The sequence below is a fragment of the Mobula birostris genome, chromosome 8, assembly GCF_030028105.1.
Source record: "Mobula birostris isolate sMobBir1 chromosome 8, sMobBir1.hap1, whole genome shotgun sequence".
NCBI lineage: Eukaryota > Metazoa > Chordata > Chondrichthyes > Myliobatiformes > Myliobatidae > Mobula > Mobula birostris.
This window is the reverse complement of record NC_092377.1, coordinates 13066164-13138252: the sequence shown is the minus strand read 5'-3', so window position 1 is coordinate 13138252 and position 72089 is coordinate 13066164. Positions and strand designations below refer to the sequence as shown.

The window sequence follows — 72089 nt, the reverse complement described above, 5'->3', positions numbered from 1 at the left end:
GCTAAAGAGATTAGCTTTATTCATCACATGTACATTAAAACATCGAAACATGCAAATATATCACTGACATCAACAACCACACAGTCCAAGGATGTGCTGGGCAGCCAATTAGTTTCATCAACACAGCACATCCACAACTTACTAACCCTAAACTGTACTTCTTTAGAATTTGGGAGGAAACCAGAGCACTCAGATGAAACCCACAGCTTTCCTTCCTACAAGAAAGATGTAAATAAGTTTGAAAGAGTACCGAAAAAACTTACAAGGATGATTCTGGGACTGGAGAACCTGAGTCATAAGGAAAGATCGAATAGGTTAGGACTGTATTTTTGAGAATGGAGAAGATTGAGAGGAGATTTGATAGAGGTATACAAAATTATGAGGGGTATATCTAGGGTAAATACAAGTAGGGTTTTCTACAGAGGTTGGGTTTGACCACAATTAAAGGTCATGGGTTAAGGGCGAAAGCTGAAAAGTTTAAGGGAAACATGAGGGGAAACTTCTTCACTCAGAGAGTGGTGAGAGTGTAGAATGAGCTGCCAGCACAGGTGGTGCATGTGAGCTCGATTTCAACATTTAAGCGAAGTTTGGATAGGTATGTGGATGGCAGGGGTATGGAGGGCTATGGTCCGGGTGCAGGTCAATGGGACTAAGCAGTTTAAGTAGTTCAGCATGGACTAGATGGGCAGAAAGGCCTGTATCTGTGTTGTACTTTTTTATGACTCTGTGATTCCAGGACACATGGTCACAAGGACAGTGTTGGGAATTGAACCCTGATTGTTAGCACTGTGAAGTTTTATGCTAACCACTACGCTACCGTGTTATGGGTCAAATGCGGCAAAATTCCATTCTGTCAGCAAGGCAGCACGGTCCGCATGGACGTGATGGGTGGAAGGTCCTGTTTTGGTGCTGTATAACTCTATGACAGTAGATTTAGAATGAGAGTGGGCACAAAGTTGCAGTGGGCTGATGTTGATACATATTTGGAATCCTCTTCCCTACAGTGTTGCTGAAGGTGAGATCACCAGAGGCTATTAATGAAGAATTGGTTACATTTTTAGAAGATCAGGGAAGACTGAGCTCTGTGGAATGGGCACAGAAGAGGAGTTGAGGCCTGCGAAAGGTCAACGATGGTGGGACAGGTTTGTTGGGGCTGAACGGCCTACTCCTGATCCTATTTCCTTGTGTATTTCCATTCACATTTGTGAGCCAAGGACCTTGCCTTGTGTTCCTTGTTGTCTACCAGGGCCTCTAGAGTCAACTCACTTCTTCAACTCCGCAGCACCATCATTAGAGGCTCTGACATTTGACCTGCTAAGTTGGTCTGACCTTCTGCAGCTCTCCTGACACCTTGACCAAAGAAATGTCAGAGACCTGGCTCTCTGCCCCTTTGTCAAGGATGCATCACCGAGGCTTTTCAAATTTCAAAGTAAAGTTTCAAAGTAAATTTCACATTTCAAAGTTCAAAGTAAAGTTATTAAAGAACATATATGTTATCATACATTTCCTTGAGATTTTATTTTCTTCAGGCACTTACAGAAAAAAGTATAATAGAATTCACAATAAAGATCTATATATAAACAAAGACTGACAAACAACTAATGTGCAAAAAGATGACAAACTATGTGAGCAGCACAAAATGCTGAGAACATGAATTATAAAGAGTCCTTGAAAGTGAATCAATAGACAATAGGTGCAGGAGTAGGCCATTCAGCCCTTCGAGCCAGCACCGCCATTCACTGTGATCATGGCTGATTATCCACAGTCAGTGTCCAGTTCCTGCCCTATCCCCATAACCTTTGATTCTGCTATCTTTAAGAGCTCAAGAGTCTGCACAAAGTAGAATCAGTTCAGAGTAATGGTGTTTGAAATGATGTACATTTAGAATATTGTGAGAAAGTTGGGGCTCTGTCTCTAAGAAAAAATGTGCTGACAGTGGAGAGGGTCCAGAGGAGGTTCACGAGACTGATCCCAGGAATGAAAAGGTTAATGTATGAGGAACCTTTTTTATTGTCTCAGGACCTGAACCAGATGCAGTTCAGAAAGATGAGGAGGATCCCACTGAAACCTATTGGAGACCAAAAGCCCTCTGCAGAGTGGATGTGGAGAGGATGTTTCCATTGGTAAGAGAGTCTAGGACCAGAGGACACAGCCTCAGAACAAAAGGACATCCCTTTACAACAGAGACAAGGAGACATTTCTTCAGCCAGAGAGTGATAAATCTTTGGAATTCATTGTCACGGAATGTCAGGGAGGTCATGTCATTGGGTGTACTTAAAATAGACAATAGACAATAGGTGCAGGATTAGGCCATTCAGCCCTTCGAGTCAGCACCGCCATTCACTGTGATCATGGCTGATCATCCACAATCAGTATCCCGTTCCTGCTTTCTCCCCATATCTCTGGACTCCGCTATGTTTCAGAGCTCTAGCTAACTCTTTCTTGAAAGAATCCGGAGAATTGGCCTCCACTGCCTTCTGAGCAGAACATTCCACAGAACCACAACCCTCTGTGTGAAAAAGTTTTTCCTCAACTCCGTTATAAATGGTCTACCCCTTATTCTTAAACTGTTGCCTCTGGTTCTTGAGTCCCCCAACATCAGGAACATGTTTCCTGCCTCTAGCGTGTCCAATCCCTTAATAATCTCATATGTTTCAATAGAGATGAATAGGTTCTTGATTGATAAGGATGTAAAGGATTATGGAGAGAAGATGGGAAAATAGAGTTAAAAAAATCTGCCATAATTAAATGGGTAACAGACTTGATGAACTGAATGACTTGACTCTGATCTCTCCCTCGGAGAGGCACCCATTTCCAGGCGAGGGAGACCAGTTTACATCACATCTTCTGTGAGCTCACATCACCTGGAGCTTCTTCTCAGGCATTGACACGTAATTATAATGGAAAGCCAGGCTGCGACAATGAGGTAATCTGCCTTTGGGGATGAATTGCAGCCAAATCACAGGGGAGATCCAATTTTTTTTCATTTTCCAATTATGCAGTGGGATCTTCTAAATACGTCAGAACGGGCAGAAGGGGCCTCGACTTAATGAGGCATTCTAAAGGTAGCACCCAACACCATTGCATTCCCCCACCTCACTTGAGGAGCAGGCCTTGAACTCTGAACCCTCTGAGGTCAGAAGATGACAGTAGCTGAGGCAGAACCTGCTGACGGGGGCATGTTACAGGAAGGATACCATCAAGCTGCCATTGACCTGTCCCTCAAAGTCAAATTATTATCAAAGTGTATATCTGTCACCATATACAACCTTGATACTCATTTTATTGCAGGCATTTACAGAAAAATAAAGACATACTATAGAATTTATAGAAAAATATGCATAATAAGACTGACAAAGAACTAATATGCAAAAGACAAGATGTGCAAATACTCTATAGAAAACTTAAACACATTGAGAACATGAACTGCAGAGTTCTTGAAAGTGAATCTATAGGTTGTGAAATCAGTTCAGTGTTGAGGTGAGTAATGTTGTTTCAGTAACACTGGTTTAAGGAGCCTGATGGTTGTGGGATAACAACTGTTCCTGTGCTTGGTGGTGTGGGATTTAAGGCTCCTGTACTTTCTACGGAATGGTAGTAGTGAGAACAGAGCACGGCCTTGAAGGTGGGGGTCTTTGACGTTGTTTTCTTGTCGCAGTGCACCTTGCGAATGTGCTCATTGATAGTAAGGGCTTTGCCTGTGATGGACTAGGCTGCATCCACCATTTTCTGTAGCCTTTTCCATTCCTGTTGCCACAACAAGCTCTAATTTAACAAAACCAAAGAGCTGAATATAAACGATATGAGGAAGAAGTCAGAGGTCCATAAGCCAGTCCTTATGAGGTGGAGAGGGTCAGTAGCTCTAAATACCTTGGCAGTATGCTGGAGGTAATCTAGAAATGCACTATAAATCATTGGAGACCGACTTGAACTCATGATCTTTCCATTGATTCTCTGACATTCTCTACTCTAATCCTAAAGCCTTATGGCCCTTCCTGGCAGAGTCTGTCATTCCGTTTGGATCTTGGTGAATCTTTATCCAGGGTCCTGATTTGTCAACATCTGAGAGTCCTGAGGACGATACCAAATATTGAAACCTGAAGGTCAACTAGAGGTCCAGATCAAAGCCTGAAGGTCAATCAGAGATCCAAATATTGAGGCTCGAAGGTTGGAGTTGCAAGTCAGTGAATTGCTGCAAATCAATTTCATAGGCCCAGTGTCTACAAGTCCACAAGTCCGCTGGAAGCTGGATGCCGTAGATGGCCTGTCCTAGAGTTAGAGAACTGCGAATGTACATTAGAGAGGGAGGAACGGGACTTGTTTCGCTGTTACTTTGTTGCTTGGAGTGTTCTGCCGAGCATGGTGGGCACAGTATATTGGCGGCAGAACGTGTGCCGTTGAACTCAATTGTATGGCCAATGTGAATGCAGTGTTCTGCTGCTGCTGGTTTCTCAGGGTAACCCAAACAGGTACACCTCCTGTGGCCTGGGTGCATGTAGATGGGACTAGGCAACAGAACAGCTCAGCGCTGACTAGATGAGCTGAAAGGCCTGTTTCTGTGCAGTGGACTGCAAATGTTGGACTCCAGTGCAATAAACAAAGTGCTGGTGGAAGACTGCATTGGCAGAAGAGTCTCTAGTTCCACCTCACTGAGCCTGCTGCTGATGCCTGACTGCAATGCTAGATCCACTTCAAACAGACCCACCAAGTTCACTGAGCAACGTTTGGTTTCATCAGCAACGACGACAGAGGGGAAGTAGAGCAGCTGGTAGAATGGTGTCAGCACAACATCTTGAGTCTCAGTGTGGACAAGACGAAAGAGATGATTGTGGACCAGGAAGGTGCAGGATAACCAGTCCCCACTGCACGTACATGACTCCCCTGTGGTGACAGTTAGGAGCACTGTGTTTCTGGGATGCACATAATGGATGATTTCACCTGGTCCCTCAACACCACCTCTTTAGTCAAGAAAGCACAGGAGCGTCTCTATTTCCTGAGGAGATTGAGGCGAGGGAGGCTTCCTCTCCTCACACCCCCCTCACCATTCTAAACAATTTTTACAGGAGCATCACTGAGAGTGTTCTGACCAGCCGCATCGCCGTCTGGTACGGAAATTGCAAGGCGCCTGCCCACAAGTCCTCATGAAGGACTGTGAGGACTGCTGAGAAGATCATTGGGGTCTATCTTCCGCCCATTAGAGAAATATATCAGGCTCGCTACATACGCAGCATTGTCAGTGATCCCTCCCATCTGTATAACAATCTCTTTGACCACCACCCCCCCCCACCATCAGTCATGAGGTACCACAGCATTAGGGCAAGAACTGTTAGGATGGGGAAGAGTCCCTCAGTGACGCTCTGTGTTGCTTGTGTGATGTTGGTACACAGAGCACCGACACTAACCCCCACCTCTTCCTACTGCAGAGTCTGAGTGTAGAAGGCAGCCTCCCTCCCTCTGCCAGACTGGCTGAGAAGATGCTGCGGGGACTACGAAAATGAGGGAAATGGAAAGATAAGGACATCATGTAAGGTAGAAGGGATTAGTTTAGTTGGCCTTTTGATTACTAATTTGATTGGTTTAGCACAACATTGTGGGCCAAAGGGCCTGTTCCTGCATTGTACTGTTCTGTATTTTGTTTATTTATTTATTTAGAGCTACAGGGTGCAACGGGCCCTTTCAGCTGCTCTAGCCGTGCTGCCCAGCAGCACACTTTCTTAATCCTAGCCTAATTACAGGACAATTTACCGAGACCAATTAACACACCAACCAATACATCCTTGGACTGTGAGAGGAAAGCGGAGCACACAGAAGAAACCCACACAGTCACGGGGAGGACATACACACTCCTTACAGAGGTCGCTGGAATTGAACTCTGAACGCTGGAACACCTTGGGCTGTAAGGGTGTCACGCCAACCACTATGTTACCTCGTTCGAGGTCATGCTGCTTCTAGGGAGGGAAGTGGAGAGTCGATGTTTCAAGCCAAGACCCTCGTAAATTTATTTCACTGTCTTCGCCACATGAAGGCTGGGGAAGGAAGAACGATGTGGGGTTAATCATTTTATTTAGCCAAAGGGCTGGAATGGATACACTGGACTGAATGGCCTTCAGCACAGTTAATTATTTTCTCTTTCCTGGTGCTCAGGACTCAGTAACATCGCAAGGGTTAACGATCCTGTGGTTTTGATGAAGTGCGTGGTTTAGTACATGCTGGGGATGGGTGTGGGGTGATTGGAATGTTTTGCACTCACAGGGTGACAGGAACTTCCTAATTATTCAAGGAGTAATGGCCACATTCCACAGGGCAGGGGAGGGGCGGCATTTCGGTGTGTGTGTGTGTAAAAATATGTGTGTTTGTGCGTGTGTGAAACTGTGTGCATGTCTGTGAGAGTGTGAGTGTGTGTGTGTGTGTGTGTGTGTGTGTGTGTGTGAGCCATTGTGAGTGTGTACATGCAAAAATATGTGTATTTGTGTTGTTTGTGTGATTTTGTATGTTTGTGTGTGCCTTGACTCACATATTTTTCTCTCACACACACACACACACAGACGCGCGTGCACACACACACACACACACACACACACACACACACAGACGCGCGTGCACACACACACACACACACATACACACACACACACAGACGCGCGTGCACACACACACACACACACAGACACACACACACACACACACACAGACACACACAGACACACACACACACACACACACACACACACACACAGGAGTGGATGGGAGGAGGACACTGCAGTACAGAGGAGCCATCATGCAACTACCTCAAAAAGGGGGACTACAAACACAAAATAATCTGCAGATGCTGGGGTCTAAGCAACACTCACAACACGCTGGAGGAACTCAACAGGTCGGGCAGCATCCGTGGAAAAGATCCGTCGACGTTTCGGGCCGGAACCCTTCGTCAGGACTGTAGAGGGAAGGGGCAGAGGCCCTGTAAAGAAGGTGGGGGGAGGGTGGGAAGGAGAAGGCTGGTAGGTTCCAGGTGAAAAAACCCTAACCCTAACTCTTTATCTTTCCCCTTACTGGTTTTTCACCTGGAACCTACCAGCCTTCTCCTTCCCATCCTCCCCCACCTTCTTTATAGGGCCTCTGCCCCTTCCCTCTTCAGTCCTGACGAAGGGTTCCGGTCCGAAACGTCGACCGATCTTTTCCACGGACGCTGCCCGACCTGCTGAGTTCCTCCACCGTGTTGTGAGGGGGACTACAAAGATGCCCTCTTGCTGTCCGCCACAGGGTGGGTCAGACCACCATTGCCTTCTCCCGGTAACTATGATGTTACTCCCCAATTACAATCTGATTCATTTATGCACTCAGGTACAGATTCAATTATTTATTACATGTACTTTGAAACATACGGTGAAATAAGCCATTTGCGTTAACAAACAAGACAACATAAGGGTGTGCTGGGCAGCTCACAAATGTCATACATTCCAGTGCCAACATAGCATGCCCATAACGACCAGCACAAGCAGCAACAGAAACAGCAACAAAACGAACAAAAGCAGGAAAACAAACCCCTTTCCTCCCTCCCACCCATCCATCCATCCATCCACACACACTCAAAGACAGGACTCTAAACTCAGGGCAGGCCGCCTCAGGGTCTCCAGTCTCCAGTGGTCTCACAGACTCAAATACCCAGGGCTTCAGCCACCCAGCCTCGACTGGCTCCTGGAGGCATGGTTGTCATGAAATACAGACAGTAGAACCAAGTAGTGTACATGGCCCTCTTCTAATTCACATAAGCTTTTGACTCTGTGATTTGGATATGGAGTATCCTCCTCAAGTACGGCTGCCCTCGGAAGTTCAACTCCTTCGTACGACAGTGAAACGGGAGGAAGCATACCATGATCTTCAACTCAAGAAACAAGCTCAGTCCAGCCTGCTGGCAAGCGAGGCTGCATCATAGTCCCAACCACCTTTCTCAACCTCCAACCTTGCTCCTACTCCATCCCTTCCTTCTACCACTTTATACCAGCTCTCTCCCCCTTTCTTTCCATCTAAATGAAGGGTCTAGATTGGAAACATTGATTGCCTATTCCTGTCCAAAGATGAGGAGTCATCAGCAGACTGAGTTCAAGAGGTATGAGGTAATGTTGCAGCTCTATAAAGCTCTGGTTAGACCACACTTAGAGTCTTGTGTTAATTTCTGGTCACCTCATTATAAGAATGATGTGGAAACTTTAGAGATGTTGCAGAGATTTACCTGGATGCTGCCTGGATCAGAGAGGATGTCTTATGAGAAAAGTTGAGTGAGTTAGGGAGTGAAGGAGCGTGACAGAAGACTTGATAGAAGTGTGCAGGTTGATGAGGTATAGATAGAATTGAAAGCCAGCACATTTTATCCCAGGCTGTAAATGATTAATAGAAAGAACATAGTTTTAAAGTGATGGGAAGAAAATATAGGGGGATATCAGGGGTAGTGGGTGGTGGGATGGAGATATGTCTTTACCAAAGGAGGTGTCAAGCAGGTCACCCTAGGGCAAGGTGTAGTGCCTGCTTAGCCTCTCCCCCCCCTCCCCCCCCCCCCAATCAGGGTCACATGAACCCATGGGAGCAGGTGGCAGATGGTTGTATGAGCAGCTGGTGCATATCACAAGTCCTGGCAATCTCTGAAGAGTATTGATAATGGCTGGGGTCACCCGTCTTGTAAAGACACTGCCAGAAGAATGCAATTGCCGGCTGCTTCTGCAGAAAAATTTGCCAAGAGCTATCATGGTCAAGACCATGATTACCCACATCATGCAACACGGCTCATTAAGAATGAATGAAGTCAAGCAACACACATAAAAGTTGCTGGTGAACGCAGCAGGCCAGGCAGCATCTCTAGGAAGAGGTGCAGTCGACGTTTCAGGCCGAGACCCTTCGTCACGAATGAAGTCAGGGGTAGTTTTTTTTTACGCAGAGAGTGGTGGGTGAGTGGAACATGCTGCCGGGGTAGTGGTAGGGGCAGATACTTTAAGGGCATTTAAGAGACTGTTATGGATGAAAGGAAAATGGAAGATTATGTGGGAGAAAAAGGTTGGATTGATGTTGGAGTAGATTAAGAGGCCAGCACAACATGATGGGCCAAGTGTCTATACAGTGTTACATAGAAACATAGAAACATAGAAAATAAGTGCAGGAGTAGGCCATTCGGCCCTTCGAGCCTGCTTGGCCATTCAGTATGATCATGGCTGATCATCCAACTCAGAACCCTGCACCAGCCTTCCCTCCATACCCCCTGATCCCTTTAGCCACAAGGGTCATATCTAACTCCCTCTTAAATATAGCCAATGAACTGGCCTCAACTGTTTCCTGTGGCAGAGAATTCCACAGATTCACCACTCTCTGTGTGAAGAAGTTTTTCCTAATCTCGGTCCTAAAAGGCTTCCTCTTTGTCCTCAAACTGTGACCCTTCGTTCTGGACTTCCCCAACATCGGGAACAATCTTCCTGCATCTAGCCTGTCCAATCCCTTTAGGATTTTATACGTTTCAATAAGATCCCCCCTCAATCTTCTAAATTCCAACGAGTATAAGCCTAGTTGATCCAGTCTTTCATCATATGAAAGTCCTGCCATCCCAGGAATCAATCTGGTGAACCTTCTTTGTACTCCCTCTATGGCAAGGATGTCTTTCCTCAGATTAGGGGACCAAAACTGCACACAATACTCCAGGTGTGGTCTCACCAAGGCCTTGTACAACTGCAGTAGTACCTCCCTGCTCCTATACTAGAATCCTCTTGCTATGAATGCCAGCATACCATTCGCCTTTTTCACTGCCTGCTGTACCTGCATGCCCACTTTCAATGACTGGCGTATAATGACACCCAGGTCTCGTTGCACCTCCTCTTTTCCTAATTGGCCACCATTCAGATAATAATCTGCTTTCCTGTTTTTGCTACCAAAGTGGATAACCTCTCATTTATCCACATTAAATTGCATCTGCCATGAATTTGCCCACTCACCTAACCTATCCAAGTCACCCTGCATCCTCTTAGCATCCTCCTCACAGCTAACACTGCCGCCCAGCTTCGTGTCGTCCGCAAACTTGGAGATGCTGCATTTAATTCCCTCATCCAAGTCATTAATATATAATGTAAACAACTGGGGTCCCAGCACTGAGCCTTGCGGTACCCCACTAGTCACTGCCTGCCATTCTGAAATGGTCCCGTTTATTCCCATTCTTTGTTTCCTGTCTGCCAACCAATTCTTTATCCACATCATAGTGTTGTACTATTCTATGTTCTATGATCTATGTTCCTTGTTCCGTGTACCATGTTCCATGTTCTATGCTGCCTGACCACTGAGTCCCTCCAGTGCTTTGGCTGTTGCTCCAGATTACAGTTACTGTGGACTTTTGTATCTTCACCTTTCTTGTCACAATATCACACCTCACCACCAACCCCTCCCCCCACCAATAAACCTCACCAGAGATAATCTAGAGAACAAATGGTGAAACCTCACTACCAAACCCTCCCCCCACCGCCAATGAGTTTCTCACCAGAGATAATCCAGAGGACAAATGGTGAGCTATGTCCAGTCCAGAACGGTCCACCCAAGCTTCTTCATTGATCAATGGGATACAGACAATGCTTGCTTGTTAAAAAAGATTAGCTTTAGTTGGCACATGTGCATCAAAACACCGATACATACAGTGAAATATGTCATGGCATGCCGGTTGCCCCTGCATGTTGCTCATTGATGAAAAATGACACATTTCATGTTTCAACGTACATTGACAAATAAAGCTAATTTCTACACCAGGATGTCAAAAGCAGAAAATAATATTCCGAATAAGGCCACACCATCATAGAGTCATACAGGACAAAAACAGGCTCTTTGGCCCATCTAGTCCATGCCAAGCTATTATTCTGCCTAGTCCCATTGACTTGCATTTGCATCATATTCCTCCTATCCACGTACTTCTCCAACTTTCTCTGACAGTAAGTGTTAAAATTGAACTTGCATCCACCACTTCTGCTGGCAGATCATTCCACACTCTCACCACCCTCTGAGTGAAGAAGCTCCCCCTCAAGTACTCCTTAAATATTTCACCTTTCACCATAACTAGTTCTAGTCTCACCCCCTTCAGTAGAAAAAGCCTGCTTGCATTTACCCTATCTATACCCCTCAGAATTTTGTATACCTCTACCAAATCTCCTCTCATTCTCCCACACTCCAGGGAATAAAGTCTTCACCTATTCAATTCCTCCTTATAACTCAGGGTCTCAAGTCCTGGCAACATCCTTGTAAATTTCCTTTTTACTCCTTCAATCTTCAAAGTTCAAAGTAAATTTATTATCAAAGTATGCAAATGTCATCATATACAGCCCTGAGATTCATCTTCTTGCAGGCGTTTACAGTAAAGCAAAGAAATACAACAGAATCAATGAAAATCTATACACAAAGACTGACAAGCAACCAATGTGCAAAAGAAGACAAACTATGAAAGTACAAAAAAAAATAATAAATAATACTAAGAACATGAGCTGTAGACCCCTTGAAAGTGAGTCCACAGGTTGCATTTCGTGATCAGTTCAAGGGTGCGGTGGGTGAATTTATTCACCCTGGTTCAGGATTTCTTTCCTGTAGGTAGGTAACCAGATCCACAAACAATACTCTAAATTAGGCCTCAAAAGTGTCTTATACAACTGCAACATAACATCCCAGAGTTTATACTCAATGGTCTGACTGATGAAGATCAGCATGCCAAAAGCCTTCATCACCACCATGTCTACCTGCAATGCTACTTTCAAAGATCCATGTAACCAATATCCTAGATCCTTCTGTTCTACAACACACCTCAAGAGCTGCCATTCATTATGGAAGTCCTACCTTGATTTGACTTTCCAAAATGCGACACGTCACACTTATCCATATTAAACTCCATTTGCCATTCCTTGGCCCACTTTCCCAGCCAGTTGAGATGTCTCTGTAAACCCTGAAAGCTATCTTGAAGCAGGGCAGATGGCTGACATGTAAATAAGATCGCAACGAGTTGAATACTATTTCTGACAATTTGTCCCCAGGATGTGGATGTTGCTAGCATTGTTCATTGGCAGTTGTCTTCCAGGACAACAACTTGCATTTATGTAGTGCCTTTTAATAATGGTAAATAGCCCCAGGCTGCTTCACACGACAACATGCTGAAGCAACATACTGGGACCTTCCTCCAAACTAACAAAAAGACAGCAGAGCACACTGGAGAACCAACTCGGTTCGATGAATTAACACCCTTTGAAGTAGAAGAGCAGTAACTGTTCTCAACCACAGGTCCGAATGGGCAGAGCAAAAGCTGACGAGTTTTCTGGCGTGATGGAGAAGGTGTGCCCAGAAGATGTCTCGCCTTTCTTCAGAGAATGAATCATAGAATAATTGCCACATAAAATAAAGCTATACAGCCTATCAAAAAGGTGCCAGTCCTTATTAATCCCCACCATCCGGGCCATGTGCTCTTCTTGCTGATGCCATTGGGAAGAGGTATAGGAGTCTTTGGTCCCATACCACCAATTATTACCCTACAACCATCAGGCTCCTGCACCAGTGTGGATAACTTCAATCACCACATCTCTGAACTAATCACTGTACACAACCTGTGGACTCACTTTCAAGGAATCTTCAACTCATGTTCTCAGTATTATTTTTTACATATAGTGAATTACTGTTAATTAGTCCATTGGTTAATCAGGGCAGTGACTTATTTGAGACAACTTTTAAAGAACAAACACTTAACAAGAAAATAGCTGGGATTCCTTTTGTTCATTTGAGACACCATGCCACTTAATTGGGGCAGGAGACTAATTTTGAACAATTTCTAGCCAGAGTCAGACACGTGCATTTGTGTGGCTGTTAGATATTACACCATGCTTTGAGCAAATAGTTTTTAAATAGCTTCAGCTGCGTGTACTTGTGTTCATAAAGCAATGATTTTCTTTCACTGAAAATTGGCGAGAAATTAGCATAAAATCAATTCAGAACTGACCCTCTCACCGTGGTTTTGAGAAGATTCCAGAAACAGCCGGGAGTGAGGTGAAACAACTTTACTACTTCAAGTTATGAACTAAAAAGAATTTGAAGGTGTTGACAATTATATTGAATGTCACAATTAAAATGAAGATTTGGAGGATGCAATCATCAAATGCACTGTAGGAAGGTAGTTCATGATCTCCACGAGGTGTTTGCACTAATTTTGTTCATTTACAGTCAATCAAAAGATCACGGCAGTGTGTTGATTACCCATCATAGTGATGATGACAGTGAAACCTGTGCGGAAGAGTCTTTAAAGTGTAAAAGCAGTTGCACTGTGACAGATCCACTCTCTCAGCCTCGGAAGTCAAGGTCCAATGGAATGAGTAGTTGTCATAAACTGAGGTCTTCCTTGTTTGCAGTGGAAAACAATGACATCTTCTGTGCCTTATCATGCAGTTCACTTTCTAGGAAGCATGGCAGACCTGCTTTCTGGGTCAATGGATCTCACCTGATGAGTTCATCTGCCCAGGCTACTGGAGACGACTTCAGATGCTGGAACAGGCATGACCCTATCTCGCCAGGGTATGAGGCCCGCCAGCTACCCTCATCTGGTTTAGACCACCCGTTGAAGTAGTGCTTGGAGACTGGTGCATGCAAACAGCTGCTTGGAGACACACAGGAGAGGGAGCTGAGTGTCCAGTTGGGACCAGTGTTGAGTGAGCTGCCCCAGAATGGACACGTTAAGCCCTTTCACCAAAGGCGGTCCCATGTCTCTGGACACCCCATACTTGAAGCATTCACTGGATGAATTCCTCTGTCGATAACTGTTAAGAATGAACACAGTTTGATAGTACTGTAGTAGTATTGGTAGTGCACTAATTTGTTCTGTATTTCATTTAAATGCATACAGTGGTGCTAGAAGGTTTGTGAACCCTGTAGAATCTTCTCTGTTTCTGTATAAATATGACCTAAAATGTGATCAGGTCTTCACCTAAGTCCTAAACCTAGATAAAGAGAACCCAATTAAATAAATAGCTCAAACACATTATACTTCTTTCATTTTTTATTGAGAAGAATGATCCAATATTATATGTATTTGTTGAAAAAAGTATGAGCACCTCTGGGGTAATGCCTTCTACAAAAGTTATTTGGTGTCAGATGTTCCAATCACTGAGACGAGATTGGAGGCGTGGGCTGTAGAATTGCCCCGCCCTATAAAACAGACAAACAAAGTCAGGTTATTGACATAGCCTGCTGTTCTCAAGAAAAATCTGTCTATGTGCACCATCCCTCAATCCAAACTTTCACAGGATATACAAGAAGAATTGTAGAGATGCATGAAGCTGGAAAAGGCTACAAAAACATTTCTAAAGATCTGAGTGTTCATCAGTCCACAGAAAGAGAAATTGTCTACAAGTGGAGGAAACTCAGTACTGTTGCTACTCTCCCTAGGACTGGGATCACACCAAAAGCACAACATGCAATGATGAAGGAGATGAAAAATAACCCAGGGTAACAGCTAAAGATCTGCAGGAATCACTAGAAGTTGCTAAAGTCTCTGTTCACAAGTCCACTATAAGAAAACCACTGAACGAAAATGGTGTTCATAGGAGAACACCATGGAGGAAACCACTGCTCTCCAAAAAAATCATTGCTACAGGTTTCAAGTAAGCAAGAGACCACTTGGATATTCTGCAACATTTCTGGGACAACGTTCTGTGGGCAGATGAGACACAAGTTGAACTTTTTTGTAGAAATGCACATTGCTATGTTTGGAGGGAAAAAAGGGTCTGTAAACCAACACCAAAACCTCATCCCTGCTGTGAAGCACGATGGAAGAAGCATCATGGTTTAGGGCAGCTTTGCTGCCTCAGGGCCTGGTTAGCTTGTGATTGTTGAGGGAACAATGAATTCAGAATTGTATCAAGACATTTTACAGTAGAATGTCAGGGTAGCAGTCCATCTCCTGAGGTTTAATAGTACTTGGATAACGCAACAAGACAATGGTCCGAAAGACAAGGGTAGATCAACAACAGAATGGTTTTAAAAGAAGAAAATTTGTGTTTTGGAATGGCTGAGTCAAAGTCCTGACCTGAATCCTATAGAAATGTTGTGGAAGGATCTGAAGCAAGCAGTTCATGCAAGGAAGCCCGCCAACAGCCCAGGGTTGAAGCAGTTTTGTAAGGAGGAATTGCTTAAAATTCCTCCAAGCTGACATGCTGGACTGATCAACAGTTACCGGAAATGTTTGGCTGAAGTTATTGCTGTACAAGGAGGTCACACAAGTTACTGAAAGCAAAGGTTCACATACATTTTCCAACAAATACTTATAATATTGGATCATTTTTCTCAATAAATAAATGAACAAGCATGTTTTGGTGTTATTTATTTAATTGGGTTCCCTTTTTTTAGGCCATAATTATGTAGAAATAGAGAAAATTCTACAGGGTTCACAAACTTTCTGGCACCACTGTAACTTGTTACTCAGTTAAATGCTAGTTTGTATTTTTTTTATCACTTTTTAATTATTTCCATGAAACTTCAGCTAACTGGACCAAAATGCACTAGTCCCAATGTGTGTGAATTAACCAAAATTGACTATGTATATTTTCTTGTACTTGCTGACTTTGTCTTCTTTTGCACATTAATTGCTAATCATTATTTGTTTGTGTGTAGTTTTTCATTGATTAACTAGAGGTTTTGACCAGTGATCAATGGAAGTTTGAGAGGAGGGGATTTCACTCAGTCCACTGCCTGAATAGAAAAAGGCAGCAGTGGGTCACGGCAGTGTAATCGAGCTTTGGCCAGTGACTAATGTGGACATCAGAAGATTGAGTGAAGGGTACATAATTTCGCTCAGGTACACTTCCAAGAAGGAAAAGGGAGCAGCGGGTCACAGCAGTGGAACACAGCTTTGACCAGCAACCAATCCATGTTTGAGATTGACAAGCAAGAGCAAATTAAAGGAAGGCAGGGACAGGCACAGAGTCAGAGTAGTGATTTTGAGGCTTTAGCTCTTCAAGGCTTCAGCAGAGAGAGATTTCAGTCATAAATCAACAAAGAGAAAAGCTCTGGGTTAAGTATTTTTTTTTATCCTTCCCTTCTGAGCTTGGACAGTAGAGATGCCAGGCAGGATAGTGGAATGCACCTCTTAAGGAATGTGGGAAGGCAAGGAGACCTCCAGAGTCCCCGACGACTGCAACTGCAAGAAGTACATCCAGCTGCATCTTCTTAGGATCCATGTTAAGGAGTTGGAGCTGGAAACAGGTGAACTCTGGATCATTCAGGAGGCTAAAGGGGTTGATAGAAAGGAGATATAGAGTGATAGTTACACCCAAGGTGCAGGACACAGGAAACTAAGTGACAGTCAGGAAGGGGATAGGAGTTAAGGGGCCAGTGCAAAGTACCCCAGTGGCCACCTCCCTCATCAAAAGGAATACTGTTGGGGGGTTGACCTAACAGAGGGAAGTCACTGTGCTTGGGTCTCTGGCACTGAGTCTGACTCTGTGACTCAGAAGGGAAGGAGGGAGAAGGAGGTTACTATTGTGATCGGGGATTTGTTAGTTAGGGGAACGGACAGAGGTTCTGTGGGCAAGAATGAGATTCCTGGGAGGTATGTTGCCTCCTGGATCCCAGGCCTGAGACATCTCGGATTGAGTCCTCAGCATTATTAAATGAGAAGGTGAATAGCCAAATGTCTTGGTCCATGTAGGTACCAATGACATGTGTAGGACAAGTGACTATGTTCTGTATAGAGAGTTCATGGAATTAGGTGCTAAGTTAAAAGGGAAGGGCCTTCAGAGCTGTGATTTCAGGATTGCTACCTGTGCCATGTGCTAGTGAGGCCAGAATGAGGAAGATTATACAGTTTAATACGTGGTTAAGGAGTTGGTGTATGAAGAAGGGCATAAGATTTTTGGATCATTGGGCTCTCTTCCAGGGAAGGTGGGACCTGAACTGGAGGGGGACTTATATCCTAGTGGGAAGGTTTGTTAATGCTGCACGGTGAAGCTTAAACTTGAGCTTCGGGGGATGGGAACCAGAGTGCCAGAGCTGTTAGTGGAGAGGTTGTGGAGGCAGATGTTGGCAAGACCTCAGACAAAGTCAGGAATCAAAAGGGTGAGCATAGTGACCTGAGCTGCCTAAATTTCAATGCAACAAGTATTGTAAGAAAGGTGAATGAGCTCAGGGCATGAATTCAGATATGGAATTATGACATTGTAGCCATTAGTAAGTTTCACTTGCAGGACTGGCAGCTCAATGTTCCAGATGTGACAGAAGGAGATTGAAGGAGGAAGGGTGGCTTTACTAGTCAGGGAAAATGTCACGGCAGTACTCCATCAGGACAGACTGGAAAACTTGACCCGTGAGGCATTGTGGGTGGAAATGAGAACTAAAAAAGGTCTTAGTTATGGGACTATATTACAGATCACCCAAAAGTCCTAGAGATTGAGAGGAACAGACCGCTGCAAGAAACATAAGGTTGTTATATTACGTGATTTGAACTTTCCACATATTGACTGGGAATCCCATACTGTAAAGGGGCAACTGAGTTTTTCAGATGTGTACAGGAGCGTTTCTTTCATCAGTATGTAGCTGTCCAATGAAAAAGTGTGTAATACTGGATATGCCATTAGGGAATTAAACAGGGGAGGTGACAGAAGATAGTGTAAGGGAATAGTTTGGATCCAGTGACCACAATGCCACTAATTTCAAAATAAATAAGCAAAGAGATTGGTCTGGTCTGCGGGATGTGCTTTTAAATTGGAGGAAGGCCAATTTTGATGGTATCAGAAATAATCTGACAAGTGTGGCTTGGGACAGGCTGTTTTCTGGCGGAGTTGTACTTGAAAAGTGGGAGGCATTCAAAGTCAAAATTTTGAGAATACAAGGCTTATATGTGCCTGCCAGAATAAAAGGTAAAGATAAAAAATGTAGAGAACTGAGAACTTAGTTAAAAGACAAAGGGAGATGTATAGCAGGCATGGGCCGGTAGGAACAAATGAGATACTTATGGAGTACAAGAAATGCAAGAGGACACTTAAGAAAGAAATCAGGAAGGCTAAAAGAAGGCATGATGTTGTTCTAGCAGACAAGGTGAAAGAGAATCCGAAAGGATTCTGTATTTATGTTAAGAGCAAAAGGATTGCTAGGGACAAAATTACTCCTCTGCAAACACCAGAGTGGTAATCCATGTGTGCAGCCAACACAGATGGGGGAGATTTTAAATTAATTCTTTGCATCTGTATTTTCTTGGAAGACAGATACAGTCTATAGAAGTGAGGCAAAGCAGCATCAACTTCATGGACTCAGTACAGATTACAGAGGAGGAGGTGTTTGCTACCCTGAGGTAAATCAGGGTGGATAAATCCCCAGACCCTGCAGGAGGTAAATGCAGAAATTACCACGACCCTAGCAGAGTAATTTTAAACATCCTTAGCAACAGCAGAGGTACTAGAGGATTGAGGATAGCCAATGTTGTTCCGCTCTTTAAAAAAGACTGTAAACATAAACCAGGAAATTATCTGCCAGTGAGTCTGAGATCAGTTGTGGGAAAGTTATTGGAATGTATTCTAAGAGAACGGGTGTGTAAGTATTTGGATAGATATGGACTGATAAGGATAGTCAGCATAGCTTCGTATGTGGCTGGTCATGTTTAACCAATCTTACAGAGTTTTTTGAGGAAGTACCAGAAGAGTGGATGAAGGCAAGGCAGTGGATGTTGTCTACATGGACTTCAGCAAGGGATTTAACAAGGTCCTGCTTGGGAGGTTAATCAAGAAGGTTCAGTCGCTCGGCATTCAGGATGAAGTAGTAAATTGGATTAGACATTGGCCTTGCGTAAGAAGCCAGAGAGTGGTAGTAGATGGTTGCCTCTCTGACTGTAGGCCTGTGACTAGTGATATGCTGTAGGGATCGGTGCTGGGTCCATTGTTGTTTGTCATCTATATCAATGATCTGGATGATAATGGGGTTAACTGGATCAGCAAATTTGCAGATGACATCAAGATTGGGGGTGTAGTGGACAGCAAGGAAAGCTATCATAGCTGGCAAAAGGATTAGCATCAGCTGGAAAAATGGGCTGAAAAATGGCAGATGGAACTTAATGCAGGCAAGTGCGAGTTTTTGGACGTTGGAGGACCAACCAGGGTAGGTATTACACAGTGGTAGGACACTGAGAAGTGTGGTAGAACAAAGGGATCTGGGACCATAGGTATATAATTCTTTGAAAGTGACATCACAGGTAGATAGGGTTATAAAGAAAGCTTTTGACACATTGGACTTCATAAATCAATTTATTGAGTACAGGAGATGGGATGTTATGTAAGATGTTGGTGAGGCCTAATTTGGAGTATAGTGTGAAGTTTTGGTTACCTACCTACAGGAAATATGTAAACAAGTTTGAACAAGTGCAGAAGAAGCTTACAAGTAAGTTGCTGCTTAGGCAACAGCTGGTCTTCCATACAACCTTGCCCAGGCCTGTGCCTTGGAGAGACTGAAGCAAGACTTTCCAGGTGCAGATCCATGGACTTGCGAGACTATCAGATGCCATCCTGACAAAATTATGAGAGGTATAGATAGGGTAAATGAAAGTAGGCTTTTTCCACTGAGGTTGGGTGGGACTACAGAGGTCATGGGTTAAGGGTGAATGGTGAAAAGTTTAAGGGGAATATGAGGGGAAACTTCTTCACTCAGAGGGTCATAAAGTGTGGAATGTGCTGCCAGCACAAGTAGCCCAAGCAAGCTCGATTCCAACGTTTAGGAGAAGTTTGGATAGGTACGAGGCTGTTGCCCGGATTGGAGAGCATGCCTTATTAGAGCAACACTCACAACACACTGGAGGAACTCAGCAGGTCGGGCTTCATCCATGGAAACGATGAGTCGACGTTTCGGGCCGGAACCCTTCATCAGGACTGTAGGGGGAAGGGGCAGAGGCCCTATAAAGAAGGTGGGGGGACGGTGGGAAGGAGAAGGCTGGTAGGTTCCAGGTGAAAAACTAGTAAGGGGAAAGACAAAGGGGTGGGGGTGGGGAAGCAGGGAGGGGATAAGCAGGAAAGGTGAAGAAGGAATAGGGGAAAGCGCAATGGGTAGTAGAAGGAGGCAGAACCATGAGGGAGGTGGTAGGCAGCTGGGGGAGGGGGCAGAGTGAAATAGGGATAGAGGAAGGGAGGGGGAGGGAATTACCGAAGTTGGAGAATTCTATGTTCATACCAAGGGGTTGGAGACTACCGAGACAGTATATGAGGTGTTGCTTCTCCAACCTGAGTTTAGCCTCATCATGGCAGTAGAGGAGGCCATGTATGGACATATCTGAATGGGAATGGGAAGCAGAGTTGAAGTGGGTGCCTACCGGGAGATCCTGTCTGTTGCGGCGGACGGAGCGGAGGTGCTCGACGAAGCGGTCCCCCAATCTGCGTCGGGTTTCACCGATGTAGAGGAGGCTGCACAGGGAGCACCAGATGCAATAGATGACTCCAACAGACTCACAAGTGAAGTGTTGCCTCAACTGGAAGGACTGTTTGGGGCCCTGAATGGTGGCAAGAGAGGAGGTGTAGGGACAGGTGTAGCACTTACGCTTACAGGGATAAGTGCTGGGTGGGAGATCCATGGGGAGGGACATATGGATCAGGGAGTCGCGGAGGGACCGATCCCTGCAGAAAGCGGAGAGGGGTGGAGAAGGAGAGATGTGCTTAGTGGTGGGGTCCTGTTGAAGGTGACAGAAGTTGCGGAGGATAATGTGCTGGATCCGGAAGCTGGTGGGGTGGTAGGTGAGGAAAAGGAGAACTCTGTCCCTGTTGTGGTGGCAGAAGGATGGGGTGAGGGCCGAAGTGTGGGAAATGGAGGAGATGCAGATGAGGGCATCATTGATGATGGCAGAAGGGAAACCACGATCCTTAAAGAAAGAGAGACAACATTTCACTTGTGAGTCTGTTAAGGTCATCTATTGCATCCAGTGCTCCCGGTGCAGTCTCCTCTACATCGGTGAAATAGATAGGTGGAGGGGCCGGTAGTGCTGAGGAAACGGAGAGTCTGCGGGGAGACTTGGATAGATTGGGAGAATGGCCAAAGAAGTGGCAAATGAAATATAATGTTGGAAAGTGTATGGTTATGCACTTTGGTAGAAGGTATAAATGGGCAGACTATTATTTAAATGGGGAGAGAATTCAAAGTTCTGAGATGCAACGGGACTTGGGAGTCCTCGTACAGGATTCCCTTAAAGTTAACCTCCAGGTTGAGTCGGTGGTGAAGAAGGCGAATGCAATGTTGGCATTCATTTCTAGAGGAATAGAGTATAGGAGCAGGGATGTGATGTTGAGGCTCTATGAGGCACTGGTAAGACCTTACTTGGAGTACTGTGTGCAGTTTTGGGTTCCTTATTTAAGATAGGATGTGCTGACGTTGGAGAGGGTACAGAGAAGATTCACTAGAATGATTCCGGGAATGAGAGGGTTAACATATGAGGAACGTTTGTCCGCTCTTGGACTGTATTCCTTGGAGTTTAGAAGAATGAGGGGAGACCTCATAGAAACATTTCGAATGTTGAAAGGCATGGACAGAGTGGATGTGGCAAAGTTGTTTCCCATGATGGGGGAGTCTAGTACGAGAGGGCATGACTTCAGGATTGAAGGGCGCCCATTCAGAACAGAGATGCGAAGAAATTTTTTCAGCCAGAGGGTGGTGAATCTGTGGAACTTGTTGCCACGGGGAGCAGTGGAGGCCAAGTCATTGGGTGTATTTAAGGCAGAGATTGATAGGTATCTGAATAGCCAGGGCATCAAAGGTTATGGTGAGAAGGCGGGGGAATGGGACTAAATAGGAGAATGGATCAGCTCATGATAGAATGGCGGAGCAGACTCGATGGGCTGAATGGACGACTCCTGCTCCTTTGTCTTATGGTCTTATGGTCTAAATCTTCCGTGCACTCTTTCCAGTTTAACAGTGTAATCCTATAACTGTCAGGAAATGTAGAGGACGCCTTACTCAGAAGCAGAGCAGTGGAGACGATTCAGCGTGAGCAATAACTTTAGTAACAGACGGCGAAAATAGCAAGCCACGAGCAGTCACAAAACAAGAAAAGTACATGTTCGGCACAGCAATGTGGGCCAAAAGGCCTGTATTGTGCTATAGGTTTTCTATGTTTCTATGTTTCTAAGAGAGAACAGATGCTAAACACCACACGTAACAAGGCAACTGAAGGCCAGGAGCAACTGGTTGAGGCTGGCTGGTTCGATTGGTGAACAAAGGACTGTGGCTGAGAGCTGGGTTTAAATAGGTTGCAGGTGATGAGTTTGAAATGAGTGGGAGGTGACTCCTGTTAGCTGGGTGGAAACTGGGAGGTACCTGCCTGTGCAGGCTTGACAGCACCTTTGCCATCCCTTCTACAGCTGACACCTGATGGCCCAGGATGATTTGGATGGGTCCAGAGGAACTCCTCCATGAGCAATGGATTGAAGATGAATCTAGACTGCACCCAAGACCTTTCCTCTGGACTGTACCTTTCCCAGTCAACCAGGTACCACACACTCCATCCACTATGATGAGAATTCATCAACCAGTGACCTGTGTATATTGGACCGCCTTCCATAATCCTTGATTCCAGAGGTGTTGGCTCAGGTGGGCTGAGAGGTCGATGGACAATTGGCTTGAGGCAGGACCCGTGGAAAGCAGATCCTGGGGTCTGTGTTGATGTGATGAGTAATCTTAAAGGGACCAATGAGCCGAAGTAAGAGCTTGTGGGATTCAGCGGACAGAGTCTGATCTCAGGTGGACAGCCAGATACGGCCCCCAGGCTGGAGTAGTCTGGCTGGGTGCCGACAGTGACTAGCCTGGTGGTAGTCAGTGTGGTTGGTAGCTTGAATGGCCCTCCACTTCCTCTTCCAAATATTCTGGCATTGGCAAATGGGGACCTGGTGGACGAGACCTTCATCGTTGGCTCCTCTGCAGGGAACAACAGGGGGTTGGTAACCATGAAGCACTTCAAAGTGTAACATACCTGTGGCAGAAGAGGTGTGCAGATTTTGGCATAGTTCAGCCCAGAGCAGACCCTGAGAGGGTTAGATGTGGCGAAGTATCGCAGAAACCTTTCCATATTCTGGTTGGCTCTTTCCGACTGACTGTTGGTCTGTGGATGATAGCCAGAGGACAAACTCATCGAGATGCAGAGGAGGGAGCAGGAGGCTCGCCAGAAGTGGGAGGCAAATTGTGCGGCCTAATCCAACACAGTGTCCTCAGGGAAACCCCGGAGGCGAACTCCATTTTGGAGAATCAGGTCTGCCACCTTAGACACTGACAGAAGTTTGGGGAGGGTAATGAAGTGGGCTACCTTGGAGAACCGATTCACCACTGTCATGACTACTGTGGCCTCTGCAGAAAAGTGGCAGGCCCATGATGAAATCCATGACGGTTTGGGACAACGGGCATCAGGGGGCTGTTAGGAGCCACAGGAGTCCAGAGGGTTGCTGCATGGAGGTATTAGACTTAGCACATGGAGGGCGGGCAGAGACAAACTGATATACACCTGCGATCACGGTTGCCACGGCAGAAAGTCTAGAGTTTGCGGTGCTTCTGGATGGCCGGAAAGGGGTGAGGAGTGGGTCCACTGGAGTTTCTCAGAGTAAATGGCCGCCGACATGTACATGCAGTTGTCAGGCGGGTAGGCCAGAGCAGACTCATGCTCATACGGATTGGTTCTCAAGATCCTAGATGACTGGGGCGAGGATGGAATAATGGGCTGAAGGTTAGTCTCCTCTTCAGCTGGGTCGAACTGTCATGACAAGGTGGCTGCTTTAGTGTTCGTGGAGCCGGATCAGTAGGAGATGTTGAAGTTGATTTGCTTGAAGTAGGTGGCCCAGCAAGCCTGACATAGCCTGAGTTGGTGAGTCTGTTGTATGGATATGAGGTTCTGGTGGTCAGCCCAGATCAGGAAGGGCTTGGTGTTTCCCACCAGCCAATATCTCCTATCCTCCGAGGCTCATTTAATAACAAGTAACTCCCTGTCTCCAACTCTATAACTGTGCTGTGTAGAGTTAAACATGGGAAGGCACAAGTGGGAGGATGGCCCCGATGCCTACGTCAGATGCGTCCACCTCTACCACAAAAGGTCTGAAAGGGTTCAGATGGTGACGAATGGGAGCAGTGGTGAAGCATCTCTTAAACTCCTCAAAAGCATAGTCCAGGTTTTCTGAGAGATAGATGGCTTGCTAAGGGAGGTAGAGGAGCAGTGATTTGGATGCAGTTTCTGATGAAACAACAGTAGAAGTTAGACAAGCCCAAGAAGTGCTGTAGTTGTTTGAGGGAGCATGGTCAGGGCTATTCAACGATGGTGCGCACTTCCTTTGGGTCCATGGTTATGCCTTGGGGTGAAAGGATGTAGCCAAGAAAGGAGTGTGGAGTGTGGAACTGGCATTTTTCTAACTTGCAGTACAACTGATTTGCGAGGAGGCGCTAAAGGACTGAGTGGACGCGACAGTTTGGTCTTGGGGTCCTTGGAGAAGATGAGGATGTCATTGAGGTAGATGAACACATACCTGTGTAGCATGTCTCAGAGGATCTCGTTGATGAAGACTTGTAAAATGGCTGGACTGTTGGAAAGTCCAAAAGGCATCACCAAGTATTTGTAGTGACCAGTGGGTTTTACGGATGCTGTCTTCCACTCATCCACCTGATGGATGCGGGTTAGTTTGTATGTGCTCCATAGAACCAGTTTGGTGAAAATCTGAGCCCCATGGTGTGTTTTGAATATGCCATCCATAAAGGCAGAGGGTAGCAGTTCTTAATGGTGATTTTGTTGAGTCCACAGTTGTCGATTTTGGGATGGAGACCCCCATCTTCATTTTTGACAACAAAAAGTCCTGTACTGCAGGGATTGGGATGGTTGAATGAAGTCATGCTGTAGCGCTTTGGCACTGTAGTGATTCACGGTTTGGGTCTGAGAAGGGGAGAGGGAGAACAGACAACCTCAGGGAGGGGTGATTCCTGGGAGAAGATCGATCGTGCAGTGGTGTGGTCTGTGAGGCAGCACAGTGAAGTGAGATTGAATGTTTCATTTAAAGTGGTCCATAGGGCCCATATGACTAAGGATAAGTTGTCTCATTTTTATTTAGATATATCTCTGTATTGTGATAAATGTAATAATGGAGAAGCTTCACTCATTCATATGTTTTTGACATGTCTGAGTCTTGGAAAACATTAGAAAGAAGTATTTCAAACCTTTTTGATACTTCTTAAAGTAAATTTCAAGCTTAATCCTTTGACTGCTTTATTTGGTATTGTTGGAGGAAAGGATATTATTTTGGAGCCATCTGATTTGGACATTTTGGTTTTTATGTTTCTTATGGCCAGAAGGACGCTATTGCTTAAATGGAAAGATGTGGCCCCTCCTATTCACGCCCAATGGTTACGTGATGTGACGTCATGTTTAAATTTAGAGAAGATTCGATGTTCAATCTTTGAATCTAATCAAGACTTTCAAACATTAAGGGGACCTTTTCTGAATTATTTTCAAAACCTTTGATTTGCTGTTAAGGCACAGATGACGACTAACAATCTTTTTTCTTTTTTTTCTACTAATCAGCTTCGGTCTTGGGAGTGGGTTAGATTTTTTTTATATAATAAAATTATTATTTCTCAATGTTATGAACGAATTGACTTGTACGAATATAGTGTCTCTATATGCGATTTAGTTTAATGTACTGACGTATATATTTTTCCCCTGTACTCTGTATTCTTATATGTATAAATTAATAAAAGTATTGGAAAAGAAAAGAATATTTCCTCTACCTCCATGGATTTACAGGGTGAACCCAACTGAGGTTGCAGGCAGGTGGTCCGGTAGATGGGTGCCTTATTCAGCAGTGGACCTGATGACCAGGCGAAGTGAAGGTTGTAAATGGGGAGCTGTGGTAACCCCAGATGAGAGGAGTCTTATGTGAGTCCGTGAGAAGGAATTGGATGGATTTGTGGTGCTCGCTGATGCGCTGCATGTGTGCGCTCTGACTGTCCCAGAGCCCAAGGGACATCCATTAATGGCTGTGATGCAGAAGGGCTGAGACATAGGTTCAGTAGGGAGTCCAAACTACAGACACAGAGTCCGATCCAGAAAGTTGAATGCTGTGCCGGAATCCACCAGAACCTCCTGCGCGCTCTGTCGGAGTGTGAAGGAGGTCAGAGCGAGTGACCCGGGTTATGGTGCTGGGGAGAGCTTAGCAGGCAGAAGGTCCCTCATCTCTGCCTGGTGGTGGCATTTTCCCAGACGCAGTGGGCACTTGCGCGGATGATCGGCAGCGCCACTGTGAGCGCACAAGTTGCTTCTCCACTGACGCGCACACTCTTGGTAGGGTTATCAGAGTTCTCCCTACCTGCATGGGCTCCTGAGCCATTGCTGATGAGGGTTCTGCAGCCTGAAATGGTTGTAGGGATGAAACGGGGTCTCACTGCTAATCTGGAGGGTTGTTCCAGAAGACACTGCTCAACATGGAGAACCAGAGTGATGAGGCTTTCAAGGTTGGTTGGTATCCCCAGGTAGTCAGCTCATCTCTCAAACTCTCCAAGAAGCCAAGGTGGTCATGGGTCTGCAGTGTTGCTGCATTCCAGTCATACTCCGCTGTGATGGTCCTGAATTCCATGGTGTAATCCATGCTGTGAGGGAGGAGAAGATGGCAGTGCGATGCAGCGCACGCAGCTCTCTGGTGAAATGATATCGTATCTGTTAAATAGGGGCCATGGACAATTCTGATTTGATGGAGACAGATGTGAGAAGCACAGAGGAACATCTGGAGAAATTTCTGAAATGCCCCGTTTGCTGCCGCTGCTACTATGCGATTGAGAATCTTCCGGAGGGAAGGCCCAAAAATCCCTGGCTTTGCCTGCTGCTGGCGACCGAGGCTGAGGTCGAAGCATTCGGATAGAGATGGTTCTCGGTACTTGGTGTCGGAGGTCTGATCAGAGCTCAAAGTTTTCAGATGACTCAGAGTCGGACTGTGGTCGGGCATGGCAGGGAGAGTTTTTTCCTTCTCCCGTCTGCGTGAGATGTGGGACTTTCGAGAGACTTTGAACTTTTTTACTGTGCCCATGGCCTGTTCTTCATCAAGTTATGGTATTCTTGCACTGTTGTAACTATACGTTATAATTATGTGGTTTTGTTAGTTTTTCAGTCTTGGTCTGTCCTGTGTTTCTGTGATATCACACTGGAGGAATATTGTATCATTTCTAATACATGCATTACTAAATGACAATAAAAGAGGACTGCATGTCCTCATAATCTAATCTCATAATCTAATCCCACACCGATCATGAGTAAAGTACTCAATCGGCTGCCTCCCTTCCACTTCCCAGAGGTCTGAAAACCTTGCACATGGCTGCAGTGAATTCCTCATATTTATTGCTAATGGTGGCTTTATCGGCCCTCTTAGAGCCGGCCCAAGTCAGAGTTCTCCCAGTCATTTGGCTAGACAAAGCCGATCTTTGTTTGCTCCGTAGAATACAGAGATGGCTGGAGCTAGAAGTGTAAGATGCACTGGGACAAGAAGTTGTGCCGTTGGGTTACAGGTCCATCAAAGCAATTGGGCTCCGGAATCTCAGGTTCCAAAGGAGGAAGTTGACTGGTTCACGAATGCTGTAACAAAACGGAGAGTTGGTTGAGAGTGGCAAACAGATGGTCAGAGGTTTCCTGCTGCTTCTGGATCATGTACTCATGTTGGCAGATGACTTTCTTTCCACAGCAAGCTCTGCTGGGTCAATTGCTGGTTCACCCAACCTGTCAGGAAGTGTAGAGAAGGCCTGACCCAAAAGTAGAGCAGCGGTGGTGAGTCAGCAGTGAAAGATAACTTTAAAGATAGACTGCAAAAATAACAAGCCACAAAGGGTCACAAAACAAGAAAAAAACAGATACTGAACACAACAGGCAACAAGATAACTGAAGGCTAGGAGCAACTGTTTGAGGCTGGCTGGTTTGCTGAGTGAACGAGGACTGTGGCTGAGAGTGAGGTTTAAACAGGCTGCGGCTGATGAGTTGGACACAAATGGCAAGTGACTCCTGTTAGTTGGGTGGAGACTGGGAGGTGCGTGCCTGAGTAGGCCTGGCAGTTTTGAAGAATGAATGGAAATCTCATCGAAACCTACCAAATATTGAAAGGGCTAGATAAAGTGGACTTAGAAAGGATGTTTCCAATCGTGTTTGAGTTTTACAAGATAACTTTCTCAAACTGCTATGTTCCAGGGAATAAAATCCTTGCACAATCTCTCCTTGTAGCTCAGGGCTTCAAGTTCAGGCAACATCTAATAAGTCTATGTAGTTTAATAACCAATTGATCTCATTGAAGCCTATCGAATATTGAAAGGCCTAGACAGAGTGGACAGAAGTTCATGTTTAGCAAGGGCTAATTAACACGGAGCAGGCAGTAGAATGGATTTGAGATGGAAAATAAATCAGCCATAGTCGAATGGTGGAACTGACTTGACGGTGCTTGCATAATACTCGGAATTCAAGCTCACCAACATATTACCAACAACCTCACCAACAACTTCAACATAACATCACAGCAACTGCATTCAGTGTCTTGATTTACCAAGGCTTATGTTCCAAAAGCTTATGACTTTATCTACCTGCGACACCACTTTCATGGAATTATGGGGAATCCCGAGGAGCAACCAGCTACGTTGTCTGCGTAATTAGTTCCTGAACAGGACCAATTTCCTGCGTTCAGCCAAATCCCTCTAAGCACCCACCCTGCACGTACAGTCTCAGGCACATGTAAAAAAAATTCTGTAAAGTGAAGATACTTTCAAAAATAATGAAATGTAAGTTTTTAAATATGAAAAACATGCTATAAAGAGCAGTAAAAATCTAAATTAATTCACTTATTCGGTGTGACTACCCTTTACCTTTAAAACAGAATCAATTCTCTTAGGGACACTGTTGCGCAGTTTTATAAGAAAATCAGCTGGTAGGTTGTTCCAAGCATCTTGGAGAAATTGCCACCGTTCTTCTGCAGACTTTGGCTGTCTTGCTTGCTTCTGTCTCTCTAGATAATTCCAGAGAGCCTCGATGATGTTGAGATCAGGGCTCTGTGGAGGCCATACCATCTGAAAGCATAAAAAAAATTCAGTGTGCCTAAGACTTTTGCACAATATTTTATTTGTCCAAATGGTTCTTAAATAATACTATTGAACCTGCTTCTACAACTTCCTCTGGAAGCTCATTCCATACACTCACCACCCTCTGTGTGGAGAAGTTGCCCCTCAGATCCCTTTTATATCTTACCCCTCCGATACTTCTAATTTTGACCTCCCCTACTCTGGGGAAAAGACTACTACTGTTCACCATGTTATGCCACTCACACTTATAACCATTACTATGAGGTCACCCTTCATGCTCCTACATTCCAAGCGGTAAAGACTTAACCTGGCCAACCAGGTTAGACCTTTTTTCGTTCTATTTGTGTCCATAAAACCATAAAACGTAGGAGCAGAATTAAACTATTCAGCCAATCAAGACTGTAATGCCAGTCTATCATGACTGATTTATTATTCCTCTCAACTCCATTACCCTGCCTTCTTCCCATAACCTTTGATGCCATTGTTAAACAAGAACCTATCAACCTCTATTTTTAATATACCCAATGTCTTGGTTTCCACTGCAATCTGTGGCAATGGATTCCACAGATTCACCACCCTCTGGATAAAGAAACTCCTCCTTATCTCTATTGAAAAGGAACATCCTTCTATTCTGAAACCATGCTCTCTTTTCCTAGACTCCCCCACTATGGAAACATCCTGCACAAATGTACTTTAGCATATGACAATAAACTTGACTTTGAAATGTCCTGGGGCTCATTGTAAATGATTCTCTTACTGGCATCAATGGGATACTCTATGTAGACTAAATTAACTTGGGGTATGTCAGGAGTAGGGTGGCAGGGTGGAAATACATCTTCACCAAAAGAGGTGTAAGGCACTCTTCCCTCCGCTAGCCTGCAGGTCACCCTTGGACAAGATACAGTACCTGCTTAGCCCACCCCTCCCACAATCAGGGTCACATGAAGCCATGGGAGCAAGTGGTGGATGGTCGTATGAGCAGCTGGTGCATATCACAAGTCCTGGTTATGCGACCACTGACACCAGGCAGACAATCTACGATGAGTACTGATAATAGTTGGGGTCACTGGTTTTGTAAAGACACCGTCCAGAAGAAGGCAATGGCAAACCACTTCTGTAGAAAAATATGCTAAGAACAATTATAGTCACGGGGACCATGACTGCCCATGTCATACAACGCAGCACATAATGATGATGGTGGTGGTGATGTCTGGAGTGACATACGTTGGTTGATACAGTTTGACTCGCTGTAACACAGCCTGGTCTAGAAACTGTAACGTACAGGAACAAAAGAAGCTCCAGAGGGTGGTAGTCTCAACCAACTCCATCATGCTTACGGCTCTCCCCACCATCTGGGATATCAAAAGAGGGCAATGACTCAGCAGGGTGACATGGACCCTAACATCTGGGCCATGCCCTCTACTTGATGCTGCTGGCAGGCAGGAAGTACAGGAGCCGAAAGACCCACACCTCAATACTCATCAAACTTCTTCCCCGCTACCATCAACCTGAAAGATCCTAACATTGCCTCGGATAATATTGCTTTTTCTCTTTCTCAAATTGTACCAGTATTGTTTTGTCTATTCTGTCATGCAAGTTGTGCAAATTTATGTTAATTTGAGTTTATGTTAACTTACGTTTGTCATGCTTGTAATGCATGGCGTTGCTGCTGTGAAAGGCTGATTTTGTGGCACTTATTGTATACCCTGGGTACGTACACCTACAACAACAGAGAACATTGAATATAGAACAGTACAGCTCAGTACAGGGCTTCTGGCCCATGATGTTATGCCAACCTTTTAACTTATTCCAAGACCAGTTTAACACCTCTCTCCTATATAGCCTTCCATACTTCTTTATTCCAAATGCCTCTCAAATGTCCCTAGTATATCTGTCTCCACCATCACCTTTGACAGTGCCTTCCACACACCCACCATTCTATGTGCGTAGAAGTACCTCTGACATCTGCCCTATTCTTTCCTCCAATCACCTTAAAAGCATGTCCTCTTGTATTAACCATTGCCACCCTGGGAAAAAGGTGCTGGCTGTCTGCTCCATCTATGTCTCTTACAATCTTGCACACACTATCAAGTCTCCCCTCATCCTCCACTCCAAAGCAAAAAGCCCTCGCTCACTCAGCCTTCCCTCACCGGATATGCTCTCTCATCCAGGCAGCTTCCAGGCAAATCTCCTCTGCACCATCTCGAAAATATCCACCTCCTTCCTATAATGAGATGACCAGAACTGAACACGATATTCCAAGTGCGGCATAAACAGGACCTTATAGAGTTACAACATCGTCTCTGGCTCTTGAGCTCAATGCCCCGACTAATGAAGGCCAACACACCACAAGCTTTCTTAATCATCATATAAATTTGGGGCAATGTTCAAGGATTTATAGACATAGAGCTCAAGATCCCTCTGTTCCTCCACACTGCTAAGAATACTGCTATTAACTCTGTACTCTGTCCTCAAGTTCAGCCTTCCGAAGTGAATCAGTTCACACCTCGCTGGACTGAGCTGTGCACAGCAATCTTGTGATCGTGGGCACAGAGTGGGGTATAAATTAATCCATGTTCGTTAGTGATTTAATCAGTTCTGTGCAACTTTTGAAGTGTGTGTTGGGGGGGCGGTTTGGGAAGTGCCACCCACCTTCGCAACCACATTACCAAGGCTGGTGACCTAAGGGAAATGTTTACGCCAATCTTTTTTTTGCTGTCAGAGAATAGATACTGGCCAGAGCACTGAGCCTGCACAGGACCGTCTGCTAAGATGTTTGTGTTTATAGCTTACACTGGAGGTGGGAAGAGTCTAGAACCACGCACCAGCAATATGATCCTAGGAATGGAAGGGTTAGTATATGAGAAATGTTGGATGGCTCTGGGCCTGAAGTTTAGAAGAATGGGGGGGGGGGGATTTCATTGAAACCTACCTAATATTGAAAATCTTAGAGTGGATGCAAAGAGGGTAATAGTGAAGGAAATACTCCTTTCAAACCAATTTATCCATTTGACCAAGATGCCCATCTAAGTTTGTCCTATTTGCCAGCATTTGACTCATGTCCCTCTGAACCTTTCCAATCCATGTCCAAGTATCTTCTCAATGCTGTTATTGAGGCCCCCCCAACCACTTTTTCTGACAGCTTGTTCCATGTTCACACCACCTGCCGCACAAGGCCATTGCCTCTCAGTTCCCTTTTAAATCTTTCTTCTCTTGCCTTCAACCTATGTCGTCTAGTTTTTGAAGCTGCCAACACTATGAAAAATACTGTGTGCCTTTACCCCTCACAATGTTATATACCTTTACAAGATCACCCCTCAGTCTCTAACTCAAACTCTAACATTCTGGCCTGCCGAACCTCTAACTTTAACCCAGTCCTTTCAGTCCTGGTAACATCTACGTATCAGCAGGAATCAGAAGGTTGTTGCAATAGGTAACATGAAGTTCAGGAACATGAAGCTGGTTAGAGTTTAACACGCATAAAACATTCTGATGCAGCACATTAGCAAGCAAATTCCAGCGCAGATTTCTGAAACCTGAACACAGTGTGAGACTCATTGAAGTTGCTCAGACAAATCATTAGCTCTGTTGTGTTGAATTCAGATCCCAGGCATGGAGAAACATTATGGATGCATGGATGCATTCAGGTGCATCTAGCCATATCTTCTTCTGGCTACTACCATTGGGCAGGAGCTGCAGGAGCCTTAGGTGCCTTACCACCAAATTCAGGGACAGTTATTAGCCTTCAAACATCAAGCTCCCGAGCTGGTGTAGATAACTTCACTCAACTTCACCTATCCCAACACTGAACTGACTCCACAAACTATGGACACATTTTCAAGGACTCTACAACTCAATTCTCAGCTTGCATTACTGATTGATTGATGTATTAATTAATTAATTATGGTTAATTAATTATCGTTCTTAAGGTTGTCAAGCCGAGGAGTGGTAGTGGGGACAAGCCCCCATTACCTAAAAGTGCTCCTCACAGCATGTGCCTCAAATAGCCTCTGACAACCAAGTCCAACTCCTGGCCTTCTCGTCTGGTTTAGCCTGTAAGCCCAGTGGAACTGTTTCTACTGACAGGAGAAGGGGTGAAGGTGGGTCCTGGCGCCTTAAAACCAGTGCTTCGGGTAGATGGAGCTCATCAGCCTGGGAAGGCAGTCCATCTAAGAGAGGGAAACTCTGATTTCAAACCTCCGCTGCCTTGCGGCCATACCCACTCATGGGAAAGGCTTTGGGAGTAAACCCTGAGGACAAATCCGGAGCTGGAGTCTCTAAGGCAGCCCGACGTTGTTTTCAACCTCGTTCTGGCAACTCCTGCGATGACACCGGTGTCAAGCTGTATCGGCCCTTGCCCTTCCCTTGGACAACATCGGTGTCATGGAGAGGGGAGACTTGCAGCATAGGCAACTGCCGGTCTTCCATACAACCTCGCCCAGGCCTGCACCCTGGAGAACCTTCCAGGTGCAGATCCATGGTCTCGCGAGACTAACAGATGCCACCACCAACTATCAATACATCTATATATTTATTTGTATTTTGTCATCTTTTGCACATTGGTCATTTGTCAATCTTCACCAGGATTCAAGGTTGCTTATTGTCATTCTAGAATGCATGTGAGTGTAAAGAAGAATGGAATGATTGCTACGCTGGATCCGATGCCATATCAAAAAACACAATAATCATAAACAACACAATAAATAGAAAAATAAAAACAATCATATACAACAAAGCACTGTGGCTGTTGAGTATGGGCGTATATGCAGAAGATGGGGTTCTAACGTTTCTGTCATTCATTCTTCAGGTTTTATCCTGTTTCGTGGATGTCTGCGAAGTGTAAGGATTTCAGGTTGTATGTTGTATACATTCTCTGCTATTAAATTGAACCATTGAGATTAGCTTATATACATAGACTGGTTGTATGTCCATAAAGCAATGCAGGACACAGGAGTGTCTGTAGATAAGGTGACTCTGACTCTGAAAGTAACAAAGTAACTCCTGACAAGAGGAACGCTTCTTGGTAGCAGCAGGACGCATACAAACACAGTAGGACAGTGACAGTCAGTGAAGGGATGAGGTGTGGAGTGTAAGTGTGGGGGGGGGGGTGAAGGGTGCTGAGGAGCCGTGGGGATGAGTGGCTGATGTGGATGTAGTGGTGGTGGCCTGTGGTGCGGTGGGTTAATGGGTGGAGGTGTTGATTGGCCTGACAACTTGGGGAGATTAACTTTTTCATAAATTCTATTGCATTTCTTTATTTTCCTGCAAACGCCTGCAAGGAAATGAATCTCAAGTTAGTATACACTCAGTGGCCATCTTATGAGATACCTCCTGTACCTAATAAAGTGGCTAATGAGTATACAGTATACTCATGGTCTTCCACTGTTGTGATAAATTTTGCATTCAGAGATGCTCTTCTGCACACCACTGTTGTAATGTGTGGTTATTTGAGATACTGACACCTTCCTGTCAGCTTGAACCAGTCTGGCCATTGTCCTCTGACCCCTCTCATTAATGAGGCATTTTCACCTCGAGAACTGCTGTTCACCGGATGCTTCTTTTGTTTATCGCACCATTCTCCGTAAGTTCTTGAGACAGTTGTGCATGAAAATCCCAAGAAGTCAGCAGTTTCTGAGATACTCAAACCACTCCATCTGGTACCGACAATCATTCCAGGGTCAAAGTCACTTGGATTACATTTCTACTCCACTCTGATATTTGGTCTGAACAAATGAACCTCCAGACCATGTCTACATGTTTTATGTAATGAGTTTCTGCCACACGATTGGCTGATTAGATATTTGCATTAATGAGCAGGTGTACAGATGTACTTAATTAGGCGGTCACTGAGTGTATGGCGAAATATATGTACTTTGATATTAAATTTTACTTTGACATTGACTTTGAATTGCAGATGGCTGATTATACTAGTCCTGGCAAGATGCGACACACTTCACTCAGCTCATCACTCAGAAATTCTTGCTGAATCAACACCAGGGCTGCTATCTTGAGTAGTTTCAACACTTACTTTTAAATATCTTTTCTGGAAAGATTTGGTGAAAATTTGATCCAAGATTGCAGGCTTAAACAAATATTAGGCTAAAGGTATTTAGCCTCCAGAGGGTGATGGGTTTAAGGTTACATCTATTGCTTACTTCCAACAGCTAAATCTATTGAATTAAAAAAATACATAGATAAATTGGTTTATTATTGCTACGTGTACCAAGGTGCAATTAAAAAGAACTGTTTTGCAAGCCATCCATACAGATGATTTCATCACATCAGTGCCTTGAGATAGTACAAGGGAAAATAATAACAGAACGCAGGATAAAGTGTTCACACTACAGAATATGTGCAGTGCAGGTGGACAATATAGCACAAGGTTATACCCGTAAGACCATAAGACTATAAGACATAGGAGCAGAATTAGGCCATCAGCCAATTGTGTCTGCTCCGCCATTCTCCTCATGGCTGATTTACTAACCCTCTCAACCCCATTCTCTTGTTGTCTTCTTGTAACCTTTGGCACCCTAACTAATCAAAAACCTATCAAGCTCTGCTTTAAATATACCCAATAATGAGGCCTCCACAACAATCTGTAGCAATGAATTCCACAGATTCGTTATCCTCTGGCAAAAGAAATCCCTCCTCCTCTCTGTACTAAAGGTCTCCAAATTTGAGGAAGGACATTCTAGCCATTGAGGGAGTGCAGCGGAGGTTCAGGAGGTTAATTCCCGGGATGGCAGGACTGTCATATGTTGAAAGATTGGAGCGACTGGGCTTGTATACACTGGAATTTAGAAGGATGAGAGGGGATCTGATTGAAACATATAAGATTATTAAGGGATTGGACACGCTAGAGGCAGGAAGCATGTTCCCGATGTTGGGGGAGTCCAGAACCAGAGGCCACAATTTGAGAATAAGGGGTTGGCCATTTAGAATGGAGTTGACGATAAACTTTTTCACCCAGAGAGTTGTGGATCTGTGGAATGCTCTGCCTCAGAAGGCAGTGGAGGCCAATTCTCTGGATGCTTTCAAGAAAGAGTTAAGATAGAGCACTTAATAATAGCGGAGTCAAGGGATATGGGGAGAAGGCAGGAACGGGGTACTGATTGTGGATGATCAGCCATGATCACAGTGAATGGTGGTGCTGGCTCGAAAGGCTGAATGGCCTACTCCTGCACCTATTGTCTATTGTTTATTGTCTATAAAGGGATGTCCCTCTATTTTGAGGCTGTGTCCTCTTGTCCTAACCTTCCACAATATGGGAAACATCCACTTCACTTTCATTCTATCCAGGACCTTCAATATTTGATAGGTTGCAATGAAATCTCCCCTCATTCTTCTAAACCCCATTGAGAACAGGCCTCCTCATACATTAGCACTCATAGTAGATTGTGAGCTTAAGAGTCTATTCATAGTACTGAGGGTGCATTTAGTTGTCTTAGAACCGTGGGTTCGAAGCTGTCCTTGAACCTGCTTTCAGAATTTTGCATCTTCTGCCTGATGGGAGGGGGCTTGGTGGAGAAGAGAAAATGTCCAGTGTGGGATGTACCTTTTGAGTCACAAAGTCATAGAGCGTAGATACAGATCCTTCAGCCCATTATACTGCACCCCCCTCCCACTCCACCGCAGCTTGTCCCAATTTCCTACATTGAGGAGAATGAGGAGAGATTTGAAAGAGGTTTTCAAATTTTTGAGGGGTACAGATTGGTTAACTCAAGAAGGCTTTTTCCGCTGAGTTTGGGTGAACCTAGATCAGGTCACAGATCATGGGTTAACCTATGACCTCGACAGGGTTATGGTTAAGGGTGAATGGCGAATTATTTAAGCAGATCCTGAGGGGAACACTCTCACTCAGAGGGTGTTGTGAGTCCAGAACCAGCTGCCAGCAGAAGTGGTGGATGTGGGTTCGATTGCAACAATAAGTGAAGTTCGGATAAGTTCATGGATGGGAAGACTATGGATGACTATGGTCCAAGTGCAGGTTGATGGGACTAGGCAGAATAACAGTTGGGTATTCGGCACAGACTATATAGGCCCAAGAGCCTGCTTCTGTGCTGTAGTGCTCTATGACTCTATTGTTCTGTATCACTCTAAGATCAGCCTCTCCATACTAACTTACTGCTTATAATGCTGCTGGTGTTAAGGGCAGAAATGAAGGTTCTCCATCTCTGGTGGTGTTCGGGGCTTCCGTCTTCATGTAGTAGCATCCTCTTGGTTTTCACTACTGTCTGTCCTGCAAGACCCAGGTGGAGACTCAGGAATACCATTGCACTCTGATGTAGAAGGATTCCTCAGTGCTCTTCCTGCAACAGTTTTGTTTCACCAGACAGGGTGGTTAGCCCTGAGCTGAACCCCCGACCCTGAAGGACTTGTGTCTGGCTTCTGCCCTTTGAGCTGTTTGGCATGGGTGACCCTACCAAGAGCCAAAGCATAAAGCCCTGACCCCTGCCAGCATAGCCCTCCGTGTCAATGAGGTATGCAAGGCTCTGAACCACGACAAGGCGTGGTCCTCTTGGAGTTTCTCCTCTCCACGTACTTATCCAAATGCTTCTTAAATGACACTATTATACCTGCCTCAACCACTTCCTCAGGCAGCCCATTCCGTGCGCTCACCACCCTCTGTGTGAAGAAGTTGCCCCTCAGGTGCCTTTTAAATCTTTTCTTTCTCACCCTAATTTTGGACTTCTCGACCCTGGGGAAAGGACGATTACTGTCCACCTGTCTGTGCTTCTCATAACTTTAAATACTTCAGAATCAGAATCGGGATTAATATCACTGGCATACCGGATGTTGTGAAATTTGTTGTTGTGCAGCAGCAGTACATTGTAACACGTAAATTAAATAAATAGTGCAAAAGGGGAAAGAAAAGTAGTGCGGTAGTGTTTATGGGTTCAATGTCCATTCAGAAATCTGATGGCAGAGGGGAAGAAGCTATTCCTGAATCGTTGAGTGTGTGCCTCCAGGCTTCTGCACCTCCTCCCTGATGGTAGCAATGAGAAGAGGGCATGTTCTGGCTGATGGGGGTCCTTCATGATGGGTATCGCTCCTTGAAGATGTCCTGGATGCTAGAGCTCATGATGGAACTGACTAAGTTTACAACTTATTTCGATCCTGTGCAGTGCCCCCGCCATACCAGACGGTGATACAAGCCAGTTCGAACTCTCTCCATGGTATGTCTGCAGAAACTTGCGAGTGTCGTTGGTGACGTACCAAATCTTCACAAACTCCTAATGAAATATAGCTGCTGTCCTGTCTTTTTTGTAACTGCTTTGATACGCCGGGCACAAAACAGATCCTCAGAGATGTTGACCCCCAGGAACTTGAAATCGTTCACTCTTTCTACTTCTGATCCCTCAATGAGGACTGGCGTGTTCTCTGAAATAAATAAAATAAAGAATAAGGAAAATGAGCAGCACAGCAACAGGTTCTTCAGCCTACAATGTCCCTGCTAAACATGATGCCAAACTAAATCAAACCTACCTGCCTGCATATGCTCCATATCCCACCGCCCCCTGACTGTTCATGTGTCTATCAAAATCCCTTCAACACGTCTGTCATGTCTGCCTCCAGGTAGCATCTGTGAAGGGAAATGAACAGCGGACGTTTCAGGCTGAGATCTTCTATCAGGACTGGAAATGAAGGGGGCTGAAGCTAGCATAAGAAGGTAGGGCAGGGGAGAAGTGCAAGCTGACAGGTGACAGGTGAGCTCCAGGTGAGAGGGGAAAGGCAGGTGGGTGGGGAGGGGGCATGAAAGTGAATAAGAAGCCTTGGAAAAGGCTTGTGAAGGCTTGAGAAGAAGAAGGAATTAGATAAGAGCGCCTCCTTCCCACTCCCCTCTGCTCCATCAGCTAAAGCTGACCATCCCACTGGTCAAATGTTTTGATTCCCATTCCCATTACCATTCCAACATGGCCTCCTTTTGTGCCAAGATGATGCCACCCTCAGGGTGCAGGAGAAACACGTTATATTCCATCTGGGGAGCCTCCAACCTGATGGCACGAGCATCAATTTCTCCATCCGGTAAAAAAAATTCCTCCCCTCTTCTATTCCCCACTCTGGTCTTTTACTTCTTCTCAACTGCTTATCACTTCTCCCTGTTTCCCCTCCTCCTTCTCATCCTCCTATGGTCCACTCTCCTCTCCTATCAGATTCCTTCTTCTCCAGCCCTTGACCTTTCCCATCCACCTGGCTTCACCTATCACCTTCTACCTATCCTCCCTCAACTCCCCCAACTTTTTATTCTGGCACCAACCTTTTATTCTGACTGTTTATTCATTTCCACAGATGCTGCCTGTTCTACCGAGTTCCTCCAGCATTTTGTGTGTGCTGAATCAAATGGGAGTGGACGTTGGACTGTGGGCACCATGGACAAGTTGGGCCAAAGGACCTGTTCCATACTGTATTACTCTCTGTGTGTATACTGGGGCAAATAAACATTTCCCAACAGCATGGCTACCAAGGAGACCACAGTAGTGTAGCAGTTAGTGGGACACTTATAGCTCGGAGTGTCAGGGTCTGGGGTTCAATTCCAGCACCATCTGTAAGGAGTTTATACTTTCCACCCATTACCATGTAGGTTTTCTCCAGGTGCTTCAGTTCCTTCCTACTGTTCATGGGTCATTGTTAATTGGTCATTGTAAATTGTCCTGTGATTAGGCTAATGTTAAATTGATGGGGATTGGGCTCTGCAGCTTGTTGGGCTGGAACAACAATTGTTTCGTGCTGTATCTCTAAACTAAAATAAACCCTGGAATCTAAAGTAACGAGCAACCTGCTGGGGACGCCCAGTGAATGGAGTGGCATCTGTGGAGATTAGGAAAGGTTAAGGAATTGTCGATGAATTGGGTCAAAATCCTACAGATTGGTTGTGGCTGGCTGTGATGAAGGTTGTCGTGTGCAGTGACCATGATGCACAGATTCCCTGGAGATACGAGAGGCCATTTTCCATACTCTTCACAAGGTCTTCACCAAAAATTGCTACTTTCAATGCGTTATTTGGCCAAGAGCATTGCTGGAAAAATTTGTTACCCAGGAAAGGCCTTCTCAAAATCAGGGCATTGAGTACAGGAGTTAGGATATTATATTGAAGTTCTATAAGACGTTGGTGAGGCCAAATTTGGGGTATTGTGTGCAATTCTGGTGACCTTACTACAAGAAAGTTATCAATAAGATCGAAAGATAGAGAGAAAATTTACACAGATGTTGCCGGTTCTTGAGGACCTGAGAAATAGGGAAAAGTTGAATCGCTTAGAACTTTATTCCCTGAAGCACAGGAGAATGATGGGAGATTTGATACAGGTATATAAAATTATGAGGGGTATAGATAGAGTAAATACAAGTAGGCTTTTTCCGTTTAGGTTGGGTGAGACTAGAACTGGAGGTCATGGATTAAGGGTAAAGGGTGACATGTTTAAGAGGAACATGAAAGGAATTTCTTCACTCAGAGAGTAGTGAGTGTGTGGAATGAGATGCCAGTGCAAGTGGTGGGATGTAGTTCCGATTGCAACATTTAAGACAAGTTTGGATAAGCACATGGATGGGATGGGTATAGATGGCTATGGTTCAGTTGTGGGTTGAGGGGACTGAGCAGGATAACAGGCATGGACTAGATGGGCTGAAGGGCCAGATTCTGCGCTGTACTGCTCTATGATTCTCTGACTGTAAAATTATTGCTGAGTGGAATGGTTTATGAGGGCATTTCAGAAGGTATTTAAGAATCAGCTGCACTGATATTGGTGCATACAAGCCTAGACAGCGAATTTTCTTCCCTGAAGTGCTTTCTAAAGGAGTCTAGCAATTTTGCCATTAATGCTGAAATTTTGTTCCATTAATTGAGTTGAAGTTCTCCAGATAAGTGGGATATGAGCACATGTCTCAGTCTAGGTCTAACCACAATGTGACTATACTGTATTTGTGAAATTAAGGTATTGATGTCATTCATTTCTCTATTCTTCCACACAATGCTTAATCCTCTGCACTGTGGTAACATTGAAGTTAAGTATGGGTTGGGTGGATAAGTGGAAAATAATCGTCTGAAGTAGTTTTCTCTGCAGGGGTCATTTCAAATTGGATATAATTTTCTCTGATCTGCAGTGAAGTCATGCAGTATATCTCTCTAATCCAGGGTATTTGGATCATTCTTACCCAGTCTGAAGTGTTTAAGTAAAGGTTAACAAGTGAATTCTAGGTTGTGAACAAGCTGAAGTGACTAAAAAAGGCTCTCAGGATGGCAGATGTAAGACTATCTGACATAGGAGCAAAATTAGGCTATTTGGTCCATCAAATTAACTGTACCAGTAAATCCTCTAACAGGACCACAGTCATGTCCTGGTTAGGAGTCTTGTGTGCCTCAATGACCTAGAGAGCTATGCTGGCTGGAGTCAGGGCTTTATGCTTTGGCTCTTGGTAGGTTCTCCAATGGCAAATAGGTCAAAGGGTAGAGGACGGACTAAGAGTGGTCGACCAATCCTCCAAGTTTGCAGGTTCAGTTCAGGACCTGATTGGTGAAACAAAATCGTTATGGAAACAGCAATGGACATTTGAATGGGACGGTATTCCCGAGTCCCTGGCTGGGACTTGCATGACTGACGGTAGTGAAAACCAAGAGGAAAACATGATGTAGGAAGCCCTGTACATCACCAGAGATGGAAGACCTTCATTGCTGCCCTAAATGCCAACTGCGTAACAGGCAATTGTTGTTGCTGCTGTACCAGCAAGTATGGAGGTGTGGGGGAAATATCCAGCGACGTTGTTAATAAGTTTTGGAGGTTGGCACAGTTATCCAGTCACACTGTCAGTAACTGCTCTCTGAAAGTGGCTAAGCAAGTGTGCAGTATACTTCCCTTCATCAGTCAGGGTGCTGAATATAAAAGTTGGGAAGTCATATCTCAGCTGTATAAAACTTTGTTTAGGCCACATTTGACCTTGATAGAGTGGATGTCGAGGGGATATTTCCTATAGTGGAGGAGTCTAGGACCAGAGGGCACAGTCGCAGAATAGAAGGACATCCCTTTATTACAGAGATGGGAACAAGAGGGCATGACTTCAGGACTGAAGCTAATCCATGTAGAATAGGGATGCGGAGGAATTACTTTCGTCAGAGGATGGTAAATCTATGGAATTTGTTGCCACGAGCGGCTGTGGAGGCCAAGTCATTGGGTGCATTTACTTTATACTTTATTGTCGCCAAACAATTGATACTAGAACGTACAATCATCATAGCGATGTTTGATTCTGCACTTCCCGCTCCCTGGATTACAAATTGATAGTAAATATTAAAAATTTAAATTATAAATCATAAATAGAAAATAGAAAAATGGAAAGTAAGGTAGTGAAAAAAAACTGAGATGCATGTCCAGATATTTCGAGGGTACGGCCCAGATTCGGGTCAGGATCCGTTCAGCAGTCTTATCACAGTTGGAAAGAAGCTGTTCCCAAATCTGGCCATACGAGTCTTCAAGCTCCTGAGCCTTCTCCCGGAGGGATGAGGGACAAAAAGTGTGTTGGCTAAGTGGGTCATGTCCTTGATTATCCTGGCAGCACTGCTCCGACAGCGTGCGGTGTAAAGTGAGTCCACGGACGGAAGATTGATTTGTGTGATGTGCTGCACCATGTTCACGATCTTCTGCAGCTTCTTCCAATCTTGGACAGGACAACTTCCATACCAGGTTGTGATGCACCCTAGAAGAATGCTTTCTACGGTGCATCTATAAAAATTAGTGAGTGTTTTAGGGGACAGGCCAAATTTCTTTAGTTTTCTCAGGAAGTAAAGGCACTGGTGGGCCTTCTTGGCAGCAGGCTCTGCTTGGTTGGACCAAGTCAGGTCATTTGTGATATTGACCCCGAGGAACTTAAAGCTTTTGACCTGTTCCACTTGCGTGCCACCGATATAAATTGGATCGTGCGGTCCGCTACTCCTTCTGAAGTCAACAACCAATTCCTTCGTCTTGCTGATATTGAGGAATAGGTTATTGTCTTCACACCATGCCACCAGGTTCTTAATTTCCTCTCTGTACTCAAACTCATCATTACCTGAAATACGGCCCACAATTGTTGTGTCATCAGCAAACTTATATATTGAGTTCGATGGAAACTTGGCTACACAATCATGGGTGTACAGTGAGTACAGCAGGGGGCTGAGTACACAGCCTTGTGGGGCACCGGTGCTCAGAGTGATTGTAGAGGAGAGCTTGTCCCCTATTTTTACAGCCTGGGTCCTGTCTGTGAGGAAGTTGAAGATCCAGCTGCAGATCTGAGTGCTAAGGCCCAGGTTCCGGAGCTTAGGAATCAGTTTATTTGGAAAGATGGTATTAAAGGCAGAGCTGTAGTCAATGAAAAAGGAGCCTTACATATGCGTCTTTATTCTCCAGGTGTTCCAAGGAAGAATGTAGGGCCAGAGAGATGGCATCTGCTGTTGACCTGTTGCTCCGGTAGGTGAATTGCAAAGCGTCGAGGTTGACTGGTAGGCTGTGGTTGATGTGTGCCATGACCAATCGCTCGAAGCACTTCATAGCAATTGATGTCAGAGCCACAGGTCGATAGTCATTCAGGCATGCCACCTTGCTCTTCTTCGGCACTGGGATTATCGTTGCCTTCTTAAAACACGAGGGGATCTTAGACTGAAGCAAGGAGCAGTTGAAGATGTCAGCAAACACTCCAGCTAGCTCGCTTGCACAGGCCCGGGGAACCCGTCCTAGGACACCATCTGGGCCCGTCGCCTTCCTTGGATTTATCTTCAGGAAGGCCCTTCTAACGTCCTCCTCGGTGACGATGAACCTCGGTGCCACCAGGTCCAGTCATCTGGAGGGAGCGGGACGCTCCTCTTCTGTTCGAATCTTGCGTAGAATTCGTTAAGTTCGTCAGGAAGAGAAGCGCCACAGTTATTGATATTCCCAGCCTTTTCTCTGCCCCCAGTGATCTCATTTCGACCCTGCCATAGTCTATTGGCATCCCTTTGGTTAGCCTGAGCTTCCAACTTGGCTCGGTATTGCCTCTTGGCGCCCTTAATGGCTTTCTGGAGTTCATGCCTGGATTCCATGTAGTGACTGGTATCCCCGGACCTAAAATCCGCAGCTCTAGCCTTCAAAAGGGACTTTACCTCATAATTCATCCAAGGTTTCCGGTTAGGGAATACCCGGATCGTCTTGTGAGACACACAGTTTAAGGCAGAGATAGATAGATTCTTGATTAGCCAGGGCATCAATGGGTCTGGGGAGAAGGCAGGAGAGTGGGGATGACTGGAAGAATTGGATCAGCCCATGATTGAATAGTGGAGCAGACTCGATGCCCCTATATCTTATGGTCTTATGGAATTTCTTTAGCCCGGGGGGGGGTGGGGGGGCACGGATCGGGGGTGAATCTGAGGAATTCACTGGCACAAATGGCTGTGGAGACCAGGTCATTAGGTATATTTAAAGTGGAGGCTGATAGTGAGGATGACAAAGGTTTCGGGGAAATGGCAGAAGAATGTTATTCAGAGGGATAATAAATCACTGTCAGTACCTCCAGTTGAACTCTGTCTTTTTGTGTGTTTCCCCCTAGCTGTCAGTCTGTGGTTTTGTATTGCCATGTGCTCCTGTCCCTGCTCCTGCTCTACTCCAGCCCCTGTATTACTGAGTACTCCATCTCTCACCTGTTTCTCATTATTACCTGTACTGCTGCCACCTGTGTCTCATTGTGCTCCACCTATCATCTGCCTCTCTGTTTATTGCTCTGTGTATTTCAGTCCTCTGTTTTCACCTGTTTGTTGTGAGATTGTGCCAGTGAATTTTCCTGAGCTGTTCTAGCATTTGTATCTGTACTTTGTCTGCCTGAATATTGACTCTGCCTGTTTCCTGATTCTGGTTTTTGGATTTCTCTGGATGCTTTGATCTCTGCCTGAACTTTGATGCCAACTTTGTTTGCACCTTGGGATTTGTTTACTCAATTAATATCGCTGTGTGCACAGTACTGGGTCTATGATTGGATCCCTGCTCCAGTGTCCTGACAATCACCCATGATGGAACAGTGGAGCAGACTTGATGGGCCAAATGGTCTAATTTTACTCTTGTCTCATATGGTCTTATTATTGTCACATATACCAAGGGACAGTGAAAAACTTGTCTTATACACTGAGAATTTGACCCAGTTACATCTCAAGAAGTAGTAGAACTTGGAGCTCTATACAGCAGCTATTCTACGAAGTAGGAAGAACAATGCATTCCTGATGTAATGATTTTCTTGGAAATCTTATTATCGAAGAATCTTGCAAGAGCAAACATAAATGTCAAGAACTTAATTGCTACAATGGAACAATTTACAAATTCTTTATCAATGCACAGTGGCCCATGGTCAAGGGATAAATATCTTGATAACTTGTATCTAGACAGACCTGGCAAAGAAATAGGTTGTTCAGATCTTTGTTCCTGGAAATCTCTGCATTGTTTAAGTGGAAATCAGGGTAGCTCTGGATATTTGGACTTCAAGGGATTCATGAGCTTCAGGGACAATGGAAATCGGAATGAGAATCAAAATCACTAGTATGTTGTGACATTTGTTAACTTAGCAACTGCAGTATAATGCACTTCATGATAACATTTAAAAAAGTAGATCAATTATAGTAAGTATGTATATTGAATAGATTAAAATAGTACAAAACAAAAATAATATATATTTTAAAAAGTGAGGTAGTGTTCATGGTTTCAATGTCCATTTAGGAATCGGATGGCAGAGGGGAAGAAGCTGTCCATGAATCGCTGAGTGTGCATCTTCAGGTTTTTGAACTTCCATCCTGATGGTAATGGTGTACAGAGCGGTGACACCATAGATAGGGTGATGAAGATGGCATTTGGAATGCTTGGCTTCATTAGTCAGGGCTTTGAATATACACCCAGTGGCTTCTGTATTAGATACACTGTATACTTGTTAATGCAAATATCTAATCAGTCAATTGTGAGGCAGCAATTTAATGCATAAAAGCATGCAGACATGGTCAAGATTGGCGGGAGGAGAAGATAGCAGCGCGCCACTCTCCGGTGAAAAATGATATCGTATCCATTAAACGGGCCGTGGACAATTCTGATTTGATGGAGACAGACATTAAAGCACAGAGAAACATCTGGAGGAATTTCTGAAATGCCTGGTTACTGCGTGATCAAGAATCTTCGGAGGGAAGGCCTCAAAATCCCCAGCTTTACCTGCTGCTGGTGACCAAGACTGAGGTTGAATCGTTTGGCAGAGATGGTGCTCGGTGTCGGAGGGCTGATCGGAGCTCCAAGTTTTTGGACGACTCAGAGTCGGACTGTGGTCAGGCATAGCAGGGAGAGTTTTCTTCCTTCTCCCGTCTGGGAGAGATGTGGGACTTTAAGAAACTCTGAACTCTTTTACTGTGCCATGGACTGTTCTTCATCAAGTTATGGTATTGTTGCACTGTTGTAACTATGTTATAATTATGTAAACAACAGGAATTCTGCAGATGCTGGAAATTCAAGCAACACACATCAAAGTTGCTGGTGAACGCAGCAGGCTAAACAGCATCTGTAGGAAGAGGTGCAGTTGACGTTTCAGGCCGAGACCGTCGTCCTGATGAAGGGTCTCGGCCTGAAACGTCGACTGCACCTCTTCCTACAGATGCTGCTGGCTTGCTGCGTTCACCAGCAACTTTGAGTGTTGTTATAATTATGTGGTTTCGTTAGTTTTTACAGTCCTGGTCTGTCCTGTGTTTTGTGATATCACACCGGAGGAATATTATTTCTTAATGCATGCATTACAATAAAAGAGGACTGCGTGTCCTCATAATCTAATCTAAGAGGTTCGGTTGTTGTTTGAACCAAACATCAGAATGGGAAAGAAATGTGGTTTAAGTGACTTTGATCGTGGAATGATTGTTGGTGCCAAACGGGGTGGTTTGAGTATCTCAGAAACAGCACCTCCTCTGGGATTTTCATGCACGACAGTCTCTAGAGTTTTCAGAGAATGATGTGAGAAAGAAAAGATAAAAATCCAATGAGTGGCAGGTCTGTGGACAAGAATGTCTTGTTAATGAGAGGAGTCAGAGGAAAATAGCCAGACTGGTTCAAGCTGATAGGAAGGTAACAGTAACTCAAATAACTGTTGTTACGCATTATAACAGTGGTGTGCAAAAGAGTATTGCTGAATGCATGTCTCTGGATGAACTCGAGCAGCAGAGGACTACAAATATATGCTCTGGCCACTTTATAGGGAGAGGAGCTACCTAATAAAATGGCCGCAGAGTGTAAGTGTTGAGACAACATGTTACAACTGTGTAAGACTTCATTTGGAATACTGTGTACAGTTCTGGTAGCCTGGATTTAGGAAGCATATGTTTAGATGAAAAAGTTGCAGAAAATACTCATGAAGATGTTAATGGCACTGAATGGCATGAGGGGTAAAAAGAGACTAACGGGCTAAGACAGCACAGTAGATGGTGGTTAGCATAATGCTTTACAGTACAGGTAACCTGGGTTCAATTTGCGATGCTGCCTGTAATGAGTCTGTACTTTCTCCCTGTGACTGCCTGGGTTTCCTCTGGGTGCTCTAGCTTCCTCCCATAGTCCAAGGACATACCGAATGGTAAGTTGATTGCTCGTTGTAAGTTGTCCTTTGATTAGGTTAGAATTAAATCAGAGGATTGCTGGGTACTGCAGCTCAAAGGGCTGGAAGAGTCCTTGAAAGTGAGTTTATAGGTTGCTATATCTCAATAAATAAATCAGATTGTTTACTCTGATGCAATGAAAGTAGAGGTGCAAAGACGAAAAGAAAGAAATTATAATGATAAATAAATTAGCAGGTTTCTTTTATCAAGAACATGAGATGAAGAGTCCTTGAAAGTGAGGCCATAGGTTGTGGGAAGAGTTCAGTGGCGGGGCGAGTGAGGTTATCCCCTTTGGTTCAGCGGCCTGATGTTTGAAAGGCAATAACTGTTCCTGAACCCGGTGGTATGGGTCCTGAGGCCCTTGTACCTTCTTCCTGATGGCAGTAGCGAGAAGAGGGCATGATGTGGGAGATGGGGGTTCCTGATAACAGATGCTGCTTTCTTGCGATGACGATACAGCGTAGATTTAACCCTAGTCTAATTATGGGAGAATTCACAATGACCAATTAACTTACTAAATGGTATATTTTTGGATTGTGGGAGGAAACCAGATCACCCAGAGAATACCCACACATTCCATGGGGAGGATGTACAGACCCCTTACAGGTGACGTTGGAATTGAACTCCAAACTCTGATGCCCCGGACTGTATAACTGTCTGTGCTACTGTGGTGCCCCATACTAAATTTGTAAACATGGGAAGGTTTCACGTTATCTCTGCTGTTGACACAGGAAAACAGTACTTAATCTTTCTTCCCCAGTCCTGTTATCTGCATCAGCTATTTGATAAATTTCTAATGTTAGACAGCAGGTGATGGTAATCAATTTCATAAATTATACTGGGTTATACATTGCTTCTGGTAAACAACAGAATTGTACAGTACTGTGCAAAAGACTTGGGCACATATGTATATAGCAAGGGTGCCTAAGACTTTTGCACAGTACCGTAGCAATTTTATGTACTGCACTGTCCTTGCCCTCCGCTTCATGTTGACAAATACAGTACTATGTAAAAGTCTTAAACACCCCAGCTATATATATCTGCCCCTGAATTTTGCACTGTACTGTATATGTCACTCTGTGATAAAAATAAAAACCTCAGGCACTTTAAGACTTCCCAGCACCTGGCCTTTGTTGTCAAGAGAACTGAGCCAATATTGGTGTGAAATGTCTTTTGCTGTTGCTCATGTTGTTCTGCTGAACATAGTGGATATGTTGTGATGCCCCTGGAATGTGTGGCAACACTTGCAGGCTGCCCCCCAGCACATCCTTGGGTTGTGTTGGTTGTTAATACAAAAGACGCATTTCTCTATAGATTTCAATATACATGTTATGAAATGAATCTAAATCCATGGACAATACTTGCAGACGTGTTTCCAAACATTTCTTAGGATCCAATATGAAGAAGCTTATGATAGTTTTGTATTTGTAAATATTTTTTCTCTGTGGTCTATCATGGATTTCGGACATATCAGGATTGGAGGAAATCATAAAGCTGTCTCTGATTAGGTGGAGAGGAACCAGGAGAATGTCTGTGATTGTGTGGTATAGAACGATGAAAATGTTTGACTGGATAAAGAAGAACCCTGAGAATGTATGATTGGACGGAGAAGAGCCGAGAGAATGTCTGTGATTGGATTGAGAAGAGCCGAGAGATTATTTTGATTGGGTGGAGTCCAAAGCTGCCTGGAGAACATGCAGAATAGGAGCAGGCACTGTTGCACCATTGCTGCTGGTGTGATCTGACAGTGGATGGTGGAAAGTTTGCTAAACACAGTTCAGTAATATTGTAAATTGAAACAAATTAGGTCAGAAAGAAGAAATTAGAAGCAGTTTTAGAACGATGAGGCACGTAAATTTTGATAGAGATCTGATGAAGAAATGGGATTCAATAGACAAAAATACTTCCTCTTCTGCAGAGATAGATTTTCAAAATTCAACCATCTCCCCTTCCTTGCTTCTTTAATATGCCTCCTTCTGTGCTGTCGCTTCTGGAAGACCTTTATAAGGAAAGGTTGAATAGGTTAGTACTTTATTCCTTACAATGTAGAAGATTGAGAGGAGGTATACAAAATCATGAAGAGTATAGATCAGGTAAATGCAAGCAAACATTTTCCATTGAGGTTGGGTAGGTCATGGGTTAGGGGTGAAATGTGAAAAGTTTAATGGGAATATGAGGGCAGACTTTGTCATTCAGAGGGTCATGAGTGTGTGGAATGTGCTGCCAGCACAAATGGTGCATGTGAGCTCAATTTCAACATTGAGAAGGTTGTATAGGTACATGGATGGTAGGGATGTGGAGGGCTATGGTCCTGGTGCAGGTCAATGGGAGTAGGCAGTTTCAATTGTTTTGTCGTGGACTAGATGGGCTGAAGGGCCTGTTTCCATGTTGTACTTCTCTATGATGCTAATCTCATCAACATTTGTCAATCAGAGTGAGAATCATATTTATTATCACTGACATATGACACATGTATTGTGGTAGCAGTACAGTGCAAAGTCATAATTATAAATTACATAAATAAAAGATGCAAATAAAGGCACAGTGAGGTCATGGGTTCATGGACTATTCAGAAATCTACTCTGCTCACTTTATAATTAAGAAGATCAAATTCCCCCTTCTCCAGCTCTTTTTCTGTTCCATCAAATCAACTTCCAAGCTTGTTACTTCACCCCTCCCCCTCCCAGTTTCATCTATGAAGGGTCTCGACCTGAAACATTAACTGTTCATTCCCATCCAAAGATGCTGCCTGACCTGCTGAGCTCCTCCAGTACATTGTGTGTATTGCTGTAGATTCCCAGCATCTGCAGTACCTCTTGTGACTACACTTTATACTTAAGACTGTGAGGCTAAGCACAACTCCAATAATATATTTAGGTTTGCTGGGAACACCACTCTTGTAGTCCGAATCAAAGGTGGTGACAAATCAGCCTACAGGGGGGAGATTAAAAATCTGGCTGTATTGTACCATAACAACATCTTTGCTCAATTTCAGCAAAACGGAGGAGCTGATTATTGACTACAGGAGGAGGAAACCAGAGGTCCATGAGCCATCAGGGGATGAAAGGCAAAGGTGGTCAGCAATTTTAAATTCCTCGGTGTTATCATTCTGAGCACCTGTTCTGGGTTCAGCATGCGAGTGTCACTATAACGAAGGCTTGGCATTGTCTATAACTTCTTAGAAATTTGTGCAGATTTGGCATGTCGTCTAAAACTTTGACAAACTTCTATAAGTGCACAGTGAAAAGTGTGTTGACTGTTACATTACGGCCTGGTGCGGAAACACCAATGCCCTTAAACGGAAAACTAAAATTACAGAAACCAGTATATATTGCCTAGTCCATCACAAGTAAAGCCCTCCCCACCATTGAGCAGATTTATGTGGAGTGCTGTTGCAAGAAAGCAGCATCCATCATTGAGGACTCCCACCATCCAGGCCATACTCTCTTCTCACTGCTGCCATCAGGTAGGAGGTACAGTACTCTAGAACATGTGTTCTTGATATTTATTGCTTATTTATTTATTATTATTTTTTCTTTTTGTAGTCAGTTTGCTGTCTTTTGTACACAAATTGTCTGTCTCTGTCATGTGCTGTTTTTCATTGACTCGATTGTGTTTCTTTCTATTTACTATGAATGCCCACAAGAAAATGAATCTCAGAATAGTATATGGTGACACCTATGTAGCTTGATAAAAAAAAAAATTTACTTTGAACTTTGGCGGAGGAGAAAACACTATTACTAAATCATTGAGTACATCTTCAAGCTCCTGTACCTCTTCCTTGATGGTAGTAATGAGGGGAGAGCATGTCCCAGATGGTAAGGGTCCTTAATGATGGATACTTCCTTATTGAGGCTCTACCTTTTGGAAATGTCCTCAGTATTGAGGAGGGTTCTGCCCATGATGAAGCTGGCTGAGTCTTTAATTCTCCGCAGCCTCTTGCAATCTTGTGCATTCGAGGCTCCATACCAGGCTATGATACAGTCAGAATACTCTCCATTGCACATCTATAAAATCCTTGGTGACATAGCAATATCTTCCAAAACTTCCAATGAAGTAGAAACACTGGCATGCCACCTTTGTCATTGCATCAGTGTGTTTGACCCAGCCTCTGAGAAGTTGATACCCAGGAACATGAAGCAGCCCACTGTTTCCACCACAGACCCTTCAATAATAACAGGTGCAAATATTTGCCTGACTTTCCCTTCCTGAAGTCTACAATCAGTTCCTTGTTGTCTTGCTGATGTTAGGTGTGCCATCCTCTTGTCTTGCTTCTGCTATCGGGAAGGAGGTAGCCTTAGTTCCCAAACCACCCAGATTGGGAGCAGTTATTACTTTTCAACCATCAGGCTGCCATACCAGTGCGGATAACTTCACTCACCTCTCCCTGAACTGATTCCACAATCTATGGACTCAGTTTCAAGGATTCTGCAACTCATGTTCTCAGTATTATTTATTTACTATTTACTTGTTACTATTGTTTTTATTTGTTTTTTTGTAATTGCACAGTTTGTTGCCTTTTGCACATTGACAAAAAACAATCTTCAATTGTGAGTAGATTTTGATTGATTCTATGGTATTTCCTTGTTCTACGATGAATGCCACAAGAAAATGAATCTCAAGGTGTATGGTGACATATACATACTTTGATTTAAAAAAAATATTTTGACCTTTCTGCTATGAACTTTCAGGCTGCTATTGTGACTCCACTTAACGAGCCAATCTATCTCACTCCCTTATTCCTCCTCATCAATGTAAGACCATAAGATATAGGAGTAGAGTTAGACCATTTGGCCTAATGCATCTGCTCTGAAACTTCATAGCTCATCCATTTCCCTCTCAACCCCAGCCTCCTGCCTTCTCCCCGTATCCTTTCATGCCCTGTCTAATCTGAATCTATCAATTTCTGTCTTCAATGACTTGGCTTCCACAGCTGCCCCGGCAATGAATTCCACAGATTCACCACTCCCTGGCTAAAGAAATTCCTCCTCATCTCCATTCTAAAAGGATATTCCTCTATTCCAAGGCTGTGTCCTCTGGTCTTAGACTTCTCCACCATAGGACATCCTCTCCACATTCACTCTATTGAGACCTTTCAACATTCAATACGTTTCAATGAGCCTCCTTTGTACTCTCTCCAATGGCAGCACATAGACAGCAGGCCTAAAACTGCTCACAATATTCCAGTGAAGGCTCACTAGTGCTTTATAAAGCCTCAACATTACATTCTTCCTTTTATATTGTAGTCCTCTTGAAATGAATGCTAAAATTGCATTTGCCTTCCTCACCGCAGACTCAACCTGCACGAGGACTCCCAAATCTCTTTGCACCTCAGATTTCTGAATTTTCTCTCCCTTTAGAAAATAATCTATGCTTTTATTTCTTCTACCAGTGCATGACCGTACGTTTCTCAACACTGTATACTATCTGCCACTTCTTTGCCCATTCTCCTAATCTGCCTAAGTCTTTCCGTAGCCTCTCTGCTTCCTGAAAACTACCTGCCCCTCCACCAATCTTTGTATCATCCACAAACTTGGCCTCAAGCCATCAATTTCTGCCATCCAAATCATTGACATATAATGTCAAAAGAAGCGGTCCCAACACAGATCCCTGTGATTCTGCTAACAGCGGTGGTGTTATTGGTGAATTTATAGATGGCTTTTCAGTTATGGGTGTAGAGCAGTGGGTTAAGCACACATTCTTGAGGTGCACTGTGTTGACTGTCAGTGAGGAGGAGATGTTATTGCCAATCTGCACAGACTGGTCTCCCAGTGAGGAAACCAAGTATCCAGTTGCAGAGGGAGGTTCGGAGGCCAAGGTTTTGAAGCTTGTTGATTAGTTCTGAGGGTGTGATGGTGTTGAACACTGAGCTGCAATCAATTAACAGCAGCCATGATGTACAGTATTTCTTGAAGTAGTCTAGTTGCTCCAGATCAGTGTGGAGAGCCAATGAGATTGTTCTCTCCTGTTGACCTTTGTGGTGGTAGGAATATTGCATTGGGTCCAGGTCCTTGCTCAGGCAGGAATTAATTGCAGCCATGACCAACCTCTTAAAACACATTCACATCTGTTTCTCCAGGATTCCACTCCTCACCTGCACAATAGGAACAATTTACAGTGGCCAATTAACCACATTTTAGGGATGTGCCAATCATCAATAATGTACAAGCTCCACACAGATAGCACAGGAGGTCAGAGGTTGGAGGTCAGGGTTGACCCCCAGGTCTCCAGAGCCATCAGGCTGTGACTGTACCAAATGTGCCATTGCTCTGGATATCATGTAAGGAAGAAGGAGGGAAATGGATTACTCTGAAAGCTTCCATTGACCTGAGGGATCAAAGGCCTCGTATGAATTATGAATGAAACTTATGGATGATAGCTGCAATTAAAGGCATTAGAGCCAAATATTTCATGAACTGATCTTATCAGAAGAAAACTGTGCAGTCACAATTACATAATTAAGATTTCAGCCTTTAAGTGGATAATTGAGGAGATGCTCGTTGTTTGCCTCAAGGATAGCTCCCAGTAATTCGGTTCTGTTGATGTCCAGTGAGAAGCTCTTGCCCTCCTTGCTTTAGTTAAGTGTTCTATACACCCTTGTGCCGCCTTCTCTTTCCACTGCTTAATATCACGTCTCATCAGTCTGCTTCTACTTACATTACTTTTATTTTTATTATTTTAACAATTTTATTTTGAGTTTATGAGCCACAAGGTAATATTGCAGCTCTATAAAACCTTAGTTGGACCACACTTGGCGTATTGTGTTCATTTCTGGTCCCCTCATTACAGGAAGGATGTAGAAGCTTCAGAGATGTGGCAAAGGAGATTTACCACGATGCTGCCTGGATCAATTAGAGAGCATGTCTTATGGGATAGCTTGAGGGAGCGAGGGTGTTTTTCTTTGGAGTGAAAGAGGATGAAATGCACCTTGATAGAGATTTAAAAAAATGAAATGAGGTGTAGGTAGAGTAGATAGCCAGAGACTTTTTCCCAGAGTGAAAATGGTTAATATGAGGGGGCATAATTTTAAGGTGATTGTAAGGAAGTATAAAGGGGATGTCAGAGGTAAGTGTTTTTACACATGTAGTGGTGGGTGTGTGTAAGGCCCTGCCAGGGTGGCGGCAAAGGCAGCTTAGGAGCATTTAAGTAGCTCCTATATAAGCACATGGACAATAGAAATATGGAGGGCTCTGTGGGAGGGAAGGGTTAGATTGACCTTAAATTAAGTTAAAAGGTTGGCACATCATCATGGGCTGAAGGACCTGTATTGTGCTGTTATGTTATGTTAAGTCCTGTGTTTCATCTGCTGGGTGCTGCCGGCAAAGCCATCCTCTTTCCATGGTTTCCCACGGAAGGAGACGATGAGCTGCCTCCTCGTTTTGGCAGTAAGACGGATTACTGATTGGTGGGAAGTTCCCAGATTCAGACGGAGTGACAGTGAATGAACAGCAGCCTAATCCCAAAGCTCAAGGGAGAATCTGCAGGGGACAGTGCTCCCCGGGGCTTACTTCTCTTGCCCTTCTGGTGGTAGTGGTCATTAGTTTAGGAGGAGGTGGTTACTGAGTAACCTAGAGGAGTGCTTTTTGAAATTGGTGGAAGTCATGAATTGTAATCAGTAAGTTTTTTATTAATTGTCACATAAAACATAGAATATCGTACAGTACAGGTCTTTTGACCCACAATGTTAACATAGAATATTACATCACAGTCCTTTGACCCATTATGTTGTAGCAACTTTTTGACCTGCTCCAAGATAAATCTAACTCTTCGCTCCCACATACTCCTCCATTTTTTTTCTCATCCACGTGTCTATCTAAGAGGTCCTTAAATGTCCTTAGTTTATCTGTCTCTAACACCACTGTTCTACATACCCTGACCACACTCTGCGTAAAAGTCCTACTTCTGACACCATCCCCCTCCCCACCCCATACCTTCCTCCAGTCACTTTAAAATTTTGCCCTGAGAAAGAGACTCTGGATTTCCACTTGATCGATTCCTGGAGCATTTTCTGTTTTGCTCAAAATTTCCAGTGTGTCTTGTGTTTCATCCCTTGCAGAATCACTTGTGTTTATGAAAGCAGTGAAAAGTAAGGTTCCTAAAATTGCAGATGATATGAAAATGGGTAGTTGCCAAGAGGACACTGTGACCCTGCACTGAGATGTAGACAGACTGAGTGATTATGCAAAACAATTTGGCAAATGCAGTTTAATGTTGGGTGTTATGTTTCGTACCTCCAAAACATAAAACTAAATGAAAGAAAAACACAGAGCAGGGGATAACTTGTCTACTTTGTCCTTACTTTAGTGAGACACGTAAATATGACGTGGTGCTGCAATGATGCATGATATTTATGTACTTTTACACATAACCCATAATGAATTGTTTGTATATAATGCCCTGGTAAAGATTTTACTGCTAATGTTGTAGGGTATTTCATGCGAAGGTTTTCTGTAGAAACAGTGTGTTCTGGTAGTGATTGGATTACCGTTAAAGATAAAGGATGCTTAGGAATGTTGTGTCATCCAGTCAGGACAGTGGAACTGGGAGAAAGTTCCAGAGAGTGCCGGGGGAGAGGTTTTTTTCATGGACACTGAGGTGGGTCAAGGTCTTTTTTTTGGTGGGAGATGGAGACTGAAGAAGCTTGGGAGAACCAGCCGTAGCATTCGATCTGGTGGAAATGCGCGACTCGATGAACATAAAACAGAAATTTACAGCACATTACAGGCCCTTAGGCCCACAATGTTGTGCTGATCATATAACCTACTCTAGAGGCTGCCTAGAATTTTCCTACGCATAGTTCTCTATTTTTCTAAGTTCCATGTAGCTATCTAAGAGTCTCTTAAAAGACCCTATTGTATCCGCCTCTATCACCATCACTGGCAGTGCATTCCACACACCACCACTCTTTGTGTGGAAAAACTTACCTCTGATATCCCTTTGTACCTACTTCCAAGCACCTTAAAACTATGCCCCCTCATGTTAGCCATTTCAGCTCTGAGAAAAAGCCTCTGGCTATCCACACGATCAATGCCTCTCATCTTATGCATCTCTATCAGGTCACCTCTCATCATCCATCGCTCCAAGGAGAAAAGGCTAAGTTCACTCAACCTATTCTCATAAAACATGCTCCCCAATCCAGGAAGCATCCTTGTAGATCTCCTCTGCTCTTTCTCTGTGGTATCCACATCCTCCCTGTAGTGAGGTGACCAGAATTGAACACAGTACACCAAATGGGGTCTAATTAAGTTCTGATGAACCTGTTGGAATTCTTTGAGGAGATTACAAGTAGGACAGATAAAGGGGATGTAGTGGATGTTGTATATTTGGACTTCCAGAAGGCCTTTGACAAGGTGCCACATATGAGGTTGCTTACCAAGTTAAGAGCCTGTGGTATTACAGGAAAGTCCCTAACATGGTTAGAGCATTGGCTGATTGGAAGGGGGCACCGAGTGGGGATAAGAACATCCTTGTCTGGTTGGCTACCAGTCAGTAATGGTGTTCTGCAGGGGTCGGTGTTGGGATCACTTCCTTTTATGCTGTGTATAAATGACTTAGATGATGATATAGATGGCTTTGTTGCCATTTGTAGATGATACGAAGATTGGTGGAGGGGCAGGTAGTGCTGAGGAAACAGGTAGGATACAGAAGGATCTAGACAGACTAGGAGAATGGGCAAGAAAGTGGCAAATTAAATATAATGTTGGAAGATACATGGTCATGCACTTTGGTAGTAGAAGTAAACATGCAGACTATTTTACAAATGGGAGAAAATCTAAATATCTGAGATGCAAAGGGACTTGGGAGTCCTTGTGTAGAACACCCTAAAGGTTAACTTGCAGGTCGAGTCAGTGGTGAGGAAGGCAAATGCAACGTGAATATTCATTTCAAGAAGTCTAGAATACAAGAGCAGGAATGTGATGCTGAGACTTTATAAGGCACTGATGAGGCCTCGCCTTGAGTATTGTGTACAGTTTTGGGCTCCTCATCATAGAAGAGATGTGCCAGCATTGGAGAGGGTCTAGAGGAGGTTCACAAGGATGATTCCAGGAATGAAAGGGTTATCATACAGGGAATGTTTGATAGCTCTGGGTCTGTACTAGCTGGAATTTAGAAGGATGACAGGGTCTCACTGAAACCTTTCGAATGTTGAAAGGCCCAGTCAAAGAAGATATTGAGAGGATGTTTCCCATAGTGGGAGAGTCTAGGACAAGAGGGCACAGCCTCAGGAGGGAGGGGCGTCCAATCAAAACAGAGATGTAGAGAAATTTATTTAGCCAGAGGGTAGTGAATTTAAGGTAGGGACATGTTCAGCACAACTTTGTGGGCCGAAGGGCCTGTATTGTGCTGTAGGTTTTCTATGTTTCTATGAATTTCTGGAATTTGTTGTCACATGCAGCCGTGGAGGCCAGGTCATTGGGTATATTTAAGGCAGAAATTGATCGGTTCTTGATTGGACATGGCATCAAAGGTTATGGGGAGAAGGCCAGGAAATAGGGTTGAGGAGCAGTAAAAAGGGATCTGCCATGATTGAATGGCGGAGCAGACTCGCTGGGCTAAATGGCCTAATTCTGCTCTTATGTCTCATGGTCTTATGGTCTTATATGGCTGTACCATTATCACATTGCTTTTGAGCTCAATCCCACGGTTGATGAAGGCCAACACACCATGTGCCGCCTTAACACCACTGTTAACCTGTGCGGCAGATTTGAGAATCTTACAGTCATGGATCCCAAGATCTCTCTGATCCTCCACACTGCCAGGAGTCTTACAGTTCTGTCTTCAAATCTGACCTACCAAAATGAACCACTTCACATTCTGGGTTGAAATCCTTCTGCCACTTCTCAGCCCAGTTCTGCACCCTATCGATGTCCTGCTGTAATATTTGACAACCCTCCAGACTGCCCACAACACCCCCAACCTTTGTGTCAACAGCAGACTTACTAACCCACCCTTCTACTTCCTCATCCAGGTCATTTATAAAAATCACAAAGAGGAGGGGTCCCAGAACAAATACCTGTGGAACACCAGTGGTCACCAACCTTCAATCAGAATATGAACCATCTAAAAACTCACTTTGCCTTCTGTAGGCAGGCCAATTCTGGATCCACAAAGCATGGTCTCCTTGGATCCCATGCCTCCTTATTTTCTGGATAAGCCTCACGTGAGGAACCTTACCAAATGCCTTACTGAAATCCATATACAATACATCCACTGCTTTACCTTCATCAATGTGTCTTCTTACATCCTCAAATAATTCAATCAGGCTCGAAAGGCAGGACCTGCACTTGATGGAGCAAGGGCTTTAATTCCAAGAGGGGGATTTCTCCTGGGATCAGTGAATATGAGTCGGTACCATTTGTATATTGGACACAACGGCTTTTGGAAGATGTGAGCTCCAACCTATGCACATTTGACTGTTTAATTATCATGGGCCCTTTTTTTTTCCCTTTCTTTTCTTTAATAACTCTTTTGTTAAGTTAACATTCATAAATATACTTTCTTTATAATTTTATGCAGTGTACGGTCTGTTATTTCTTGCCACAGGGTGATTGCATGGGAGGAGTAAGTTACACCGTATTCATACAAATCAAGGTTAGGTCGGGCGAGACATCCCAACCTCATGGGTTTGGTGGGACCCAAGTCCTATTGACACTAGTCTTACAGAGTTTGAGAAAGGTGGTTTTCTCACCACTGAGTGGTGGCTGTTAGCCAGAGGCTACTGAGCCGCAAATCTAGAGACACCCAGTGAAAAGGGGTTTCGCTGTGGGAGAATTAAGTGGTCTAAGAATTAATTAAGTGGTTTTATGTTTAAGACTGTGTTATACTATTGTCCAGGAAACGATTATGTTAGGTGGTTATGGACGCTGTAGGGATTAAGTGGTGATGCAATTCAGAGATTACCTGTAACTAACGACCCTCCTCCCCTTCTTACCCCATCCCAAATTTATTTATTTATCTTTTTTTCCTTTCTCACTCTCACTCACACACAATAACTCCTTGCCTATTCTCCATCTTCCTCTGGTGCTCCCCTTTCTTTCTTCCAAGGCCTTCCGTCCCATGATGCTCCCCCTTCTCCAGCCTTGTATCCCTTTTGCCAATCAACTTCCCAGCTCTTGGCTTCATCCCTCCCCCTCCTGTCTTTTCATATCATTTTGGGTCTCCCCCTTGCCCTCCCACTTTCAAATCTCTTACTATTTCTTTCAGTTAGTCCTGACGAAGGGTCTCGATCCAAAACGTCAACTGTACCTCTTCCTATAGATGCTGCCTGGCCTGCTGCGTTCCACCAGCATTTTGCATGTTGCTTGAATTTCCAGCATCTGCAGCTTTCCTCGTGTTAGCACCTGTAACTAATGCTTGTGTTCTGAGCAAGGTGGACATCCACAGCCCAGATGAATTGTTGATTAGTAAGTATCGTTAAAGCATTCGGAAAAGTTACAATCATGAAACGGCAGAAAAGATGTCATTTTAGTTCAATTAGCGATGACGTAACTAAGTGGATCTGCCCGGTACCATTGGCATCCCGGGACGGGCGTGGCCATGGGCCGTCCATACTTTCAGAGAAGAGGGGAGGGTGCAAAATTGGAACTCGAGTCTCCATAACTGAGGGCAGAGACGTTAAAGACAAGTCGCTCTCAGCTCTACGCAGTGAAGGGAAGGAGTTGTCTGATGTGGAAGGCCTAATGAGTCCTTCAGCGAGGGCTGAGATTTCAGAGTTGGTATTGACAACTACATTCCCGGTGGATAAATGGCAAAGTGTACCGGTGGAAAGTCAAGGTCATTGTAGCCTGAGAATGTTCTTGGGAGTGAAGCCCACCCCAGAGGGGAAGGAAGAATATGAGACTTGGGCAGAACAGAGCTCTTTGGAGCTGGTTGAGTGGTAGTGCTCCGATAACGTGAAAAGGCAGTGACTGGTAGAGAGTCTGAAAGGTCTGGCTGCTGAAGTGATGAAGTCCTTGAAGGATGAGAATACCTTTGTTACTTCCATGAGACCATATGACATAGGAGCAGAAGTAGGCTGTTCAGCCCATCGAGTCTGCTCTGCCATTAAGTCATGGGCTGATCCAGTCATCCCCACTTCCCTGCTTTCACCCCATACCCTTTGATGCCCTGGCTAATCAAGAATCTATCTATTGCTGCCTTAAAAATACCCAATGACTTCGCCTCCACAGCCGCTTGTGGCAACAAATTCCACAGATTTACCACCCTCTGACTAAAGTAATTTCTCTGCATCTCAGTTCTAAATGGATATCCTTCAGTCCTGAAGTTGTGCCCTCTTGTCCTAGAATCTCCTACCATGGGAAGTAACTTTGCCATATCTAATCTGTTCAGACCTTTTAATGTTCAGAATGTTTCTATGAGATACCCCCTCATTCTCCTGAACTCCAGGGAATACAGCCCAAGAGTTGTCGGACGTTCCTCATATGGTAACCCATATCATCCTGGAATCATTCTCGTGAATCTTCTCCGAACCCTCTCCATGGTCAGTATATCCTTTCTAAAACAAGGAGCCCAAAACTGCACACAATACTCCCAGTGTGGTCTCATGAGTGCCTTATAGAGCCCCAACAACACATCCCTGCTCTTATATTCTATACCTCAAGAAATGAATGCCAACATTGCATTCGCCTTCTTCCCAACCGACTCAACCTGGAGGCTTCCGCAGGCTACGTGCAAGCATTAGAGAGCATTTTTGGCATGACAGGAAGCCCAGTGGAGTTTATGATGGCGTTCAGGTGCACGTTCCGGGAGAAAGGGGAGAAACTTTCCACATACATTTGTTGGCTAGAGAGATAGCTGCTTTGCTTAAGGCGTAAAGGGGCCATTCAGCTGGCTGATGTGAATCAATTAAGGATGGACCAAGTGGCGAAGGGTGTACAGTCACATGACGTGATTGCTTTCAGCCTCCGAATGGCTAGTAAGACACGTCCCCCTCCTTTGTGTGTTGAGCTGATCAGAGAATTAGAGAGGCGGAAGATGCAATGGAGGAGTGGGAGGCCTCCGTCAGCAGGGTACAGACCTCAGTAGTAGCCTCTGTTGCTGAATCTACCTCTGATGTTCCACTGGTGGGAGTTTTACAGGATTTGGTGAAAGATTTTGGAGCTGAGGTACCCTGGCTGTTATTGACTGGTGCCGTCACCAAGCACAACAAAGCCGATAGGGAGCTGGACTCACTGATGGGACGTACTACGTAGAGGGCTGCTTTTGAACAGAGTCCCATGAAAAGGGGAGCAACCAGAATTGTCTGCTACAACTGTGGTGAGGAGGGACATTTGTGAAGGATGGGAAAACCTTTGGAAGGTGAACCAACAGTTACTTAAACAGAAGAGGAAGTCGGGAAAACTGGGAGAGACCCGGAGATGGAATAGCCTGGCGGCTTGGGGGAGAGGGGGACACGTTCCAATCAATGTTTCAAGGAAAACATGAAAGTGCAAAGCCCTATTCCTGACAGCTTAGTGGGGCCGAGCTCCAGTGTATCCCTAGAGATTTAGGAGATTTATACTGGAGCCATACTTGACACTGGTTCTCAGGTTACTCTGCTGTACAAATTCTTCTAAACCCAGTATTTGAAGCATTTACAATTGATGCCACTCAGTGCCCTAGAGCTCTGGGGCCTTAGTACTCATGACTACCCATATGATAGTTACTTGTTGCTGAAGCAGTAGTTTTTGGAGGCAGATGTGGGAGAAGCTGAGGTCCTCGATGCATTAGTGTTGGTTTGTCTGGACCTGGTTAAAAAGGGTGCGGCTTCAATTCTCATGGGAACAAATACTCCTATTGTGAGGAGGCTAGTGGGAGCCTGCAAAAGGGAGGATTTGGGAGAGCTTTCTGAAAACCCGTCCATTCACCTGGTGTTCAGAGCTGTTTTTGAGAAAGTGCAAGCCCATCCTGGGCCAGGTGATGAGCACAAATGAGGAATTGTGTGGTGCACCAAGTCCAAACCCATCATGTTACAGTCTGGGGAAGTAGCTAGAGTGAAGAGAAACCCCAAATATCCTGGAATGCCTTATGCTGAGGCCCTCTTGGTGGACACTCTAGAAGACCACGAAGAGGACTCGTGCTTACCTGCTGGGGTACTGGTGAGGCTTGAACTGCAGAAGCCGTCGATTGTACAAGTAAGCAGGATGACAATGACTGTCAGGAACACCTTGGAGAGGGAGGCCACCCTCTGGCTGGAAGTGCCATTGGCACATCTTTTTCCAGTGACTGTAATCTCTAGTTTTCCTGTGAGAAAAGCAGGAGAGAGACCATCTCCTGGATCAGGAAGCTGACAGCTAACTCATTCAACTTTGGTGACTCCCTGGTGCCTGGGGGTTGGAAATGGTTACTTACAGAGAAGGTGTTAAATTTCAAAGATGTCTTTTCTACTGACAAGTTTGATGTGGGTTGTTCCAAGAGCACTCGCCACACCGTCTGAGTGACAGAGGGCACCCCTTCTAGAGCACGGTCTCGACAGTTAGCACCAGCAGACATGGAGGACGTTTGGCAGCATCTGCTGAAACTGAAGGAAGCTGGGGTTATAACTGAGTCACATAGTCCCTTTGTGTCACCCGTAGTGGTATGAAGGAAGAAGAATGAGAAGGGACCAATGTGCATTGACTATCAGATGCTGAACTGACGCTCGGTTCCCGACCAGTATGCGGTTCTGCGGATTGAGGACATGCTGGTCTGTCTGAGTGGGGTGAAATGGTTCAGTGTGCTGGATCTAAGGGGTGGGTATTTCAGATACTCCCAAGTGAAGCTGATAAAGAGAAGGTGGCATTCATGTGTTCACTTGGATTCTTTCAGTTTGAAATAATGCCAGGAGGCACCAGTTACTTTCCAGTGTGTTATGGAGAAGGCTATTGGGAAAATGAACTTGTTTGTGGTACTGGTGTACCTGGATGATCTCAGTGTTCAGGCCCACCCTGGAAGAGCACAGGATGAGGCTACTGAAGGTGTTAGGGCGCCTGAAAGCTGAGGACAAGTGACAGTTCTGCAAGATGCCTGTCAACTACATTGGGCACATAGTCTCCCTGGATGGAGTAGCTACATATCTGTCAAAGATACAAGTGGTGACCACATGGCCAAGGCCCATGAATGTGAGTGCCCTGTGCTCGCCCCTTGGATTCTGTGGGTACTATTGGAGGTTTGTGGAAGATTACTCCAAAATGACTCACCCTTTGAATCAGCCTCTGTGCAGTTATCCTCCCTTGGGGAAGAAAGGGAGGAGGATGAAAGGAGAAGATGGAGCCTTTTGGAGCAAGATGGGATGCAAACTGTGAAGTGACCTTTCAGGCACTGAAGGAGCTGCTGATGAAAGCACCTGTGTTGGCTTTTGCAAACCCCCAAGTGCCATATATATTGCATATAGACACCAGCTGAGGAGGCTCTATATCAGGATTAGGGCCCTGGCACTTCTGTCATCCAGAGTCTTTCACCCTCCAAGTGAAACTACCCCATGCATAAATTGGAGTTTCTGGCATTGAAATGGGCTGTGGTGGATAACTTATTATCTATACGGTGCCAAGTTCGAGGTAAGGACAGACAACAATCCATTGACTTATATCTTGACCTCAGAAAAATTCAATGCTGCAGGCCGTCGTTGGTTGGTGGTGTTGTCGGCCTATGATTTCGGCCTGAAGTACTGGCTGGGGAGCCAGAGTATTCATGCAGATGCCTCAACACAATGTGCACATGAGGGGCAGGGAATGGATGGAGAGTGGGAGAGCATTCCTGCACCTGGAGTTAAAGCAGTGTGCCAGTTATCCACCACAAGGAAATCAGAGGCAAGGCCAGGGCAGAGTAGAGCTGTGCATCATTTGAAACTTTGACCATTCCACAACCTTACTACAACTTGTCCACTCTGAATAAGAAGCTGTTGCCTGCATGGAGTCCCGGGGAAGTGGCTGCCACTCAGTGAGATGACCCTTGTTTCGGCAGCGTTTGGTCAGCTGTTGTGAAAGGAGAGTTGGGCCAGGCTGAAAAGATGAAGCACGCTGCCATTCCTCTACGGCTGAGAGAATGGAACAAACTGGAGTTGAGGAACCAGGTTCTATACCAGGTCAGGTCTCCTCCAGATAGGCCTTGGCATTCCTAGTTGGTTTTGCCCGAGAAGCATTGGAGGATTATGTTGAAGTCATCTTATGATGATTCAGTTTATTTGGTGTTTGACAAGACCTATGGACTGGTCTGAGATCGGTTCTACTGGCCTTGAATGAAACCCAAGGTCAAAGAGTACTGTAAGTTGGGCATTTGATGTACTTGGATGAAGACGCTGCCTACAAGGTCTGCTCCTTTATCCCATTTGCAGAGGAGCCACCTGAATTAGTATGTATGAATTTCCCCTCCATAGAGTTTGATTCCAGCAACACTGTGAATGTCTTGATTATTACTGATCACAACACCAGATATGCTCAAGCCTTCCCTACAAATGATCAGAGGGCATCAACCATGGCTGAAGAGTTATGGGAAAAGTACCTCATTCATTATGGGCTTCTTAGATGGATACACAGTGATCAGGGAAGGGATTTTGAGAGTAGGATCTAGTTCTAGTCACACCCAACCTCAGTGGATAAAGCCTGCTTTCATTGACCTTATCTACACCCCTCATAATTTTGTATACATTTCTCAAATCTCCTCTACATTCTAAAGCAGATGCCCCCAACCTTTTTTGCACCGCAGACCGGTTTATTATTGACAATATTCTTGTGGACCGGCCGACCAGCGGGGGGGGGGGGGGGGGATGGCGGTGGTGGCGGGGTTGCCAACGGACAAGAGTAGCAGTCAAATATGTTGTGTTTACCCCGAGAAAGACTACCATGACCATGAAGCCTTGCCTGGGCACCTGTGTGCGCATGCGTGTACGTGTCCGTTTTCTTCTACAAATTGTTTTTGGCAATTCTGTTCAGTGAAACTATACTATACATACATTATTTCTACTTTGTATAGGCTGTGTATTTATCATATCATTCCTGCTTTTACTATATGTTAGTGTTATTTTAGGTTTTATGTAACACAGCGCATGAATATAGTGATAAGTCAATTATAAGTCAATAGCATCATAACATTTTAAGTAATGTTTGGATATTAAACACACAGCCCATATTTTCCCTGTATGAACATATAAAATCATTGCAACACACCAATATTGCTGAATCAGTGGGAGCCCTGGGTTTGTTTCCCTGCAACAAGATGGTCCCATCGAGGGGTGATGGGAGACAGCGATACTCGAAGGGGGTTCCTTATGTGCAGTCTATTCCGCAATTTAGTTTCCGTTGCATTCATTGCAGAAAAGCCCGCTTCGCAGAGATATGTTGAAAATGGAAGCAGAGCTTTCGTGGCTATCTCAGGATATTTAGCCTTGACTTTGATCCAGAATGTCGGCAGAGATGTTAAGTTAAACATACTTTTCAGCCCGCCGTCATTTGCAAGCTCGAGGAGTTGATCTTCTTCCCACGCCGACATGGATGACGCATGCGTAATGACCTCGCGTGCGCTCGTCCAACAGTGGGTGTGACAAGGAATGAGGAAAGGTGCAGCTGACTCCTATCACCAAATCATACCGTTTCCTCGTGGCCCGGTAGCACATGCTTTGCGGCCCGGTGATTGGGGACCGCTATTCTAAAGAATACAGTCCTAACCTATTCAACCTTTCCTTAAACTCAGGTCCTCCAGAACCAGTAGGGTCCTTGTAAATTTTCTCTGCACTCTTTCAACATTGTTTACATCTTTCCTGTAGGTAGGTGACCAAAACAGCGCACAATACTCCAAATTAGGCCTCATCAAAGTCTTATAACATAACATCCAATTTCCTGTACTCAATACATTGATTTATGAAGACCAATGTGCTGAAATCTTTCTTTACGACCCTGTCTACCTGTGATGCCATTTTCAACAAATTATGTATCTTTATCCCAGATCCCTTTGGTTTACCACCCTCCTCAGTTCCGGACCGTTCATTGTGTCAGACCTACCTGGTTGGTCATACAAAACGAAATAGAATTGAATTGACTTTATTGTGCACGTCCTTCACATACAGGTGGAGTAAAAATCTTTAGGTTACATCTCTGTCTAAATGTGCAATGTGCTATTATAGTAATTTATAATAAATGTTATGTACGGAGGCCAGGGTAGGTTCTGGTAAATTTTTGTTCAGATTGTCTAGCGTAGAGAGAATGCCAGGCAGGATGTTGGAATGCTCCTCTTGCAGGATGTGGGAAGTCAGGGAGCCCTCCGGTGTCCCTGACAACGACACCTGCAAGAAGTGCATCCAGCTGCAGCTCCTAACAAACGGCGTTAGGGAACTGGAGCAGGAGCTGGATGATCTGCGGATCATTCGGGAGAATGAGGAGATTATAGATAGTAGCTACAGGGAGGTAGTTACGCCAAAGGAGCAGAGGGCAGGAAATTGGGTCACTGTCAGGCGAGGGAAGAGGGAAGGGCAGGCAGAGCAGGGTTCCCCTGTGGCCATTCCCCTCAACAACAAGTATACCGCATTGGATACTGTTGGGGGGGGGGGGATGACTTACCTGGGACAAGCTGCAGTAGCCGGATCTCTGGCACTGAGTCTGGCTCTGCAGCGCAGAAGGGAGGGTGGAAAAAGAGGAAAGCGGTAGTGATAGGGGACTCGATAGTTAGAGGTGCAGATAGGAGGTTCTGTGGTCGTGACAGAGAATCCAGGATGGTTTGTTGCCTCCCGGGTGCCAGGGTCAAGGATGCCTCTGATTGCTTGCATGACATTCTCAAGTGGGAGGGCGATCAGCCAGATGTCGTGGTGCACATCGGTACCAATGACATAGCAAGGAAGAGTGAGGAGGTCCTGGAGAGTGAGTATAGAGAGCTTGGTAGGAAGTTGAAAAGCAGGACCTCGAGGTTGGTAATCTCAGGATTGCTACCTGTGCTACATGCCAGTGAGGGTAGGAATAGGATGCTCTGGAGGATGAACAAGTGGCTGAGGAACTGGTGTAGGGGGCAGGGTTTCAGATTTCAGGATAATTGGGATCTCTTCAGGGGCAGGTGGGACCTGTACAAGAGAGACAGGTTACACTTGAACTACAGGGGGACCAATATCATTTCAGGGAAGTTTGTTAGTGCTATTGGGGAGGCTTTAAACTAGATTTGCAGGGGGATAGGAACCAGAGAGCCAGAGCTGACAGTGTGGCTGGGGTGAAAATAAATGATGTTAAAAGTTCAAGCAAATCCGCTAATAGAAAGGTTGTGAGTGGTGGTAAAAATCCTCTGAAGTGTATATATTTCAATGCTAGGAGTATTGCGGGGAAGGCAGACGAGTTGAGGGCGTGGATTGACACGTGGAATTATGACGTTATAGCAATTAGCGGAACTTGGCTACAGGAGGGGCAGGACTGGCAGCTTAATATTCCAGGGTTCCGATGTTTCAGATGTGATCAAGGCAGAGGAATGAAAGGTGGGGGAGTAGCATTGCTTGTTAGGGAAAATATTACAGCAGTGCTCAGGCAGGACAGATTAGAGGGCTTGTCTACTGAGTCCTTATGGGTGGAGCTGAGAAACAGGAAAGGTATGGCCACATTAGTGGGATTGTATTACAGACCATCCAATAGTCAACGAGAATTGGAAGAGCAAATCTGCAGAGAGATAGCAGGCAACTGCAGGAAACATAAAGTTGTGGTGGTAGGGGATTTTAATTTTCCATATATTGATTGGGACTCCCATACTGTTAGGGGTCTAGATAGTTTAGAGTTTGTAAAATGTGTTCAGGGAAGTTTTCTAAATCAATATATAGAGGGACCAACTAGAGAGGATGCAATATTGGATCTCCTGTTAGGAAACGAGTTAGGACAAGTGATAGAAGTCTGTGTAGGGGAGCGCTTTGGTTCCAGTGATCATAACACTATTAGTTTCAACTTGATCATGGACAAGGATAGATCTGTTCCTAGGGTTGAGGTTCTTAACTGGAAGAAGGCCAAATTTGAAGAAATGAGAAAGTATCTAAAAAGCATAGATTGGGATAGGTTGTTCTCTGGCAAAGATGTGACCCGTAGGTGGGAAGCCTTCAAAGGAGAAATATTGAGAGTGCAGAATTTATGTGTTCCTGTCAAGATTAAAGGCAAGGTGAATAGGAATAAGGAACCTTGGTTCTCAAGGGATATTGCAACTCTGATAAAGAAGAAGAGGGAGTTGTATGACATGTATAGGAAGCAGGGAGTAAATAAGGTGCTTGAGGAGTATAAGAGGTGCAAGAAAATACTTAAGAAAGAAATCAGGAGGGCTAAAAGGAGACATGAGCTTGCCTTGGCAGTCAAAGTGAAGGATAATCCAAAGAGCTTTTACAGGTATATTAAGAGCAAAAGGATTGTAAGGGATAAAATTGGTCCTCTTGAAGATCAGAGTGGTCGGCTATGTGCGGAACCAAAGGAAATGGGGGAGATCTTAAATAGCTATTTTGCGTCTGTATTTACTAAGGAAACTGGTATGAAGTCTATGGAATTAAGGGAAACAAGTAGTGAGATCATGGAAACTGTACAGATCGAAAAGGAGGAGGTCCTTGCTGTCTTGAGGAAAATTAAAGCGGATAAATCCCCAGGACCTGAGAGGGTGTTCCCTCGGACCTTGAAGGAGACGAGTGTTGAAATTGCAGGGACCCTGGCAGAAATATTTAAAATGTCGCTGTCTACAGGTGAGGTGCCGGAGGATTGGAGAGTGGCTCATGTTGTTCCGTTGTTTAAAAAAGGATCGAAAAGTAATCCGGGAAATTATAGGCCAGTAAGTTTAAGGTTGGTAGTAGGCAAGTTATTAGAGCGAGTACTAAGAGACAGAATCTACAAGCATTTGGATAGACAGGGACTTATTAGGGAGAGTCAACATGGCTTTGTGCGTGGAAGGTCATGTTTGACCAATCTATTAGAGTTTTTCGAGGAGGTTACCAGGAAAGTGGATGAAGAGAAGGCAGTGGTATTGTCTACATGGATTTCAGTAAGGCCTTTGACAAAGTCCCACCTGGGAGGTTAGTTAGGAAAATTCAGTCGCTAGATATACATGGAGAGCTGGTAAATTGGATTAGACATTGGCTCAATGGAAGAAGCCAAAGAGTGGTAGTAGAGAATTGCTTCTCCGAGTGGAGGCCTGTGACTAGTGGTGTGCCATAGGGATCAGTGCTGGGTCCATTGTTATTTGTCATCTATATCAATGATCTGGATGATAATGTGGTAAATTGGATCAGCAAATTTGCTGATGATACAAAGATTGGAGGTGTAGTAGACAGTGAGGAAGGTTTTCAAAGCCTGCAGAGGGACTTGGACCAGCTGGAAAAATGGGCTGAAAAATGGCAGATGGAGTTTAATACAGACAAGCGTGAGGTATTGTACGTTGGAAGGACAAACCAAGGTAGAACATACAGGGTTAATGGTAAGGCACTGAGGAGTGCTGTGTAACAGAGGGATCTGGGAATACAGATACAAAATTCCCTAAAAGTGTCGTCACAGGTAGATAGGGTCGTAAGGAGAGCTTTTGGTACATTGGCCTTCATTAATCAAAGTATCGAGTATAAGAGCTGAAATGTTATGATGAGGTTGTATGAGGCATTGGTGAGGCCGAATCTGGAGTATTGCGTTCAGTTTTGGTCACCAAATTACAGGAAGGATATAAATAAGGTTGAAAGAGTGCAGAGAAGGTTTACAAGGATGTTGCCGGGACTTGAGAAACTCGGTTACAAAGAAAGGTTGAATAGGTTAGGACTTTATTCCCTGGAGCGTAGAAGAATGAGGGGAGATTTGATAGAGGTATATAAAATTATGATGGGTATAGATAGAGTGAATGCAAGTAGGCTTTTTCCACTGAGGCAAGGAGAGAAAAAAACCAGAGGACATGGATTAAGGGTGAGGGGGGAAAAGTTTAAAGGGAACATTGGGGGAGCTTCTTCACACAGAGTGGTGGGAGTATGGAATGAGCTGCCAGATGAGGTGGTAAATGCGGGTTCTTTTTTAACATTTAAGAATAAATTGGACAGATACATGGATGGGAGGTGTATGGAGGGATATGGTCCATGTGCACGTCAGTAGGACCGGCAGAAAATGGTTCGGCACAGCCAAGAAGGGCCAAAAGACCTGTTTCTGTGCTGTAGTTTCTATGGTTTCTATGGTTTACAACAGGATAGGTAATATAACATAAAAATACAGTTGCATCAGCATGAATTAAGCAGTCTGATGGCCTGTTGGAAGAAGCTGTCTTGGTGCCTGTTGATCCTGGCTTTTATGCTGCGGTACCGTTTCCCGGGTGGTAGCAGCTGGAATAGTTTGTGGTTGGGTGACTTGGGTCTTCAATGATCCCTCAGGCCCTTTTACACACCTGTCTTTGTAAACGTCCTGAATAGTGGGAAGTTCACATCTACAGATGTGCTGCACCACTCTCTGCAGAGCCCTGCGATTGAGGGAAGTACAGCTCCCATATCAGGCAGTGATGCAGCCAATCAGAATGCTCTCAGTTGTGCCCCTGTAGAAAGTTCTTAGGAATTCAGGGCCCATACCGAACTTCTTCAACCGTCTGAGTTAAAAGAGGTGCTGTTGTGCCTTTTTCACCACACAGCTGGTATGTACAGACCACGTGAGGTCCTTGGTGATGTTTATGCCGAGGAACTTAAAGCTGTTCACCCTCTCAACCCCAGATCCATTGATGTCAATAGGGGTTCGCCTGTCTCCATTCCTCCTGTAGTCCACAACCAGCTCCTTGGTTTTTGTGACTTTGAGAGACAGGTTGGTTTCTTGACACCACTGCGCCAGGGTGGGTGATAATTTCTTCTCTGTAAACTGCTTTGTTGTTATTTAAGATTAGGCCAATCAGTGTAGTGAAAAACCTTGCACGTTTCTGCATTAACTCTCAGCTGCCATTTCCCAGCCCGTTTTTCCATCTGATGCAGATTCCTCTGCAAGCCATGATAACCTTCTCCACTGTCTACTGCACCTCCAATCTCTGTGTCATCTGCAAATTTGTTGATCCAACTAACCCCATTATCATCCAGATCCTTGATATAGGTGACAAACAACAAAGGACCCAGCATCGATCCCTGTGGCACACCACCAGTCACAGGCCTCCAGTCAGAGAGGGAACCCTCTACACCACTCTGTCGCTTCTCCCACAAAGCCAATGTCTAATCCATTTTACTCACTCATCCTGAGTGCCCTGTCTCATTTCCTAATTGCAGATCCAGTATCGCATGCTCTCTCATTGGGACTTCTACATACTGTTGAAAGAAACTTTCCTGAACACACTTGACAAAAATGATCCCATCTAGTCCATCTACAGTATGGGATTCACAGTGCATGGTAAAGTTACTTGACCTGCTGATATATCCCAGGTCACCAGACAAAGCTCAGAGCCAATGCTTTCATTTGAACCACACCTAGATGACTGGCAGGTAGCTCCTCCAGCACTTTAGGTCTCAGTTTGGATGGTACAAGAATTCTCAATC

At 44.7% G+C, this 72089-nt stretch overlaps 1 long non-coding RNA gene across 1 annotated transcript; it reads right to left on the bottom strand.

Moving 5' to 3' along the window:
* Positions 1–13756: 13756 nt before the first annotated feature.
* LOC140202140 (uncharacterized) lies at positions 13757–32455 on the bottom strand. The gene is made up of 4 exons (XR_011887012.1): positions 32371–32455; positions 30708–30790; positions 28858–29058; positions 13757–13799 (listed from the first exon to the last, which is right to left on the bottom strand). It is a non-coding gene; the product is annotated as an uncharacterized lncRNA (long non-coding RNA).
* Between the last annotated feature and the right edge of the window lie 39634 nt (positions 32456–72089).